The following is a 70,800-nucleotide window of genomic DNA, read 5'->3' on the forward strand; positions in this document are numbered from 1 at the left end:
GCCAGCTGGGATGACAACTGTGCTCTTTTTCTGGGAGCTGGGGGGAGAGATGTGACTGTTCCTAGGCAGCCCTGAGTTCTTGCTGGCAGGGGACCCCAAGGCATAGCCCTATTGAGCTCAAGGTTAGTGAATTTAGGGCATATCCACTACCTGTATTCCTGCCAGCACCCACGGCAGACATCATTAATCAACCGTAGAGTTCTTACTGAGCTCTGGGCAGTCCTTATTAATAGAAACGAGTTACTGTCCATTCACGTATACATTCATGCACTTGACCACCCTGAAGTCCAAAGGACACAGAACAGACAGGCTCAGTTCTCGTTCTCACAAAAGAGTTGAGGACAAGACACAAGCATTAATAAAATATTGCAAAATGGCAATTTAAATACATGATATCAAGGTAAAGTATAGGTTTATGTAAGGTGTGTGTGTGTGTGTAAGACCATGTGAACAGGTATGTGTTACATTAGGGATTGAATCCAGGGCCTCCCTCTGCTGCTGAGTTACACCCTTAGCCCTAAACGGAGTCTCACACCTTTAAGGTGGCCAGGAAAGGCTGACCCTGCCAATCAGAAGGCTATGGAAATCTTGAGAGTTTAAAGGAGACGGGCAGACTTCTCTAAGTCCTAGAAAAAGAAAGCCTGCGTGGGGCCCAATCCTTACTGTCTAGATTCCCCCGTCACTTTCTCTCTCTTTCTTTTTTCTGTGCTTCCCTCTTTTTTGGCTTCTGTCTGTCTGTGTTTTGTGTGTATGTTTTAAATAGCTATATAGAGATAAAGTTCACATACCTCAAAATCCGCTCATTTAAGACATACGACACAGTGATTTCTAATATTATTTCAATTGTATCCTGCCATCACCACAGTTACTTTTAGAACACTTTCATCTCACAAGGAGGAGGAGGAGGAGGAGGAGGAGGAGGAGGAGGAGGAGGAGGAGGAGGAGGAGGAGGACAGTGATGATGGTGTGGTGGTGATGATGGTGATATCTGGGGTCAGAGAGATCACTCCACAGTTTAAGAGCTCTTGTGAAGGACTCAGGTTCCATTCCCAGCACCTATATGGTCCAACCATCCCTAATTACAGTTCCAGAGGATCTGATGCCCCTTTCTGACCTCCAAGGCAACAAGCGTGCGAGCGGTGCTTATATATTCTTGCAGGCGAAACACTCACCTGTAAAATAAAATGAATAAATTTAACAAAAGAGCCACCTGGGGAAAGAGAGCCAATGGTGTGCTGTGTTCTGTAAGCATCACCGCTAGACCCCATAATTCCGTCTGCGGTCTTAGGCACCACCAACTCTTCTTGCGTTCTGTGTAAATGTAGTCACTGTAACTGCAGCCTCCCAAGACTTCTTCCACATAGCATGAAGTCCGTAAGGTCATTCATGTTGCCTCATGAATCACTATTTCTCTCCAAGAATTTTCACTATGGGAAAATACCCGCACTGCGTACGTTAGGCCACTTTAATTTCTTTCAGATGCACAGTTCACTGGTGGTCATCTCCGAAATGTGTGGGCACCAGCACTGGCTATTTCCAAATATCTTTCATATGTCCAAACAAAAAAACCCCCACCCACTAACAATTCCCACCCTCTTCCCATCCCGGCCCCGAATAACTCCTCCCCCACTTAACACCTCTGTGAACATCTGGTCATTTCACAGGACAGAACCACAGACAGCCTTCCTTCTGTGTCTGGTTCACTGCAGTTAGCATGAGGTTTGCCCGAGTTGCAGCATGCGTCGGAACTTGGCTCCCGTTTAAGTGAAGTGTATCTCAGTGGGCAGAGCGTTTGTTGAACATGTACTTAAGCTCTGGGGGTGAGGGGTGTTGTCTGTCGAATGCCTGTCCCAGAGAGGTGAGATTAGAAATCCAAAGTCGTCCTTGGCTACATATTAAATTCAAGGCTCGCCCGTGATCCGTGAGACCCAGCCTCAAACAAACAAGGACATCATTCCTCTCTCTATATACTGATGGGGCGTGTGTGTGTGTGTGTGTGTGTGTGTGTGTGTGTGTGTGTGTGTGATTATCTATTCATATTTTCTGGATATTTGTGTTGTTTCTGCCTTTAGAAATTGTGGATAATGCCACACGGTTTGCATAAAATATTTTTTTCCTGTTTGTTTTCAGTTCCTGGACTGCAATTGTTGGGTTATCTAAGCCATAGCAATTACACCATTATGTGTCTAAGGGTACTGCTTCATGACCTCCCCACACATTGTATCTTCTGCATTTGTTATTGTAACCATCCCATTAGGAGGTGAGAGGCAGGTAGTGGCGGTTGTCATCTGGATTCCCTCCCGGCAAAGGGCGTGTCTTTCCATGTGCTTCTTGGTCACTGCTGTGTTCTCTCTCACGATGTTCTCTCTCATGATGTGGACTCAAACAGAAGACTGTCTTCTGTTGAGTTTTATCAGTTCTTTATGTACCCTGGCAAAAGAAGTCTTCAAAGACTTTTGCATTTGTGTGTGTGTGTGTGTGTGTGTGTGTGTGTGTGTGTGTGTGTGTTCCACCTTTACAGTCAGGCTTGTGTGGTCTGCACTTTGCTCTCTGAGTGGGTGCCAGACAGTTGACTCATTCCATGTGCTGTCTGCAAATATTGTGTCCTATTGTACAAACTGTCTTTTCACCTTCATTTTTTAAAATTTTTTCTCTTAAAGATTTATTTTAAATACGTATATGAGTACACTGTCGCTGTCTTCAGACACACCAAAAGAGAGCATCAGATCTCATTACAGATGGTTGTGAGTCACCATGTGGTTGCTGGGAATTGAACTCAGGACCTCTAGGAAGAGCAGTCAGTGCTCTTAACCGCTGAGCCATCTCTCCAGCCCAACCTTTAAATGTGTGTGTGTGAGTGTGTGTGTGTGTGTGTGTGTGTGTGTGTGTGTGTGTGTGTGTGTTTTGCCTGCATGTATGCTTGCGTGTATATGTCTGATGTTCACGGAGGTCAGAAGAAGGCAGCAAGTGGAGTTACAGATAGTGAGCCACTGTGTGGGTGCTGGGAATTGAACCTGGATCCTGTGCAAGAGCAACAGGTGTTCTTAACAGTCCAACCATCCCTCTCTTTGCTTTCTTGATAAGGTCCTTCAATGTATAGAGTAATTTAAACGTTTCCCCTTTTTGATTTAGGGGTCATGTCTGAGAATCCGCTGTCAAGTCCAGGCTCACTCTTTCTCCTAGGCCTTCTTGGGTTTCTTCTTTTGGGTCTGTGATTCATACACTTTGGTATATGGAGCCCCAAATAGGGGTCTGACCTCATTCTTTTTAATATGCGAAAATCCGATAGTCTCCAAGCTACTTGCTATCTATTCTATCTCTCAAAGGTTTCTTTTGTTTACTATTGTCGTGTGTATTCGATGTGCCTAGGTGCTTGTGTGCCACAGCAAGCATGTGGGGGTCAGAGGACAAGGTTTCCAGAGTCCGTTACAGCCTGCTAGAACTCGGGTCACTGGGCTTGTGCGGCAAGCACCTTTACTCACTGAGCCATCTTGCTGGCCCTGAGGAGACAACGCTTTCTTCACTGATAGACTTGGCATCTTGGTCAAATAGACTGGTCATGGACACCTGGTTTTCTTTCTGCCTCCCACACTGCCCCACTTAGCCGTCTTTATCCTGGCAATACGGCACTGCTTTGATCAGTGCCGATCTTAGGAGGCCTTTAAACCAGGAACTTAGAGTTCTCCAGCTTTGTCACGGTCTGGGGGCTTTTTGAAGTTCCGATATAAATGTGAAGATTTGGTTTATTATCTGTGCAATAGAGCCTGCAGGGACTGTGCGAGGCTTGCCCTGAATCTGCAGATTGCTTCTGCTAGATGTCCAGTTAGTGTCAGGTCACCATGATGAAGAACTTTTCCTCTCTGGCCTAGGAACCAGGGCAGGCGCACACAGTTTCTTTCTGCTGTTGTTTTGAGATGGGCGTCTCCCTAGGTAGCCCAGGCTGGCCTTCAGCTCATGATCCTCCCACTACCACATTGGAGGGCAGTGGTAAATGTCAGATGTCAAAGAGTTGGTGCAAATAAACCCTTTATGGCACCATTTAAGCAACGAAGGGGGTATAGAATGAATAACTCTTAGATCAGGCCCCACTGGAGTCTGTTCTTGAATTTGTTCTAATTTTCGAAAACTTCATAACTGAGTACGCTATATTGACATCATTTATATCCCTCTTTCTCCCCGTTCTCCCCGTCCATGCTGTTATGTCAGCTGGTGTGGTCTTCCTCAAGCAGCCATGTCATTCAGAGTCCATGAATACTGTGCAGACACGCTCTTGAAGCCACCGTCTCAGTCCTCTGGCTCTAATATTTCTGCCCTCTCTTTCGCTTTCCCTGAGCCTTAGGTGTAGCGATAACGCTGTACAGGTTCCATGTGGGATCGCACACCCCAAGTCACTTGCTCCGTGCATCGTGACCAGCTAAGCGGAAGCTCGGCTTCCATATGCTGTAGCAGGCAGCTTCTCTGACGAGAGGGTGAACGCGGTATTTATCTATGGGCACAAGGATACGTATTTAGAAGACAGTTGGGAACTATATTAATTTAGCTAAATGGTAGTTGTAGATTCTAGGGTCTATGGCTCTCCAGCCGCGGGTTCCTGGCTTGGTTTATAGTATCAGACATGAGTTCCGCCCTGTTGAGGAGACCGTAAGTCCAATCACACAGTGGTTGGTTGCACCCACCACCATTGTGCTGCTGAGGCTATCTTGGTGGGCCAGTCATTGTGGCTGTTCAAAGGCTTTGCAGCAAGACAGAATTGTTGATAAATGTTCTCTCTTGGCAGTGTGCATAGCTCCCTCTGCCACCGTGAGAACTAGCTTCAGGGGTGAGGCTGCCGGGAAAGTACGTCCTGATTTCCGCAAGCACTGTAACCAGAGTGGGCAGTGTCTTCAGCAACAGGGTCCTCTGTCAAGTTCTGGCGGTCAACCAAGAGAATTAATTCTGTCTGTTTTATGGATGATGTGTTAGTGTCAGAAAACAACCCCACCCCACCCCCACACACACATACAAATACTGTTTATGTAGTAAAAACTGCATCTGTAATTCTGCAGACTGTTACCAGACGACAGTTACACAGTTTTACCAAAACACAACCAACAGGAGCAAATATTTAAGGAGAACTAGCCTGCAGTTTACACATGTTATAGACATATTCCCTAAGTGACTAGTGTCTAATACCTCTTAATTATTAGGAAATGCTGCTTAGAGAACACAATGCCCGGGCCTGGCTAACTAGCCTTGCTTCAAGAGAACAGTCAAGATACAATTAGGAACACAGCGAGAAGGGCCTGGGAGAGGCAAACAGTTCTGGAGCAGACCAGCTTGGTAAAGGGTTCTCTCATATTTCGGATTGTAGAAAGCTGAGTTGTCAGAAGAGGAGCATTCGACTGAACGGGTAGAAGAGCCACGGTCGCTGTACAGACAAACATCCAAGCCTTAGACCTCTTACACACACAAGGGCCAGCACCAGTGACAACAAACGGACCTGTTCTCTGGTGTGCAAATTACACCCGTAGACACAATGGCAGAAGGTCTTTAGACAAGGGAAACAGATGCGGACCAGGGTTTAAACAGCAGGTCTGCCTACACAGTGAGTCCATAGTCTAAACAGCACTGATTTAATAATGGCAGAAACTCCCGGGGGTGGGGGGGATTTCCTTGGCTCTTTTAATGTGCTAAAAATCCAGCTATAAAACATATCAAATAAAGGGTTGGGGATTTAGCTAAGTGGTAAAGCGCTTGCCTAGCAAGCGCGAGGCCCTGGGTTCGGTCCCAAGCTCCAAAAAAAAAAAAAAAACAAAAACAAAAAAAAAAAACATATCAAATAAAAGAGAGCACTTACTAGCCCACATCAAATTTACATGCTTTTTTTTTTTTTTTAAAAACCTCTGTGAGCTGTTGTATAACATATAGATCAAGGGTTGCCGATGTGGCTCAGAAAACGAAGGTGACTGCCGCCAAGGCTGGTGACCTGAGTTCGGTTCCTGGAAGCCACGTGGTGAAAGGACAGACGTGACTCCTGTAAGCTGTCCTCTGGTGCATGGGTTGCGGCCCTGCTCACGGGCACACCACTGCACCTGGGCACAAACACACACCTAATAAATGCAGGGACGGTCGGACTCAGCACTCCATGTGTTTCTAACCATGGGTATATTGAAGTAAATGCACTGACCTCACTTTAAAATAGTTGTGTATAAAGTAGCTAATTTAAAAGACTTCAACACAGCACTTCCACGAACCTTGACTTTGTTCAAACTCAGTTTCCCGAGTAGTGAAAGGCCTGGCAAAATCCCCAGAAACCATAAGCAACTCTAAAAAAACACGAAATCTTGATGACTTAAACTTGTACGTGCATATGAAGTTAGGTATTAAAATGCCCACTCTCGCAGCACCATGTATAACAAAATGCAGGATCTACTCAGCAGCCAATTAGTGCTGAGTGCTAACTTTATTATCCCAACTGCAAAATTAGCCCACATCAACACTAACACAAATATATGTCCTTCCGTATGGAACAAAACCCAGAAAAACTCTAGATGTAGGTCGGTGTGAAAACGCTTCTTTTAAATTTACATTTTTAACTTTGCCCGGCAAAATCAGCTTAGAAAACTTCTGAGCGCTTAACAAAAGCATACATTAACACTCTCGCGCCGCCTTTAAACGCTAGATTTCAGCTCGCTCCTTTTGATAAGACTTAATCGTAAGCCTCTTTCCTATTGCATTCAGTGCAAGCTTACCGAGTCTTGAAAGCTGCCCTTTTTAAGGACTGAATTCTCCTGGAAATTCCATTATGAGAAGGGCATTTAACGGTAAAGATATACATCTATATTTCTGTATCTGTAATAGCCTTAATAAAAACTGACACTGGACCCGGAGAGAGCTTATGTTTATTGATCGCATATTAAGAACATCTGGGGGTTGGGGATTTAGCTCAGTGGTAGAGCGCTTGTCTAGGAAGCGCAAGGCCCTGGGTTCGGTCCCTAGCTCCAAAAAAAAAGAACCAAAAAAAAAAAAAAAAAAAAGAACATCTGGCCAGTGAGATGGCTCAGTGAATGGGAGCGTCTGCCCCACAAGTCTGACCACCTGAGCTCGATCCCAGGAACCCTCAGTGGAAGGAAGTGACCTCTGACCTCCACCAGGCCACACGTGCACCGGCCACACACATACATACATACATACATACATACATACATACATACACAATAATAATAGATTGATTCCACAATAAGAATGTTTCTGGAAACCCATATAATAAGAGGAAGGGCCCCCTCCAGCTTTAGTTTCAATTAATCAATTAAAAATTAATATTTGAGGGGCTGGGGATTTAGCTCAGTGGTAGAGCGCTTACCTAGGAAGCGCAAGGCCCTGGGTTCGGTCCCCAGCTCCGAAAAAAAAAATTAATATTTGAAAGTTATAGACACAAATCATCCCACAAGTTATCAGCTAGAGCAGCGGTCCTCAACCGTCCCAAGGCTGTGACCCTTTAACACAGTCCCTCGTGTCATGGTGACCCCCAATCGTAAAATTACTCCATTGCTACTTCATAACTGTACCTCTGCCACCTTTGCGAATCGTAATGTAAATATCTGATCTGCAGGATATATGATGTGGGACCCCCCCAAAGAGTTGCGAACCCACCCATTGAGAACCACCGTCTTGAGGTATCAGACACCTACTGTTTCCCAAGTAAACTCAAAATTAACCTTTCATTTAATAAACATTTGGTTAGGCCTAAGATCGAGTCTTTGTGTAACCAGACTTTTCCTTCAGCCTCAAACTCTCCAGTAACAAATTCATGTGCTTTAGCTATTGGGGAGATGTGTGTTTGGACGGCTCCCAGTCGGTATTTCAGAGAAAGTCACTTTGTATGATTAATTACAAGGCCGTGGGAAGCTTCTGTAGGGGTTGGGAATAGGTTCAGGGCCTTGTGACTGGCAGGAGTTAAGACTGCAGAACACAGCCATCCAGCACAAGGCTAGTAACGTCCGGTCACAGCAGGTGATGCTTGGGCACAGTCTAGAGTCCCCTGAGAGGAGAATCTCACTGAGGGCTGCTCAGGGGGCTTTTGGTTGGCTGGAGGGCAAGTTTGTTGGGGGTGGGGGTGTCTTAATAGGATTAATTGAGGGTGGAGGACCCACCCTTACTGGGCTGAGTCCTGGACTTGGTGACGAGGAAAGGGTACTAAAAACCCTTCTCTGCTCTCGACTGTCAGTGGATGTGACCAGCTGCCTTGACTCCCATTGTTGTCAACGGGCTGTACCCTAAGATGTGAGCTTAAGTAACCCCTCCTCCTCCTCAGGTGGCTTTGGCTGGGGCATTAATATCACAGCATTAGCAATGATGCTGAAATTGTCCCATGGGCTTGATGTTTGACGGCTGCTTCTCCTGCTGACGGTACCGTGTTAGAAGGTTCTGGAAAATTTGAAAGTAGACCTAACTGAAGACGTAAGTCATTGGGGTTGCATGCTTGGGGGTGCATCTTCCCCAGCCACACCCAGTCTCATGCTTCTGCTTTTCCTGGCTCCCGGGATGTCAACCTCTTTGCTCCAACGTGCCCTCCCGCCATGATGAACTGAACCCTCAGAAACCTTAGCCAAGACAACTCCATCTTCTTTGCAATTTGTTCTGCCAAGTGCTTTATATAGCAATGCCTATGTGGCTAATACAGGGCTGAGGACGCGGCTTTCAGGTAGAGTGCTTACCTAGCACTCACGTAGCCCTGGATTTAATCCCCAGAACTGCATGAAACTGGGCATGGTGGCGAGTGCCTATAGTATGGTACTTAGGATGTGGACACAGTTGGGTCAGACGTGAGTTAGAGGCTGGCCTACACGAGACTATGTATAACAATGATGATGATAATAATAATTATTAATAATAATAATTAGCATGTGCACCTCCTATTATGCACTCCAGTCTCTGGGCTCGGTGCAATGTCCTATCCCTGCGGCTAGCAGTCAGAAGCAGTCAGAGCCACTCAGCAGCAGCTGGGTTCATGCCTAAGTCCTGCTCCTGGACGGGTCGGTGCCATCTTTAAAAGGTTCTTTAATGATGTTTCTATGTAAGTTTTCTTTCTATTTTTACAGTGTGTTTAGAGTTCTGGAGAGTTCAAGGGCATGCTGTTCCTCTCCTCGGTGCCAGGATGGGTTGTTAGTGTGTGGAGAGGGAGGCAGGGTGGGAAGGGCAGACGGGAGTTTCAAGTGACAATACTGACAATACCCAGAGGCCATCCTGTCATCCTGCCACCACCCCCTCAGAAGGTCTTCACCACAGGCCACTACATCTCTCTTAAAAAGCTAAAGCCACGAGGTTCTTCCAAGAACCACCCGTTCTCAGATGGACCCTGGGTGGGCCTTCTTCAACTCAGGTCAGAACGGTTGGCACTGCCTCCCTGGGGTCAGAGTTGGACGGCATAGGCCACCAGCTTGGGTCCACAGGACTGTTCCAACTTTGGATGCCAGTCACATGCCTGGAGCTGTGACTTGTGCTTCTGAACAAACAGCTATGAGATGGGGGCCCCGCGGCCCTCCTTGGGCGTCATCTCTTTGCTGAGACAGATCACAGAACTTAGGAACACACTCGTACATCTGGGCCACCTACAAAGGTAAAGAGAAATGTCCTGATGGGAGCTACAGAAAGAACAAGGCGAGTGAAGAAGCAAATAGCCTTCTGCCCCAGCTGGGCTCTCCTTCCCCCGCTATTCCCCAGGGTCCAGCCTGTGGCAGCTTCCCTGACCCCGGCCTTAGACTCTTTACAAAGAACATATAAGGCAGCTCTCACTGGTGAGTCAAAGGCTGTGGGTGACCAGTGTGACTTTCAGCCCCTCAGTCTTCCTTGGGTCCACAGACAGAATTTTTGAGGGTTGGTGATCCTATCCTCCTTCACAATCAGAGACCCTCTCACCCCTCTGGAGACTGTCGGGGTTCAAGAGCTGTGGGCCAGGGGCCAGGTGTGGAGAACAACTCGGCACTTCTGAGTCTATCTCGGCATCACACCCCCATCTCGTGGATGGGGACAGTGAGGCCTGAGGAGGTCAGTGGTCACCCTTCAGAGCCACCCACACCCCCGGGGCGCTGCTGTCCTCAGGGTTCCTCCTCAGGGTCCTGCTGGCTCACATGTATCGTGCTGTTTGTCAGCTGGGTGAGGGTGGGGTTCTGGGCCGGACAGTTTGTCCTGGGCAGGGAGCCAGCTTAAAGCCCCTGGGAACAGCACAGCCCTAGTTCTTGAGGGCAGACTGTGCCTTGACCCGGACCAGCTGTCCCCTGTCTACATCTGGAGTGAGTAGTTAGAGGGCACAGAGCGTGTATTGACTACCTCAGAGTGGATGGCCTCTCTGGTCAGGCTCCATGTTGTCCCAAATGCCGCACTGATCAGACAAGTCTGGGTCTGAGCTCTCTCCCCTCCATTCCTTTCCCAGATAGTTGGCCTTGAACAAGTCGCCCCATTTAGGCATCCGTCATCAGGTCTGGGAAGTGGGAGCGTCTCAGAAGATGGCTGCAATACCATCAGATAAGGAAATGGCCAGATGCGAAGCACTGTGCAGGGCCTAAGTTTCCCTTTGGGCTCAGTGCTGTCTCTGCCCCCACCTCTGTCAAGATCACGCTCAAAGCTTTGCCCCTTCACAAGACTGATGGCTTCAGGAAGGAAAGGTGCTGAGGTTTACAATGCTAAACACTGGCCCGCAAGGTCTGGTTGCCCCCCAGGGGCCAGGAGATCCTCACATACACCAAAGGATGCTCTGTAACCTTGCTCCTTATTGGTTGAATAAAGATGTCTACAGCCTATAGCTGGGCAGAAGAGAGGTAGGCGGGGGCTTCCGTTTCCTGGCTTGGGGTCTGAGGGTCTGAGGCAGAGACCCATGAGGAGAGAAGAAGAGGAGAGAGAAGATGCCATGGGGTAAAGGATCGTGAGAACTGGCCACAAGGGCTGGGTAGTCTGAGTAAGAGCGGCCCAGTGGAAGCTGGCAAGTCATAACTCGGGGTTATTGACAGGGAAGTGGACAAAATAGCTCAGAGGGTTGATATCTGCCCAGCTCTAGTGCTGACTAAGGCTTATTATAAAGGTTTTGTGTCTTTTATCTGGGAACTAAATGATCTAAGGTGGGGTAGAAACCCCCGATTAACTTTTGCTACCACAGAAAAGCTTAGTGCTGAGCTCGGGAATCCAGACACCCAATTTCTTGACCCAGAAGGCTTGTTCCCATTTGACAGATGGGGAAGTGAAGAGCAGCCCTCTACTGAAAACACCAGGCTGGTAAGCCTGGGCTCAAGGCCAGGGCTTTGTGTTTCCCAAGGCGGAAGGGTTTCCATCCACCCATTTGATAAACGAGGGAGTCTGGCCATCAGAGAGGGTGTTGTCTGACATCTCAGGCTATGTTCCTTCAACTGTCCCTAGCCTCCCATTTTCTCAGGCCAGAAAGGGGTCCTGAGACAGTGGGATAATTGGTCACATCACTGCCTACCTATGGGTCTCTGTGAACTCTCCTTTTCTTCCCCCACAGCAAGTTACAAACCTTTGCCTAAAGTCCCATGGAGGGACACAGCAGCATCAAAGGAGCATCTGGGACAAGGCTTTGCTATTCAAAGCTATGGCTGTGGGGCCATTTCCCACACATGGGAACTCCTTGCCATGTCTCCACCTTGCCAATAAATCAAGTCCCTGTGGCCTTTAAGACTCAACTGGGGATTCAGAAAACACGGGAAGCCATATGACTTGGAGTGACAGAGTTGGGGAGTCAGTAGAGGGTTTTACTGGGGCTCTGGAGAGATAGCTTCCTGAATATTCCAGGCCACAACAACGGGGGCTGGCAGGGCTGGTGCCAAAGTTATGTATCTAACTACCATTTAGTGAGCAGTTACTATGTTCCAGCATCTATCTGAGAAATCCCCACGGGCCAACTCAGATAATGCTTCCCAAGGCCCTGCAGTTTTCAGTTTACAGAAACCAAGGAATCCAAGAATCAGAGAGGTACTCCATTTGTCTAAGGACACACAGCCTCTGACTGATGCAGCTTGGGCAGTCAACTCCAGGTCCTCATCATTAACCTCTCTCTAGGTTGTGGCGTAAGTACCATCCAGAGAACCATGACTCCCGGCACACGATAATGGCCAAGGACAACAGGAACACAGAGGAGACAAAACCATAGCCATCGGCACCCAGCAATCAGCTGCACCTTGCCTGTGGTGGCCAAGGTATATGTAAGGTCCACATCCATCACTTGCTGTCACATCAGACAAGACATCCCCAAGCCACTAGAAGTCTGGGATCCCTCCTCCAGAAAACGATAGGAAATGAATGCCAACCCCACAGGGCTGTAGGCATGCAGTCTGCTGAGCCTTCCAGAGGTTTTGGGGATCTCAGCACGAAGCTGGGCGCAACTGAAACACCAGCTGTTTTTGAATTTTTTTGAATTCGTGCGTGGATGTGTTCATGCACTTGGGAGCCATCGCCGGTACACGTGGAGGCCAGGCGCAGACAACTGTGTCCTTTCTCTTGTTTTGTGATACAGTCTCTCACTGGACTTGGAGCTCACTGATTCAGCGAGGCTGGCTGGCCCACGAGCCAGGGGATCTGTCTGTCTCCTCCATCCCACTGCTCAGGGTTATAGGCATGTACTGCCACACCACTCTGGGGCATCACACTGGGGCTCTGAGCTCAGGTCCCCATGCTTGCACAGTAAGCACTCACAAGCACTGCACCCACTGAGCCACCCACCAAGCCCCTCCTCATTTTTGAATGTCTTTCACCCATATTCTGTGTCTGCACCCCTTCTCCCTAGGAGCTGCTCTGAGCAGGTCAATCGTTGAGGTTCGATTCTTTTTGAAACAGGAGAATGTGCAAGACCTTGGGGCCCCCTCCTACCCAATGATCCTTGGCTCACCCATCATCCTTCCCCTCCCCCACTTCCCCTACCCACATCCATCACACCCCACCCCTCCTGTCCTCATTCCCAGCAGTGGTTGTGGGCAGCTTGCATCCTTACTCCCCAGGTTTCCTGCTCCAAGTCTGTGGTCTCCACTGGCTGGATGCTGTTGCTATGGTAACAACAGCTTAAGAGCCTTAGCGCCCCCCCCCCTCCGGGGTGACAGGCTTGGATGGAGATGGCTGATCAAATTCCAGAAGCATCCTCAGCCTTCTGCATGCAAGGCCTGGGAGAAGAATGTCAAGTCTGAGCTGCCTGAGGCCTGGATTCCCAAGAACTCCCCGAGGGAGCCACCCTAGGTTTCAAGAGTCCCCTGAAATTCACATGTTGGAAACTGGAGAGATGGAGGTGGAAAGATCAAACGTGTGCTCGCTGCCCTCCTTCAAGATTAATGTGGGGGGGTGGCCTTCTCATAAGGATGGGTTTGGCCCTCCCCACCACCCCCTCACATAAGCTCCATCTGCAGGTGACCCTTGCACTGAAGAAGGTCCTCACAGGGGGCAGCCCCTTGACCTTGGACTCCCCAGTCTCTAGAACTGTAAATCCAAAGGACTTCCATTGTTTGTAAGTCCCACAGCCTGTGGTCATCTGTGATGGCAGCAGAATAGACAACACAACAACAAGAAGACACCAAGCAGGTGGCCTCGGTACAGCCTCCAGCCTCCCCCAAGCCCGGAGCCTCCCCCAGGCCCGGAGCCTGGTTTTAGGCAGAGAGGATGTCAGTCCCTGGGCATCCCCCAGGTCCAGAGCCTGGTTTTAGTGTGTCTACAGAGGGGATGTCAGTCCCTGGGCATCCCCCAGGCCCGGAGCCTGGTTTTAGTGTGTCTACAGAGGGGATGTCAGTCCCTGGATATCCTTTCTTACAATCACCTTCACTGGTGGGTCTGAAACAGGCAGACCTCAGGCTATGCTTAGAGAAATCCAGAGTCTTAGAGAAGAGTCTTGAAGCTGTTTGGGGCTGAGATGTCTCCTGAGGCACCTCGTCCTCCCGAACATGACTCAGGCTTTCTCTCTCCCTGTCTCATTCTCCCTGATGGGAGAATAGACGTCCTGCTCTTCTCCCAGGGCCTGGAAAACTCAGCCGGGGCTGCCAGGAGGCCATCTTGGTGATTCAGAGCCCTGTGAATACTTCCAACGTCTGTGATTAAAGGTGACACTAGGGGGCGCTATGCAGCCCTGTAAAAAGCCAGGGGCTGTAGATCGAATGGTCTTTGTCTGTTGCACCCACCCTCACCAGCTTTTAAAGACTGCACCCCGCTCCCCCCACACACACACACCCGCCACCACCGTTGCCCCTGATGATTCAGCACAGCTGGTACTGAATGTGGGACTTGGAGATGAGGTAACACTCCCTGGGAACCGGGGGTTGTCTGTGGATTGCGCGGACAAGATTCCGTGTGGTGCTTTGGGCCTGAGCTGGGGACCCTGGTCCCTGGGGAGAACTCCGCACCAACCAACTTCTTCCCCTCCATGTTGCGGCCTGTGCGCACCAAAGCCAGCTCCTGGGAGTAGGAGTGCTGGGCCGCCTCCACCTCAGATGGCCTCTCAAGAGTACTACTGCTGTCCTTTCTGTCTCCTGACAGGCCTCAGCTGGATGGAACTTGCCTGACAAATGCCCTTTAGGAACCCCCAATCCCTGCTTACCTTTCTCCCAGTGGCTCCTGGGGGACACTGTCAAATGCAAAGCCCTTGTCTTGGGGTCTGTTAATCTGGGTCTGGAGACAAGAGCCGCCCCTCCCACTACTTTGTTACCCATGTGAACCCAGGGTTTCCTGGGTTTGGGCTTCCTAAGGACAATTCTTTGACAAGGAGCCCCCGGCCACCCTTGCCATATGAGACTTTACGGTCACAACCCTCAATAAAAATGTCCTTTTATTGAGTCTGGATTCTAACTCCCACAAGCCCTATTCTGTGTGGCTAATCACCCATCGTCTTGGCGTTTTCGGGAGCTGGAAGATGGTCCTAATATTGTTCTACGGCCATATTTGATGGGGTGGCATGGGCTCTGTGGATCCTATCACAGCCCTGGGAGCTGACGTGGTGGTTCAGATCCAGTTAGAGGGACGCAGGAGGGCTTGTGTGGGGCGAGTCCTCCAGGGATGTCTGTGAGTCTGTTCCTTCCGAGGAAAAGCTGCCCCCAGTCAGACGGGAGGCCTTTCTCTGCTTGGGAAGGTGTGGCCAGGAGAAGAGGGAGGCAAGGAGCCGTTCCAGGGTGGGATCAGGGAGCTTGGGGGCACCTCTGCCTTCCTCAGGGTCCACAGACTGGCCAGGTTCTGGGGATAGCAGACCTGCCCACATGTTTCTGTTCTGCTCCCCTTGAGGGGCCCGGGGAGACCGCTGGGATTTTAACACTCGATCCACAGCAAGAATGTCCTGTAGAGACCTGTCCCATTTGGAACCCACTTCTCTAGGCAGACCCTGACCCTTAGCTGCTGGCCTGCTTTGATCGATGTGCGCCGAGTAGGCAGCAGGGACCTCTGGGCACGGGCAGTAGGCTAGCGCCTTCCTCAGCAAGTTCTGGATCTTCTGGTGTCGCTCCCAGGCCTCTTCCCACAACTCCTGGCCCAGGCCCGGCTGGCTCAGGGAAGCCACCTGCAGCTTCATGGCCAGGAGTTTCTCCGTCTGGAACTCGGAAGCCAGACGCTTCAGGTAGCAGTGGAGGCGGAGGTGGATCTGGTCCCCAGGGCTGGCCTTCACAGCCTTGCCCAGACTGAGCTGGGTTAGCAGGTCCTTGCAGTCCGTGTGGAACCGGGACATCTAAGGACAGGAAGAGAAAGGGAGGTGGGTAAACACGAGGAGTGTTTGAGCAGGGGCTTTTGAGACAGTGTGGCTGAGTGAGCTAGCACGCACAGCCTGCTGACAATCATCTGCTCCCTGACGACCATTATCCCCTTCCTTTTGGGCTCCATGTGACTGCCCCCTGCGAGTAGCCTTTAGCACCCACGGGTTCTTCAGGCCACCTTCTAACCGATCCACGGGCCAGCAGAGCATACTGTAAATCGAGAGCTACAGAAAGTACCAGGAAAACCCTCTTTAGAAGTAAGAGCCGGGATGGGGAGAGGGCTCAGTGGGTAAAGTATTTGCAGCACAAGTATGAGGACCTGAGTTCAAATCCCCAGAACCCATGTAAGGCTGCCAGGTGGAGCCTACAACTGGAATTCCAGTGCCCGTGATGTGGGATAGGAGGCTGAGGCAGGGCAATCCCCGCCAGCTCAAGGGCCAGCTAGCCCAGCATGCTCAGTGGCAAATGACAAGAGGCTGTTTCAAAAAATGTGGCAGTCGAGAACAGATACCTGAGGTTGTCCTCTGGCCTCCAGAGAGAGGCACATGTGTGGTGCACATACAACATACAAACTGAGTATAGAGAGGCCTGGTGATATAAGACTGTCCTGGCCACTCAGAAAGTCAAGGCTAGAGGATGGTACATTCAAGCCTTCCCGAGCTATAGAGAGTTCAAATCTAGCCTGGGCGACTTAAGAACAGCCTGTCTGCAAATGAAAAGTAAAAAGGTTAAGGATGTTACTTGGTGGTAGAGTGTCTCCCTACCTGGTTTGAGGTCTCAGGTTTCATTCCCAGCCTGGGGTAGGGTACGGGGAGGGGAGCTGAGACACTGAGGGAGGAGTGTCACTAATGCATCCTGAGTGTCAGTCGTTTGCCTGGTTCCAAGAGTGTCCTCTGGTTTGCAGCCCATTTCACAAAGTGGGAAACTGAGACTCAAAGCGCTGAAATCACTTGTCCCAAGTCACGTGGTGTAGCAAGGAGGAGCTGGAATCCCATCCCAGATCTGGTCTGCCCCCTATAGTTCTGTTCTTTGCACCACAGAAAAGCTGGCTCAGGCAAGGGTGAGCGGGTGGTCAGCCCAGCAGGCGTCACAGCCCATGCACCAGCTGGCCCTCTGCCCATCGTGTGATTCTGCTTCTTCCTGACACCCTCCCCATGCCACCTCCACACCACCACCACCCCCCCCCGGCTTGCTACAGTAGCTCACGCAAAGGATAATCTCTCTCCCCATTAATTTAGGACCGACAGCAAGCCACTGGCCAGGGGACAGGAGAGCCATTTGCTGCAAGGAGACATCTTTCTGTGGATCAAGGGAGCTTGTCTTGAGATAAATGGCTTCATATTCATGGTAGCACTCAAAACTCATGGCACCATAAATCTCCCTTAGTGGTGAATCAAGTTAGGATTATTTAGGGCAGAAGGACCAGCGCCTGGGTGCCCCACCTGGGCAGAGCCCTGTCTGTGGCTCCATCCTCCCAGCCAAGCCTGACAATGTCTCTAACTCCTCAGTTACACAGGGGAGCAGTCAAAGCCATCAGTGCCCAGCCTTGATCAAATGTCTAGAGGTGGACGGGGGACGGTCAGGCCTGCCCCCTTCTATGATGCTCTTCCAACCTAGGATGAGTGCTACCTGCTCACAGGTCCAGCCTGTCTTCTTCTCTCTTCCTCCTTTTTTACCCATCCAGGCTGACCCCTCTATAAACACCAAGTATGGTCTGCAGCCTCAGGGAGCTCAAAATACACAGGGCACATCAGAGAGGAGCAGTGGAATGCCACAGGGTTATTTCAGGTCCTCGGGAGCACCGTGAAGCTACAGCATGGGACGTGTAGCAATCTGGACAGGCCTCAGCACCACTGGCCAAGGGAAAGCTTGCCGGGTGGTGGGACCCGCAGGCCCAAAGGCTTCAATGCTAGGGAGTTTGGTTGATTTGGGAAGATCTCAGGGAGGAAGTGGGCAGCAATCACTGGGCAAAGAGAGGCTTCCAGATGCCCTGGATTCTAGATGCATTACCCTGGGGGTTCCTCACATGTAGTCTGTTTTTCTATCTTAAAAAAAAATCATTTCACTTTTCACGAATGGGTGTCTTGCCTGCATGACGGGTGTCTATGCACCACGTGCATGCCTGGTGCCCAGGGAAGCCAGAAGAGTGTGCTGTGTTCCCTGGAACGGGAGTTATGGCCCGTTGTGCGCCATCATACGGATGCTGGGAATCAAGCCTGAGTCTTCTGGAAGAGCAACCAGTGCTCACAACCACTGAGCCTTCTCTCCAGCTCAAATTTGCTTCTCCCACCACACGGCCAGGAATACATTCAAACCCAACCTCTGTTTTCAGCATAGGGTGGGTGTGACAAAGATTGGCACAGAGCCTGGCACTGGGAACCCAACATCAGCACTAGCCATTTTAATTATCAACAGAAGCAGAGGCTCAGAGCAGTGGGGACAGCTGTGCAGGTCCCACAGCCTACGTGGCCACAGGTGGCCCACGTCTCTAAGTCCTGGACTATGCCGTCCCATGCTCTCCATGGAGGGGGAGGGGGAGGGGTGTTCCTTCACTGCCACTATTGACATCTGCCTGCCTTGTCCCTAACCCGAGGAGACAGAGAAGCCCTGTCCTCCGGGTCCTCAGGCATGTGTGAGCTGTCTGGGTCCCTCCTACTGTCCCCTGAAGCATCCCCATGTTCCAATCTGTCCCTTCATGCCTAGCCAGCCAACAGCTGGGGGGTGGGGTCAAGCTCCTCCCACGCTCTGTCCCTCTTGGCAAGTTCAAGGGGCAGCTGAGGGCACAAGGCAGCCATGTGGCTTCCTGTCCAGCTGGGTCCCAGCCCTCCCAGACTGCTTTTTCTTTTTTATAGACCTCAGTTTTTCCATGAGAAAAATGGGGGTGGGAGTGGGGGTTCTGTGGATCTAGGAGGTGAAACTTGGAAGTCAAATCCTACTCAGCCACTGTTTAATCCTGAGTAACTGACTTCTTCTGGGCCTCAGTTTCCTCTCCTGTAAACTGGGCGCAATGCAGGTGGCCCGGACTCACACACAAGTGTGAAGTACTCCCTCACAGGGTGTGCACTCCGGTGGCTGTCCTTTCTAACCTAACCACTTCTGCCTTCACCCTGCCTGCTTGGGTAAGGGAAGCCGCTGCTGCCATTCCTCCTTTCCCGGAGAAGGACCCAGGCTCATCTCACACCTGCCTCCAACTCAGCTTCCCTTCCCCTCTCCCCACTGTGGGAATGACTCTCACAAGGCCCACTGTGTTGTGTTTGGCCGCCCCAGCCCTGTGCCACCCCAGCGGGAGGACAGAACTTGGTGCCGATGGCCCAGGAGGCTCACTCACCTTCCTTCTGAAGCGGTGGAGATGGAGCAGGGTCTCCAGGTCAGTGCGCTGCCTCTCGGCTGCCATGTAGAAGTGTGTCAGCCTGGCTTGGAAGGCCTGCTGGGTGGAGGCGAAGGCTACCAGGTCTGGGAGCTCTGTCTCTCCTGCCCCTTCCTCCGCAGTGCCCAGCTGGGCCACCTGCTTGGACAGTTCCAGGCCCTGGCGATACTGGGCCTGAGAAGGGAAAGAATGCTCAGCTCCCACCTGAGCATCCACCCAGCAGTGAGGAGCCTTCCTGGACCACGAGCCTCAGCTTCCCCATCTGCAAAGCTCAGCCCATGGCCAAAGGTTAGCACAGGAGTTGTCATACGTCCCACAGTCCAAGCCTTTACCTGGAAGTTCACAGTCTTCTGGAAGGTTCTGTGACATTCAAGCCTGGGTCAGAGGCTTTGGTCCCCAACAGCCCTCTCTGCTGTGTCCAGGCTAGACACAGTGCCCAGAGTTTCCCGAGAGTGGTGACAGGCCAAGGCCTCCTGTGTTATCACAAATGTGATACCCCTGACTGGCTTTTCTATGCTGACCCAGCAGGCTTAGGTCTGGGCCCTGGAACCTGCATTTTAAGAACTTCCAGGGGTTCTGACTTCTTGGTACTTGGTCTTGGAGGACTTCCTGGAGGAGGCAGAACTTAAGGTGATGATGGCTCTGTGTGGTCCAGGAAGGACCACTGCCCCGGGAACCTCCCTCGTGTTTTCCCACCCCTGCATCCAGGACCTAGCCCACCCCACCCCAATGCCCTCTTAGTGGCTTGGGTCTGAGAACATACCGCAACCTGCAGGAAGAAATCCTCAAAGTCGGCATGGACTTTCTCCACTGTCCCTGCACATACATTAACAGGAGCAAGCGCCTGCAGACACCGGCTGCCTTCTCCCCGCATCCAGTCACTGACCTGGGCAGAAGGCAATGGTTTAAGTGTGATGCGGTGTTAAGGGGCCATACCAGGCTGACTGCCTACTTCCTTGTGTGTGTACAGATGCATGGGTGTGTGCATGCATGTGTGTGTATGTGTGTGTGCGGGTATGCATATGTGAGTGTACTTCTATACAGAGGTCAGGCGTCAACCTAAGAGTTGCTCCCTTAGGAGCCTCCCACCATTAATTCATTAATTAACTAATTAATTAACTAATGAATTAATTAACTATGATACAGGGTCTCTCACTGGGCTCTGGGGTTCACCAATTAGGCAGTGAGCCCCGAGGGTCTCGGCCTCTGCTGCCTCCCTGCTGAGGTTACCAAGGTTACCGGTATACCCAGCGTTTTACGTAGGTTATGAAGATCAAACTCAGGATCCTGGACTTGCGTGGTAAAGCACTTCAGACTGAACCATCTCCCTGACCCCTTGACTTCTTGAGGGGGCCCACGTCTTCTTGTCCTCGGTCAGTCACGGACCTGGATGGAAACCCTCGAAAGGCCAGGCAGGAGAATGTGGGGGGGGGGGGAGCATGTGGTTGCGTTCTGCAAATGTAGGAGGGCAATGGCCTCACTCAATTCAACCCAGAAGGCAATATGGTTCTGTGAGTACCGTACCCCTAGGAGACCCTCTGTCTGTATGGTTGTGAGAGGAAACCAAGATGGCGTGAGGTCACAGGAAGGCAGGACTTGTGTCAGTCTGACCACTTCCAGTCACCTGGTCATAAAAGCTTGGTCTCTTGGGGATGGAGGGTGAGCTCCCTGTCTTAGGGGTATGTAACTGGGTCTGGAGAAACACCTGCCAGTGGCAGGGAGTCTCCCAAGAACTCACTGTGTCACTGCTGTCCCCGGCTTCAGTTAATGGGTAGTAATGGGGTAGCTATGAGCAGTCGGATGGTTAAAAAGTCCTCTGACACTGTGATGGTTAGTGCTAGCTTTAAACCTGACATAGCATAGGATCAGCTAGGAGACTAGGCCCTGGGGCTTCTCTTGATTTTGGTGATTGCAGTGGGAGACACACCAGTTGTGGCTGGCACCATTCCCTGGCTGGGATCCTGGACTGTGTACTCCTGGTTATAGATGTGATATGTCCTGCTGTTTCAAGAGCCTTGTCTACTCCACCATGATGCACCCTTGAATTGTGAGGCAGAAGAAACCGCCTCGGGTTGCTTGTCAGAGTATTCCATGAGAGAAAATGAGGCGTTCTTGCTCTGGGGACACTGACAAACTCCTATGAACTTCCATTGTCTTCAGAAAACTCAAGGCTAGGGGCTGGAGAGATGGCTCAGTGGTTAAGAGCACCGACTGCTCTTCCAGAGGTCCTGAGTTCAAATCCCAGCAACCACACGGTGGCTCACAACCATCTATAAGAGGATCTGATGCCCTCTTCTGGTGTGTCTGCCAAGTGAAGGGTTAGCAACAGCTCCAGGCTCAGACTTCAGATGGGCAACCACAGTCGGCAGCATATGTTGCCCCCCTCCCCCGTTTCCCCATGTGTAGTGGGGAATCCCCATAGTGCCTTTGTCCCTCCTAAGGGACCCTGCTGAAAGACAAGGACATTCACAAATACTCTAGTGTGGGGCTTGTACACAGCAGTGTTCAATAAACACAGCCTTAGGGGCTGGAGAGATGGCTCAGTGGTTGAGAGCACTGACTGCTCTTCCAGAGGTCCTGGGTTCAAATCCTAGTAACCACATGGTGGCTCACAATCATCTCTAACGAGATCTGATGCCCTCTTCTGGTGTGTCTGAGGACAGCTGCAGTGTCTTAAATAAATCTTAAAAAATAAATAAATAAACGCAGATTATACCTTAATCATGGGTTCAATGCTTGCTTGCTGCCTTGCCCCAAACACCAAAGCCAGCCTGCCAACCTGATAGGTTAACTCCAGAACTTAGTGACCCCTGTAAAACGCCGTGTACCCTGTAGCCTCCCCTTTACCTGGTGGATGGCAGTTTCCAGGTGGCCCAGGCGGACACGGAGTTCCAGCCTTCGGAGGAGCTGATTGGACGCAGTGACCAAGACATGAAGCTGATCGTCCACAAGGTTGTACAGGGCAGCAGCCTCCATCAGATGGTCCCTGGGATGGGGAAGAGGGTGAGAAGATGCTCCTCTCTGTGTTCTCATCAGGCAAGGCCCTGCCTTCCTAATCTGTGGTCCCAGCTGGTTGCCAGTCACTGATTTGCTGTGTGACCTAGAGCATGTCCCTTGCCTTCTCTGGACCTCAATGGCAAACCTGAAGGTGCTACAGGAACTGAAATGATTCCCTTCTTTTTCAGCAGAGTATTAAGCCAGCTGGGTAGATCTGAGTCCGAATCTCAGCGCTGCTACCTGCTAGCGTGGGTCCTTGCACAACATCACCACTTTGGGGGTCTCTGGTTCCCCATCCAAAAGGTGGGCATAGTAACAGAACCCACTTCTTGGAGTGGCTATGAGCAGAAAGTGATCTGAGCAGGAACTTCCAGGAGCTCAATATCAACATTCCAGCCCAGGCTGGCAGGAGGTCCAGGCCATAGAACTTTCTAGTGCTGCTCAGGAGGTTCTGGTCAGCCAGAGGGACCTTCCCTCTTTCATGAGAAACATTCAGTGGAGTGTCAGGCACAAGAAGCTGGGCAGTGCTCACACATTTGGAACATCCTATCTTCCCAGCCTCTGCAGGGGACAGGTGCAGACAGGGTGGCAAAGATAGCCGGTGATGGACTTTTGTCTCCCATCGAGACTCAGGGAGGGTCAAAAGCCGGCTTCGAATTCCTGTGTAGCCAAGGATGGCGTTGAACCCGGGGCCCATCTGCCCTGCAAGGCATTTTTAAAATGGCCAAAACCAGAGGACTTAAAGCAGCTAGGGAGGGGACTTCTCCCGTGCCGATGCATGGTGAAGGGAGAAACCTGGAGTCTCCCACCCCTTCCTGGGGAGCCAGTTCTCAGACAAAGATGATGGAAGGACAGGCTGTCTTTTCAAGGGTTCCTCGTTAATGGTCCTACATCAGAAGAAAGTCCAAAACTCCTGAAGGAAGTGCGAGCCACGAGGACTGCAGGGATGGGCACAGAACAACGAGGCGCCACGGTGAGCGTGAGCCCACAGCGCCCCCTGGTGGAACTCCAGGTCAAAGGTCTGGAGGGACCTGAGGTAGTCAAGAGCGGCTGGGCAACCAAAAAAAAAAAAAAAAAAAAAAAAAAAAAAAAAATCCCCAACCCCTTGGGGCTGGGGATTTAGCTCAGTGGTAGAGCGCTTACCTAGGAAGCGCAAGGCCCTGGGTTCGGTCCCCAGCTCCGAAAAAAAAAAGAACCAAAAAAAAAAAAAAAAAAAAAAGAGCGGCTGGGCAAAACAGGCAGGGGCATGATGGATGGGTAACAACAATAGGACATTGTGAGGGGCAGGAGATGGCTCTGTTGGTACCAGAGTCCATTGTTTTTCCCGCTCCACCTGCATGAACTTGGAGTCTGGGGGCGCAGCTGAGGGTGATCTGTTCTACCAGCTTCTATCCGATTTCTGGCCCCACCACATTCCAGATGAACCATCCTAAGACAGTCAACCTTTTTAAAGTCTCAGGTTCCTCTGCTGTAACTAAAGGATCCACCTCACAAGTAGGAAGTAAATGAGTTAATATTTGCAATCATTTAGAACGGTGCGCACATATGTTTCAAATGTTAGCTCACTGTGTAAGTTGTTCTTGGTTGTGTGCATAAACTTAAGGCAAGCCCGTAGGGTTAGCTTCCCAGCCGTCCCAGCCTTGGCTCATTTGGGCCTTACTACTTCCCAGTGCTCAGCCTCCGTTTCTTCCAGCCAAATAAAGGTGGCATGAGCAGATCAGGACCAAATGAGACAGACCTTGAAGGGCTTGAACCAGAGTCTGAGGCAGAAGAGGGAGTGGTCCATGTATGGAGGGAGGAGACCAGAGCAGAAGTCCTTCAATGCCTGCCCCTGGCTACAGATGGTCAGCCAAGATGAAGGAGGGGCTGATGAGGTTACCCCAAGGCTCAGAGGGTAGGGAGATGGCTTCCCTAGACTCACCCTAAGTATTCCCTTCACAGGGCGGCCCCACGTCTGAACTCTGACTGGGAGTGAAGGAGGGGAGACTGGGTGTCTATACCTGACATCAGGGTTAGCATTTAGCCCGCTGGCCTCCTGCTGCAAGCTGGCCAGGGTAGTTCCACCTTCCCTCTGGAGGGCCAGCAGGCCCGGGTCCCTCAGCACAGATTCCATCAGTTCCTTGGACTTGCTCAGACACCTGGTAGCCTCCTGCCAACAGAGGGAGGTGTCCTTAGGCCCAATCTCCTCTCCCCAGCTTCCAAGGATCCCCACAGGGAGAGCGCCTGACTTTCCCAGCTGCGTCCAAGCATCTCCAGCAAGTCTGTCCTCAGTCTCTAACATGTCTCCTGAGGCTGTGACCTTCCTGTCACCATGGTAACCTCACTGGTTCTAGCTCCCTCTTCTCTCTGCAACACCAACCCCGGACTCTTGGTTGAACTTTCTGATGCCCTCTGGTTTTCCTTGTAGTCACAAAAAAAGGGACATCAAAGGGTGTACCTTATAATCCTGTTTCAAACTCCCTGGGCTCTGTTGCCTGGCTCCCTGGGCCCACCTCTCAGAGAAAAGTTTCTTATCTTTCCCCCTTACTCTGCACCACAGACAAGCAGCTACACTCTGCCTCAGGGCATATGCTTGCCCTCTGCCTGGAGTTCATTTCCCCTCAAAGACATACTCTTTCAGGCCGCGGTTAAACATCATCTTCTTCTCACTCAGTCTCATGTTAACGGCTCTGGCACAGTTTGTACCAGCTTGCTTGCTTAATTAATTAATTAATTAATTTTGCTTTTTTTTTCAGCATAGGGTCTTATGCATGCTAGGCAATTGCTCGCCAATGATCTGCATCCCCAATCCCGCATAACTATCTCTTAAATGGACACCCTGCCACTGCACCATGACCCTTACCAGGACACAGGCCAGCCAATTCCTCAGGCTGGGGTCCTTAGTACAGCGTGCATGGTGGATGCCCAAGAACTATTAGCTAAAAACTAATTAGTGAAAACCAGAGGGTCCCCCACCCCATCCCCCAAGCGTCCCCTCCCGGTGCCTGAGGTGTGCTTGTGGCTTCCCCACCCGGTATTCCAGGTTTACCTCCACCCCACCAGGGGGTTCACCCTTCTCAAACTCTTGGATGGAAGCCTGAAGCAGGGCTGAGGCCTGGTGAAGGTCAGTGAGGAACGGGTCCAGCTTCTGCAAGGACAGGGGCCAGAGCAGGGCTCAGCCTGAGGGAACCGAGAGGAGAGAAGCCTTTCCCCAGGGGACACCGGAAGGGACCAGGCAGCGTTTCTAGAACTTACACTACATCAGAACCATCAGGAGAGCTGGTGAAAGTACGGCTCTGGACCATGCACCTCCTCCCCCATGCCCCAGTCTTCCTCCCACCTCCACCCCACCCTGCCCCACCGCTATGTCGATGCTCTGGGGCAGTCTGAGAACATCTACCAAGTTCCCAAGCCACAGTGCTGCTACTGCAAGCCAGTGCTGTCTGGAGTGGGGGGACAGGGGCTAGAGGAGAAAGAGGACAGGCCTGAGCTGTTCGCAGATCCTGTGGGTCCTTACTGAAGGGGTAGGAAGGAAATGGGAGGGTGGGCTAGAGAAGTACCCTTGGCCCTGTGAACCATCAGCTAGCTGTGAGACCACAGGTGAGTTACTTAACCTCTCTGGGCTTCCCTGTATTTCTGAGAGGTGGACTCTACAGTGCATGTTTTACAGCCGGATGAAAGGTTGATGGGCTGATTTGTGTACAGGATTTAGTATAGAGCCCAGAGCTTGCCAGAATCATGATCGCCATCTAGATCACCCAGTAAGATTTCCCTTTAAGGGACAGCCTGAAAGTTGAAGTTCAAAGGTCACAGTTAATGGGAAGCCTCCAGAGAGGGAACCTGGAGCCTGGGAACAGGACACGCCACTGAAATATGAATACATGCTTCTCCTTCCCTCTACATGTTAAGTGGGTGACTCCAGGTTCCCTCAGGACACCAAGGCAGGATGCCTAAGACCCATCATGTAGAACCATGCACACTTCCTGGGGACTAAAAACTGGCTGGCGACGACTTAGGTACCTGATGCCAGATAGAAGCTGCCCTGAAAACTATACTGTTTTGTTTCCAGACTAGTAACACAGGAAAGTCTATAGAGGGTCCTGGGCATCATCGATGCCTCCCTCCCTTCACCTCCACAGATGAACTCAGGTCTCCAGGCTTACATGACAAGTGCTTTAACCACTGAGCCAGCTCACTGGTTACTTCCTCTGCGTTTGTCTGTCTAGTTCCTTGCAATGGGGTCTCGTGGATGACCTTAAACTCTTTGTCCTCATGTCTCAGGTGCTGGGATGGACGGCAAGCCTCTGCCACTGTGCCCAGCTAAATACTTTTGGCCCAATGGTGGTTGAATCCACAGTTATGCCTCACGCAGCAGGAAATGAGGGTGCAGTCCTGTTACCCCAATACTTGGGACTGAGGAGGTAGCAGCTCTTAAGTGTAAGGCCAATTGGACCACGGAGTAAGTAAGTCAAGAATATATGACTACATGGCCTGGCCTATGTATCTAGACCCTGTCTCAGACAAACAAGGGCTGGGCCTGGAAGCTCAGAGCACAGCACTTGCCCAGCTCGCCTGGGTTCCTCACCCCAGGGCCACTGACAAACAAAACAATTGGAACAAGATCACCTACACAAACAGCAGAAAACCAGCCACCTGTCAGACTGTCCGAGGAGACAGAGGTTCTCTGTGGAGAGGTGACTGCCCCCAACCCTGGCTGGAACCTTGTGGGGAGAGGCAGGGGGCTGCTGGTCATGCCACAGTGCAAAAGGGAACACTAGACCTTAGCTGAGCGGTCCAGACTAGGCAGTGGGTGGAGGGGCCGTGGGTGGGCCTTCAAAATAGAGTATTCCATAGGCTGCTGCCTCACTCCTCATGGCCTCCCAAGTTAAACAGGACACCAAACCTGTGGGAGGAAGTCAAGGAGCCAGGAGCAGTTTCCTCCCTGCCCTGTAGGCGGCAGTGCATACTAACCCACCGTGTGTGGTCTGTCTGTGGATGCCCATTAATCTGCTTGCAGCTGACAACAGACAAAGCTTTCTAAGTGTGCCGGAGACCCTTCCAAGCTCTTCCCTCACATTAATAAAAATCCCATAGAAAGGCAATTTCATTGCCCTCCCCATTCCCCACTTCACTAACAAAGAAAGCATAGCTCAGAGAAGGTGAGTAATTCACTCAATGTCACAGAGCAGACCTGCACTGGATCCAGCAAACTGGCCTCAAGCCTAATGCCTTACTGGGACTACTCTGGGCCTTCCTTGTAAATGTTTGTTGAATGACTGTCTGTTCTTGAACCCTGTTTTTTACAGGGTTGAGAGACCCATAGGGCAGGGCAGGGAAGAGGAGAGGAGAAGGGTTGGAGATTGAAGGCTCTGAGGGTAGACACCTGGAAGAACTGCACCCATTCGCTGTGGTGGTAGGGAAAGGGGCCCTCCAGAGCCTCCGGCAGCTGGTTAGGGTCCACGTGGTTTCTGAGAGCCTTCAGTGAGGTCAGTACCTCCACCTGCAGAGAAAAGGAGAGTCAGGAGGGACAGAGGACTCTCCCCAGAGATGCCATAGCAGGTCCTGCTTAAATCTCTGTGCAGGCTCCACATCTCCCCTTTAGAAGGCCCAGAGTGGTGCTCTGAGCAGTGAGTCTTCTCTGGAAGCTTTAATAAATCACTTGGCCTGGACCCTGATTCTGGAATGGAACATATGTACAAGTCACACATACTCCTACTCCCAAGTCGCTGTTCAAGGCAGACATTATCAATCGACTGCAGCACTCATTCATCCAGAACTCTTTCTCAGCACTGCTGTCCCTGAGATGAAATGTATGTAGTTCTCACACTGCTCTCAAATGACCCATAACAGCGTTGTTCCCTCCTAGGGGCTGATGGTTACCAAATCATAAGTGTCCCTTGAGACATAGAGAAGGCACTTGTCAGGGAGCAAGGTTTAAGGTTTGAACTGGAACAGCTCCCAACATGAAGGCTCCACAGTGGGGCGAACTGTACAGGGATGGACTCATTTGCTATCCCAGATGTTCCAGGGGTCATTCACAGTCAGCAGCCCCGCCATCCCCTCCGAGCAAAGAATTGCAGGATCCCAGCCCCCATAGGAAGTCCTAAGCCAGAGCCTACACCTGGATAGGATCCCCCAAGAGGTGTGCACACTCAAGTCCTACCACAGCACCTACCTACTACCCCAGGGCAGGCTGGCCCTTGGATTTAAGAGTTATTGTCCAGGCAACCAATCTGGATATTGGAGACAGGTTTAAGCTTGAGAGGCAATGCCCAACTCTCCCGCATCTTTTTTCTGTTTTAATCATTTTTTTTGTTTTTTGTTTTGTTTTGTTTTGTTTTTTTAAAGATTTATTTATTTATTTTATGTACAGCATTCTGCCTGCATTTAGTGACTGCAGGCCAGAAGAGGGCACCAGATCTCATTACAGATGGTTGTGAGCCACCATGTGGTTGCTGGGAATTGAACTCATGACCTCTGGAAGAGCAGTCAATGCTCTTAACCACTGAGCCATCTCTCCAGCCCCTTGTTTTGTTTTTTATCGTGTGCGCACCCAGCTGCCACAGAGCACATGTGGAGGTAAGAGGACAACGTTCAGAGTTCACCTGTGTGGAACTCAGGTGGTCAGGCTTGGCTGCAAGTGCCTTTACCGGTTGAGTCATCTCGCTGGTCCCCACGCCTGTTTTCTAACCTAGAGGAAGGCAGCCTCCAGAATCACCTCCTACAGCAGGCAGAGTTAGTGCTCACACCCACCCTTGTCAGACGGGATGCTCTCTCACAGTCCTCACACAGTCTGCTGTGTCTGAATCAATCAGGGGGAGAAATGCAGAGAGAGCGGGTCCCGGAGCATCAGAGACTGCAGTTCTCTGATGGCTGTTGGATGATCTTATACCTAACCTATCTGTAAAGGAGAGGACTGCCTAGATGGAGTCTTTCAAGTTGATCTTTGCCCTGTGGGAGTGACCACCAGAACTGTTGGGATTCCAAGAGAGGACATGTGACAATGTCTCCTGCAGAGGGTGGGATGGCTTCCCTGGCGATTCTTAGGCTGGGGTAGATGCTTTCAAAGCTGGGATTGATCATACAGTTCTTCACCCCTTTGCCCGGCTCTACTCCAGCCCAGCCCCTGCCCCTGCTGCCCAGGTCTCTCCTCACCTGGACAGAGCGTACAGGTAACTGGAGAATGGACGCCTTCTCCCCCAGGAGGAGCACTTTACTGATGGAGGCCGGAGGCAGAGCCTGTGAAGAGAGAGCCTCCTCAGGACCGCTTTGTTTGCCCCTCCCTCTGTTGCTTCCTCCTCCCCAGGGGACATGCAGAGGCTTGGGGTGGTCCCCAGGTGGGAACTTATGTGGCATGTTTAGAGTGTCCAGACTGGCTAGTCGGGATTTATTTGACCTAAGGCTGAACCAATCAGAGCCCCGTATTCTCCCAGAACATCTGAGCCAATCAGGACTAATGATACACTAAGAAACTTTTGCTGGGACTTCTCTCACTATGTCCTGCTGGGATCAAATGACTGACTGTGTGTGGTTTGCAAGCTACTGGGAGCCATGCTGCCACCTAGTGGAAGCGGGGCCTTGAGAAAATGGCGTCCTTCTAGGAGGAACTGCACAGAAATAGGGTTGGGGGAACTCTCTGATCCCTTGGATGGGGCCCTACCCGCAGCTAGATTGGGCTCTTGGCTGTTAGAACATGGGTCTGCCCTTAAGGCTGTGGACACTCCTGAGAGGTGAGATTCCCACAGCCAGAAGAGACCAGGCCATACCTTCCTGCAGCTCTCTGTGGGACAGAGAGTTAAGAGACTTGATTTTCATTTGCGGTGCCCGGTTCTTCTTGCTCTCTGTCGCGCACAGTATATTGAGCTAAATCTCATGATGTAAAACTTCCCATCAGCTCTTCAAACTTATAAAGCTCTGGTGTTTCTCTTGTTCCTGAGATTGCTAGAGGGATTTGCTCTGGGGACTTCTCTGAAGAGACTCCTCTGCCCATCTCTCTCATGGTGGTTCTCTCTCTCTCTCTCTCTCTCTCTCTCTCTCCCTCCCTCCCTCCCTCCCTCTCTCTCTCTCTCTCTCCCTCCCTCCCTCTCCCTCTCCCTCTGTGTGTGTGTGTGTGTGTGTCTGTCTCTCTTTCTCTCTCTCCCTCTTTGTGTGTGTGCATGTCTGTCTCTCTGTCTCTCTCTCCCTCTTTGTGTGTGTGCATGTCTGTCTCTCTGTCTCTCTCTCTCTCCCTCTTTGTGTGTGTGCATGTCTGTCTCTCTGTCTCTCTCTCTCTATGTCTATCTCTGTCTCTGTCTCTCTCTCTCTCTCTCTCTCTGTCTCTCTCTCTCTCTCTCTCTCTCTCTCTCTCTCTCTCTCTCATCCTCACTCCTAATGAAGCTCCTCTCTGGATTTTTATGAGAAGCCCCCTTTCTCTTTAAGGTCCCTGTTGTGTGTGTCTCTCACATGTTGCCCCATCTCTCTCTCTCTCTAAACTTCTGCCTCTCTTCGTAGCCCTGAGCCCTTTTCAGCCCAATGCAATGCACTTTCTGAAGGGAGCCATTCCTTCAGCAGCTGCTTCCCAGGATGCACGGCGGCCACTCTTAACCTCTGTTGATATTTTGAACCAGCCAGCATCCTTTGTCTAGAAGCCTGACTGTGGGGCTTTTTCAGTTGCCACTGAAAAACTCTGCCTGGGTTTTGGGATGCCAACCTTAAGCCCACCAGGCTCAGGGCATGTCAGAGTCCCCTGGGGGACTCCCAAGACCAGCTAGACTAAGGCGCTCTACCTGACACTCACCTGTATGCTCTGCAGGGCGATGACCAGACCAGGTCTCGGGGGCCCTTTCCTGGCATCAATCACCACCAGCAGCCCCTTGGCTTTATCTTCCAATCTGAGGGTAGAAAACAGAAATCAGGTTCTGCAGGGCAAGGACAGCCTGGTGGCTCAGAGGCTGTGTGTGAGCCTCACTGCGTTCCATTCCCAGAGTTCCAAGCAAAAAGTAAATGAAACCCCCCACCAGTTCTTTGTGTAGGCAGGGCCCCAGATTGTTCAGAATTTACCAGCTCCCACGTGTGGCTTCCCATCTATAGAGGCTGCACTAGTAACCCATCTTCCTTGGCCAATGACTGGGCCTGATGGGGTCATGTGACCTATCTCTTCCCAATGAGATGAGACAAGTTAACTAAACGGCTTCAGAACAATCTATTTTCTCCTTTAAGGAGCTTTTTGAAGGTGGGAGGGTGGTATTGGGACGTGGGGGACAAGCAGGCCAGAAAGGAACAAGAACAGTGGGCAGCTGAGACAGCCAGAAGGAAACCCCCCACTTGGTGTAACTACTGTAATTCATGCAGTGTTGCAGGGAAGTGAGGAGTTCTAACAGCCTCAAGGCAGACAACCAGAGGTGGTTCTGAATTTGAACTTAGCCCCTTGCACCTGCAACGCCCCCTGCTGTTGTCACCAGAGTGGACGGGGTGGACAATGGCTGCTTCTCAAGTCCCAGGCTGGTCCAACTATAGGCTTAAGTCAAACAGGAGTCCTTCCCTGACCCTAACCCGGGGCCCTCAAACTTTGAGCAGCAAGTCTTGGTCCCTTTCCCCGCATCAATCACCACCAGTAGCTTCAAGGGAGGGGTGCAGTGGGGGAGTAGGGGTACAGAGGGAGTCTGGTGGGCTGTATGTGCCAGCCTGCTGGTCAAGGGGGTTCAAAAACACCCCCAACTGCCTTCAAACCACCTGGTCACTTGCACACATTATTTTGTGTCCCCACCACCAACAAAGCTGTGTGAGGATCAGTGGGCTCACTAGTGCAACACACTCAGTTCCTGCCTGGAGCGAGAGGGGTATACATGCTTGCTATGACCACCCCAGGCGGGGAAACTGAGACACAGAGCAGCCAAGCAGTGCACCGCGAAAGGAGTTGGCAGCACATACTCCACTCATGCCACTTGCTTCTGACCCAACCCAGGCTCCCTGGTTATTGAGGGGACAGGGTGAGCCACAGGGGAGAAAAGTCAGTGCCACAAGGGACACAGAGAAAAGTAGGGGGGGGGGAGACATTCCAGGGTACTGACGGCCACAAGACCAATTCTGCACCGAGACGGTGGCCATTTTCCCACCCTGGTTTCCCAACTGATTTCAACCCTCTTGGCTTTTCTGTACCATAACAGTGCTTCTTAAAGACGTGGTCAGCCACATCGCTTTCAGTAGGAACCTTACTAAAATGCATATTCTCAGGCCTGCTGACCCCTCGGTGTTGGGAACAGGCCAAGTGTTCTGCGTCAACAGCTCACCTATGACTTCAGTGCGCCATCAGGTCAGAACTGTGGGTCCCTGCTGTGTGTCTGTGGAATGTCCCCTGTGTCACAGGCCCTGGGGAAGGCCCTGGCTATAGGGACAGAGCCCATCTGCCACCCCAGCACCTAGCCTGTGGCTGGCTCTGACAATATGGTAGATGGGAGGACCTGGGGTCTCTCCATTACACACTTGGCTGAGGGGTGAGGGTGGAAACGGTCAAGGTATGAGAGTATCCCCTTACCTGGGAACACTGCATAAGTAGGAGAGCAACTCTGCGACCTCCGAGGCAGTACACCATGGTGCCTCCCAGGCTTCCTCCGCAGTGGACACCAGAAGCAGTGGCCGCCCCACCTTGTCCCTTCCTCCTGAAGAAGAGAGGACACGGGAACAATGACAATCCTGGGTAACCCTCCATAGGAGCCTCCTCTGCGACTCTCCGGGCCTTTGGCTACACTGTGTCTACCTGGAAGGTCCTTTCTTCTCCCCCTTCTGTGACTTCCAAACTCCTATTCATCCTCCAAAGGCTCAGCTTCAAGGCCCCTTCCTGAGAAAAGTCTCTCCCTGAACCCTTCTTCAGCACAGAGGGCCGCTCGATCATTGAGCTCCTCGGGGGCTGTGCCTGTATGATGCATGCACCCCAGGAAGCAAAACTGGGGTGTGAGCTCTGGGTCCCACAGACCAGTTCACATCCGCATTTGCTGTGTGTTCCTGGGCTGGTCTGGGCATCTCTGAGCTGGAGATTCACCTATCTGATGAGACAGATTCAGTTCTGGCCACATGAGGTTTCTTTGGGGATTGAGTGTTCCTGGGAGTGTTCAGCACTCGGCCAGGACCAGTGGATTCAGCTGTGGCGACTGGGCACCATCTTTGTCCCCATCCTATACAACTCTTAGCATAGCTGGCTTAACCTTCTGCCATGCTGTTCTGCTTGCCTAGTGTGCGTCACCCTCCTCTCTCCAGCTACTGAGATCCAGCCAAGGCAAGATTTCCGTATTCCTCACCTTCTAGAACTCTGGCCCTGGCCCAGGATCCTGCATTAAGCTACACCTACAACTCCACTGCCTCCTGGGATTGGCTCAGGATGGAGTCAGAGCACAGACGCCTGAGGCACTGAGGTTAGAGCAACACAGCTCTAACCCTGCAAACCCGAGAGCTTGCAGAGTGTAGATGGATCCAGCAGCCCCGCCTGTCTCCTCTCTCTAGCTCCCACGAGGTGCAAGGGAGAGCCAGTCCCTGCACAAGTTTGAGCAGCAAAGGGTCAGAGGCTGGATGTCCTGGGACATGTCAACCATGTGACTGGTGCCTGACTCTGCTTACCCACCAAATGCTGCCGGGACAGGAGCAGGGCAATAGGCAGCCTTTCACGTGGGAGGCCCCACTGCACCTGGTTTGTTTTTGTACTGGACCAAGGAGACCCCTGTGCTCCAAACACTGCCCTTGCCATCTCTAGCCCTAAATAAAACCTTTCTGCTGTGGCCATGCTGGGTGATCAATGTCAGACAGAAGCAGGAGCGGCAGGTGACAATGCAGGAGGCTCTCATAGCCACTGGAAAAGTTAATCAAGTGTCAACAAATGACTGGGACACCGGCAGATGGTCCCTCTAGGGTCTGTGGGTAGATGGGGCTCAGGAGATGTCCAGGAACAGCGAGGAGGCAGGACAGTTAGCTCCCAGTTCGCACGGTGGCCCTTGGGGCCCCTGACCTTTATAAGTGCTGTTCCCTGACTCAGAAACACTGTTCCCAACATTTCCATGGCCAACGCCCATTACTACTAAACTTCTTCCAGAAGCTGTCCTGGCCTCTCCCATGGGAATCCTGGGCCAGGGCCACTATCTACGTTTTCCCAGTTCCTGGACATTTCCTTTACATTAGATCATAATGACCCCTTGAATTTTCTCTAACACTAGAATGAAGGTTTTGTGGGTGCAAGGATCACATCGGACTCATTTCCTAACAGTGCTGACTCTAGGGTTCAGGAAACAGAGATTGAATAGCCAATTGGGAATTTAAGGCCTGCAGCATGGATGCTGTCACTGGCTGGTCCAAGGGGGTCGGGCTTGCTTGCCACAGGCTGGAAGGACTGATACCAGAGCCTCATAGATGCCTCCGTCCCTGAAGATTTTCCCTTAGCTATACTAGCTTATTGGCTCAGCCTGCATCCCATTCCAGGATCAGCCTTCAGTTAATGACTGACAGACTCAGGATCAGCCCCAAGTTAATGACTGACACACCCAGGATCAGCCTGCAGCTAATGTCTAACAGACCTAGACATTAAATACTGACCCCGATGGCTTAACCGGCTAGGTAGTATAATCCATCCCTCAGAGCCTCCCCAGAGCCTGACCATGGTCTTCTTCATCCCTTTCTCTGCCTGCCTTCCTTTGCTCTGTCCCTTCCTTGTGGGAACCTTTCCAAGAATGTTTGTCTCAGGCTTGGCCTTGGCTGCCTCACTGAAGTCTAGATAGATGGATGGATAGATGTTTGGGTGGATGGACAAATGAACAGACGGTTGAATGGATACCTAGACGCTGCTTTCCTCTAACTCAAGCCTTTGGCTGGGAACTGTGCAACCTCCTGAGCCTTCTCCCTCTTCACCCGCCAGTGTCTGGGAATGCTCCTTCCACTCCCCTCTCAACCCTGGGACCTGGCAGGCAGGCTATCCTGGAGTGGAGAAGCTTGACTCCCAGAGTCACAATCCTGGGCTTGGGCCTAGAACACTCCTCCAGGCGAAGTCCTCCTCCTGGGAGACCTGCAGAATCTCTCCGGAAGCCAGGCGGCTCCCCAGACAGTGTGCCTGAGCCAGATGTTGTGGGGAGAGTTGTTCCATCTGGGGAAGAAAAATGACGAAGCAGGAGATGTTAAACAGGAGACAAACTCTTCAAGGGACAGCTTTTCTCTTCCATCCAAATGACAATACAGCTTATAGCACGATCTGGTCTCTGACAGCAATGCTAAGTCCTTTCCTTCTGGCACATCTTTGAACCATCAGAACAGCTCTGTGATGTTAAATCCCCAGCAGAGAAAGAGGCCTAAACTCAGAGAGGTCAAGCGTCTGGCCAAGGTCACACAGCATGACTAAAAGCTAGAATGTGACCCCAAACAGCCTCAATAGTTGCTCAGCTCAACACTAGTGAGACGTCTTTAGTTCCCTGAGACTGGGACAGCACTGTGGCCCCCGCAACTCACAGCCTGAGCCTCCTGCCCCGGGATAAGCTTGGTCCTTGCCCTGCTGAATGTGGGCTCTTACCTTTTCCTGGGGCCTTGGCTCCGCAAGGCTGCAGAGAGTTGAGGGGGCACAGGGCCTTCCAAGGCTTGGTGAGCTGGCCCTTCTCGGGGTTCCCAAGAGGTGCCCGCTGTTCTTTCAAGTAGGAGAACTGGAGCCCAGGAGCTGGGGACCCGTGGCCTGAGATGTTCTTACTGAGGCAGTCCTCAGGCTTGGAAGCTCCGCCATGTCCTGGTGTGGTCTCCTCTGTGTTTGTCTCAGACGCTGGGGCTACAGGGCCAGCTGAAGACAGGAGGGGAGAGAATGCTTGTCTTGGCCCAGGCCTGAGCTGAACCATGGCTTCTGGCATTCCCAAAGGCCTTTGCATCTTGGAGGCTGCTGGTTCTTCTTCAATGTCTTCCACCAGGCCAGAAGTACAGGCCAGCAGCTTCTCCGGGACGCTAGCATGGGGCTGCTGGGGCTGTTGAACTGCAGAGTTGCCAAATGCTTTATGTCTGGCCTTTTTCCTTGAGCCCCCACTACAGAGCTTCTCCCCTGAGCCTGCTGGCTTTGCACTTGGCCATCTTCCCAAGGGAAGTGCCTCAGGGGGCCCTGAGAGAGGTGGGACCCTTCCAAGCAAAGGTGTCCCCTTAGTTCTGGATCTTGTCACTACCTTGCTGTCTGGAGATGGCCCTCTAAACTCTTGGGGAAAGCCCAGGAGAGCCACATAGTCCCCCTCCAGGCCCTGGCTGGCCTCACTGTCTATCTTGAAGGCCATCTGTCCTGACCTTGCTGGCTCCACCTTGATGAGCCCTGGATACTTGTCCCCAGACAACTTCCCTTTATCCTTATCCCAGCTCTGGGTCACAGACCCCTTGCTGCCAAAGTCACTAGCCTGGTATGGCTCCTGGGGGCTGCTCAGATGGAGGCCTTCTAGTGGACAGGAGTCCCCGTCTGAGGAAGGGACCTTCACTATTGGGGGTTTGTCATCTACAAACTCTGGACTGGTAATCCTGGTCCAAGGCACAGGTGTGATGCCATTTTCTGAAGCCACGAGACAGTTGTGTAAGGGGCGTCCCTCAAAGTCATTGTTGATGGCCTCCAACCATTCTGGGGTGAAAATCAGAGAGTAGAAGGACTCAGGAATAGGCTTCTTGTCTACCTCACGGAGGTCTGAGGAGAGACACTTGAGCGTCATGTGGACAGACTGCTCCTCCCAGGGCTCTACTTGAAGGTAGAAATCACCCTGACGTAGCAGGAGCGGGTTGAGTGGTGCCAGGTGTACCACGACCTCATCCCGCAGACACAACGGCCAGCCCTCATGCAGGAAGAGGCAGTGCGTATAGAGGGCCTGAAGAGAGAGAGAGAGAGGAAGCATCAGAGAAACAGGCTCCAGGGGACCTTAGTTTTGGTCAACTTCCTTCCCTCTTCCACACGGGACCTTAAATAGTCAAATGGGCAAAAGCAAGAGAGATGCCCGGAATCAGGCACCAAAGAGGCCTTTGCTCTCGGAGTGTGTGAGGTCACTTGTTCCTACCCTCGGTGTTGACCTTGAAGATGCTTGCTAGCCTCCTGGCCTGGAGGGAAGGCCCGTGCTCCAAGTTCTAATCAGCAGATGCCTTCTGTGGCAACCCTGCTTGGCTCATGACCATCATCCCCATCTACCCAAAACTTCTCCCAACCCACCTGGAACCTTAGCCCCTTCCCTCAAAGCCAGGAGGGCATGGGTCTGAGGTTTAAATGGGTTGTTTATACATGTTACCGAGTTGCTCTGAGATTTGATTTCTCTACCTGCAAATTGGAGTTGAATAAAACACGACAGGCATGAGATAAATCGAGTACGGATGCAGAAAAGCCGACGGGAGGCTTGGGAGGTTCAGGGAACATGAATTCACTCCCTTCTGAAAGTACCTGCTTGTGTGCATGTGTGTGCATGACGGACACAACATTCATGTGGAGGTCACAGAGTAAGTCTAAGGCCTGGCCTCTCTCCTTTCATCTTTGTGTGGGTTCCAGGTGTTGAATTTGAGTCACCAGGCTTGGGTGGCGAGAGCCTTTGACGGCTGAGTCCTCTTGCCAGCCCTCGTCTCTGGTTTTTAAGCTGAGCAGTTAAAATGACACGGTGACAATACTGGATGAGAAGTCTGGAAACTTGACACCACCTCTGTCTGCCTTGCCAGACCGTCACGTTAAAAATGGCCATTGGCAGTTTAACATTCTGCCATTTCGATCTCTCTCTTTCCCACTCCTGGGTCTGGTGGTGCAGACCTTCAAAGAGGCAACATGGATCCCCCAAGTTCTCAGTGATTGAGACCTAGTTTGAAGCAGAGAACCCGACCGCAAAGGACCTACTGTGTGTTAGTCTTTGCTCCTGTCTTTTCTGAGGTGGCATGAATCTGTCCATGCCAACCAAATCAAAATTAAAAATAAAGACACAGAAAGGCTGTGAATTTGACACTGAGAAAGGAAGGGATAGGGAAAGCATGGGTTTGGCTTTTTTTTTCTTTTAAGACAGGGTCTCTTGTAGCCCAGGCTGGCTTAGATCTCACACTGTAGCTGAAGATGAACTTCTTTTTTTTTTTTTTTTGGAGCTGGGGACCGAACCCAGGGCCTTGTGCTTCCTAGGCAAGCGCTCTACCACTGAGCTAAATCCCCAACCCCTGAAGATGAACTTCTGATCCTCCTGCATCCACTTGCTAGGTGCCAGCATCACCACGTCATCTAATGTTAATGAATGCAAACTCAGGGCTTTTTGTATGGTAGGCTAGCCCTCTACCAACTGCGCCACATCTCCAGGCCTGCACTTGTGGTTTGGTCAGCCAAACAAAGTGACGGTTTTGTGGCTGGTCAGGAGGAGGAGAAAAAGGGGTGAGGAGGGGGATCTTCGTGAAACAGGGTCAGGAGGTCATGGAGAGACCACGGGCAAAGGCTTCTGGGAGACACTGCATTCTACTCTTCCCATTCGGGTGCAGTTGTTATGGGGAGTTTTCCTACTAGAGGCTGTGGCCCCTAGAGTGGTAGTGTGGCTCTTGTTGGGGTGGCAGAGGGCTCAGGGCAAGTAACAATTGCTTAAGGGGCATGGGCAAACTTCTGAGGAACAAGGGCAGGGGGAACCAGAAGTTTGACTGCTTGGTGATCACCTCACTATTGTCCTAAAACAGGAGATACAGAGACAGAGACATAGAGACAGAGAGACAGAACAGCACACAGACAGAGACAGACAGAGATAGAGACAGAGAGAGCACACACATGACTTAGGAGTCTGGTAAATCTTAATATCCAGTTCCTCTGGTCAACAGTGATTGGTCTAGCTGTGGACACATGACCACAGTCTGGCCAATAAGGATCCTTCCTGGGACTTTTTAGAGTTACTGTGGCCACTGGTCAATGGAGAGAAGCAGAAGCAGGAAGCAGCAGAATGTATCTTCAAGTGGGTTGACTGGGGCCAACTCATGTCCTGAGTGGGGACTAAGTTGTTTTTCGCTACTGCCTAAAACGTTTGGTTCTCCACTTTGCCTTAAGAGTTGCCACCCTGAAAGCTCAAGAGGTTTTCAGTGCTAAAAGAGACAGTGTCTTTAGGCACACTCTGGAACATTATCTGTTGCCTGTGTGGAAGTTACCTCACCAGGACCAGAGCCAGCTGGTACCATTAATCATGCCAACACCCAGACTGGTCCCTCAAGACCAGGCAAGGTCCTTGGACACCTGAATTCCCGCTCCCCCTGTTGATGAAATGTGAATGTCATTGGCCCCTAGGTGAAAGAGGGCCATAAGTCAAGTAGCCTTCTTTCTCAACTGATAGGTAGCTTTTCCCTTTCGATAAGAGTTCTTTGGGAACTCTCCCCACATCTACCATATTTCTTGTTGGGGAGACACACCTTGCCCATCTCCTCTCCTCAATCCCAGCCCTTAGGCCTCCTAAGGGAGCTTGTTACCACAGCCCAGGCCCTCCCCAACTTACGCAGGCTGCTTCCCGCACTTGCTCACACAGACGCTTGGCAGGGATGAGGAAATCCAAGAGGAAGCTCAGCCCATCTCCCCGGAAGTCAGAGTCCAGGAGTCGGAACACTTGACCCAGGACAGTGGGGGCAGTGGCTTCAAAAGGCGGGTAGAGCCCTGCCAGTGCATGCTGGATGGCCATGTCAAGGGCTGAAGGGTCCTGTTGGGGACAGCAGGGAGGAAGAACAGTTACAGTAACAGTGTGGACAGGAGCAGTGACCACTACTATGACCTTCAGATCCCTGTGAATGAGACCCTGCTGACTCCCATAGCCCTTCACTTCACCCCAGCCTAACTCAGGAACTTTCCAGTCCTGTACCTCCTGCCTCTGCCCAACGGTGGCCCCACAGCCCAGCCAGACCCCATGGTGGCATGCTCTCTGCAGCTTCCTTGACACCTGCCCCAACAGCCGTCAGCCATATCACATTTAATGGCCTCTCCCTCTCTAGCTCACCCACCTATGACTTTTCCCCAACTTCATGACCAACTTCATGCAGTCACCTTCTCTGCCTCCCCAGCCTTCGGTCTTCTGTACACCAGACATCTTCCACCAGGACCCCAGAACAAACTTACTCTGACACACCAGGCATTCAGCAACTTAGGTCTAACTGCTGTGTATGATACCAGCCTCCCCCAGCCCTGCCACCTCTGTCTGTACCTCCACCATGACAAGAGCAGTCTCTAGCTCACCGCCTGCCTCTGCCAGTGTTGTCCCTTCCTCCCAAACGCCCGCCTTCCTCTCTCTCACCTCACCTGGCAACGACCTCTTATTTTAACCTCAAGACTCAGGCCAGCCTTTGCCTGTTCTGGAAGGTACTCAGACTTTACACCTGCTTCTTCCCAGTGTGGTCAGATGTCCCCCTCCTCTGGTTCCTTATCAGAGAAGTTCCCACACTGACTTCTGGTCCTCAAAGGGCAAGTGGGTCAGGCAGGACAGCACCCAAAGGTACCAGATTCCTAATCTCCCACAGCCTGTGAATACAGGCAAAGAGGAACCGAGGAAAATAAATCCGAGACTCTGAGGCAGGTGAGAAGGCACAGCTCACTCTCAACTCTCACTTCAGATCTGAAGCCAAAGAGAGAGGCACAGTCCTTCCCATCTGAGGTCCACGCAGAGCAGGCCACCCCGCCCCCGTCACTTTGGCAGAATGAGAAAATGAGCTCCTACAGCTGCCCTGTGAAGGAGGGTGGGTCACCATGCTGGCATGCTGCAGAGCCGTGCAGTGGGAATGAGGAAGTCACGCCCCAGAGCCCGGGGGGGGGGGGGATGGTTGGTTGGGGGATCCTCAGTGGGGTAGAACAGGAAGGGCTTTCCCAGGCCTGAGGCCTCACTACTGCTCCAGCCCCACCCACCAGCCAAGCCCTGCTTCCCCACCATCACGGGCTGAGTGAGAATGGTCCCATAGGCTCACATGTTTGAACACGTGGTGGTCACCACTTGGTAGACCTGTTTGGGAAGAAGTAGAAGGTGTGGCCTTGTTGGAGGAGGTGTGTCACTGGGGGTGGGGTTTGAGGTTTCAACAGCTCAAGCCATCCCCGGTTAGCATTCTCTGTCTCATTCTTGCACGTAAGACTGAGCTCTCAGCTACCACCTACCTCAGCACCAAGCCTGCCTCCTGCCTCGCTACCTGCCATGATGGCTGTGGATTCTAGTCCTTTGGAACTGTGAGTCCCAGACAAACTCTTCTATGAGTTGCTTTTGTCATGGTGCCTTTACAGCAACAGAAAAGTGACTAAGCCATCCACCAACCTGGGGACAGAGAGAGAAAGAGATCTCAAGTGTCATTCAAGGACATAAACCCAGTAAGTCCCTGGGCCTGCATCCCTTCATGATGCCATGGGCCCCACTCTATGCTGGGGCACTGGCACACCTGGCTTCTACCTCCTTTGGTGACCCTGATTAGGGACCTGCCCTCTCTGGACCTTATCTCCAGTCTGGCTGTCTGCTTCATTTTTAGAACTATAATTACCCATGACCTTCTGCATTTGTTCTGTTAAAAGTTATTTTTATTTGTTTCTTTATTTTTCACTTCTACCCGCTGTGTAGAAAGGTATATAATTGTGTCCCTATCTCAAAAGGAAAGGGAGGGGAAGGGAGGGGAAGGGAAGGGAGAGAGAGAGAGAGAGAGAGAGAGAGAGAGAGAGAGAGAGAGAATAAATCTCCAGACACTTGCTGTGTACCAGCTGTACACAGTCGCTTGCTTGGTGTCACAAACAATGATGCCACCGCTAACCTGGGGCATCCCATTTTATAGTCAGATATCCAGCCTTGCCCAGGGTCTTAGTGGAAATGAGAAAGACAGTGCAGATCCAACCCAAACCCATGGAGGTGAACACAACTGGCCTTCTCTCCCTGCCTCTGGCTGCCTACTCCGTCTGGGGGTCCGCTCCTTTCGGGATGTTCTGCCCGGGATTCTAGTGGCCTAAAGAAACCACAAGAGGAAAAGCAAGGTGAGCTGACCTTGGCTTACACAGGCTGCCTGCATCGGCCGCATGCTTTAGTCACCTTCAGAGGTGGCTGGAGAGTGGGAACTGGGGACAGGCAGACAGGCTACACTCTCGGAGGCTCACTATCTATCAGTCAGGGTCTCCTGGGTCTCAGAATTGTCCAAGAATTCAAGAAGAACATGGTGAAAGGCCCCAGAGGCTGGAGGGAGGAATGATGGCCCCTCGCCATCAGAAATGAAGTGGGCAGCCCCGCCTGGGATCACAGGAGTCTAAGCGCTGCTGCCAGACTCTAAATGATTGCTGTGAAACTTGATAACCTTGTTTCCATTCCTTCCCAGTGAGGGCAGCCCAGCCCAGCAGTCAGTTGCTCCTGCAGGAGCCAGGCATGAATGGATGCTGAGAAGGATGGCGACAGGACCCCCCTTTGCAACCGAGGCTGGAGAAAGAGCTCAGTACCCAAGCCAGAGATGGACTTAGGAAATGGAGTCCTCGATTTCTTTTTGAAAACTACCAGCTTTCAAAAGTTCTTACCAGAAATTAAGGTCAACCTTGAACTCAATGTGTAGCCCAGGCTGACCTCCACTTCCTACCTCTGCCTCCTGAGCACTGGGATGGCTGGTGTGCACCACTGCACTAGGGCTAGACCCAAGTATCTTAGCAGCTTTGCAGTGAGCCTGTTCTATTGGTGTCCTGAATGTTAATTTTATCGAGCAAACTCTGCAAAGGCAAGGTATATAGTCAGATATCCGTCCTTGCAAACATTACCCAGTTCCATCACCCCCACACAGAGGCTCACTCCTAGCCAACTTCCCCTCCCCACCCCACGCCTCTAAAACTGAGCTTCTATTATAGTGTTTTTAAAGAAAATTTTCCGTACAGTATAATCCACAGACTGTGAGTAGGTCCAGACAAAACCCAAGTGGGCATTAAGCAAAGTTACCCTGAGGGCATTGACGGGCAGGGGCCTCATGAGGCAGCCTTTTCATTTTCTTCTGAGCTTGCTACATTTTCCAAACATTCTGGAACCAGCGAGTGTAGCTTTTATAACCAGGAGGGGAACATAAAAGTGTGATCCTGTGCTTTTAAGGCTGGCTCTTTTTTTTTTAAATGGCCTCGCCAGATGTTCTTAACTGGGCCTTCTGAGATGCGGGCTGGACTGACTTAAAGGTCTAGATCTTTCCACTAACCTCGAAGAGCCAAGATTCTGGTCTCATTTGGCATGGCTGCTTCCTCCTCCTCCTCCTCCTCCTCTTCCTCCTCCTCTTCCTCCTCTTCCTCTTCCTCCTCCTCCTCCTCCTCCTCCTCCTCCCCCACTTCCTTCTCATGGGAAGGGCTGATGTGGGCAGGGTCCTAGAGCATTCCCTCCGCTCTGTGGGAAGGCTAAGGTGCAGCTTGGGATGGGGGAAGCACTTGCCTAACGTGCACAGACTTGGGTTTCATCCCCCACCACAAACAAAGAAGAAAACAAAAAGGTAAGAAAGATGAGATACTGACTAAGCCACACCAGGCGACTTTGGCCACAGGCGATAAATAAATACACTTATAAGTAGGAACCTCTGGAGGGCCCAGACCTCCTCAGAGAGTTTTCTTTCTGCAGTTGACTATGGTTAAGGCAGAAGCTCACAACGGGTCAAACTGCAAAAAAGTGTCTGTGGCACGCTCAGCCACAAACGAGCGTCTGCACCACACCATATAATACTGACACGTCCTATTGATGAGTGACTCAGACATCACGTTAGACGAGGCAGAAAGGTTTTTAAGAGCTAGAGATTGGAGATGCCCAGCTAGCTTTCAAATCCCTGCAAGTTCAAGAGGAGTGTCCCCCAGAACTGCTGGGGAGGACAGTGTCTCCTGGGCGTGACAGAACCGGGTCACTCAGGAGCTCACAGCATCTGTGGTTACCTACACAAGGGCCGCACAAGATCAAGCCAGTCCAAATTCCAGCATGAAGTAAGGAGAGGCCCATGGCACTCCTTCTCCTGCTTCTGCTGAAGAGCTACTGAGAGTTGAGGCCTTCCGCAGGAGGTAGAGTTCATTTCCTCTGAGGGAAGTAGCCCCGAGTAGATTGACCAATCTCCAGTGGATTGCCCCACCTCCGTGGGCAGCACAAATAGAACTCCACTGGTTATAAAAACAAAACAAAAAGGAACAAAGAAACCATAGGATACCGATTTAGGAGGGAGAGAGGAGTGGAGGGAGTGTCTAGGAAGTTGAAGGGAAGGGAAAAATAATTATAATTGAAATACATTGTATACTTAAATGAAATTCTCAAAGAGTTAAAAAAGTATCATATTTGTTCAACAACAACAACAAAACCTCACTGGGCAATACCCATTCTCGGGTCCTTCTAGAATTGTCCATGTAGTTTTGTTCCGGAAGATGTGGGGTAAGGATGTGGTTTCTAAATGGACCAGTCTTGGTTGCTGAGGAAGTTTCAAAGGTCTGACCTCACCCCATGTCCCTGCTCCTGCACAGGAAACAGTCTGATGAGGGGGTTTGCCGGTGAGAAGTGGAAGCTGATGAATGTGAGAAAGTACAATGTGGACCCTTGCTGGGGACCCCCAACCACCCACCTCAAAGGAGCAGTAGGTCTGGGACACTACAGCTGCCCTGTCTGATCTACTCAATATTCCGTAAACCTCTCAGTGTTTTGAAGGTTGGCCAAAGCAAGCAGACCTTTGAGCCAGCTGCTGCCCAGCAGGCAGGTGTCAGGCTTCGAGCTTCCTGGGACTCTCTCAAACTTGTCTAGGCTGAGGTCTCAAAGTCAGCTCCCCGACTGCCCGAAAGTTCCTGCTCCCATCCAACTCAAATTGCTTGCGTTTTTTTTGTCTGTGTGTGGGTGGATGGGGGTTGGAGTGAGAATCCGGCTCTTTGTAAACCAGCTTTCAAATCAGCTCTTTATAAACAAACTTTCCAAACTGGAAGTACAGCCCAGATGCGGCGAACCAGGACAGGAGTGGGTGTCAAAAGAGCTGTGTTCAAGTCCCGCTCAGCCATGAGGCATCCAGGAAGTTGTTTCTGCTTCTGAGAGACCTCCCTGGTCCCATGTTTGTCCTTGTCTCTACTCCTAGGCCTCTGGCCTGTGGCACAGCTTCTCACTCAAGCCACAAGATGACAAAGTTGCTCCTTACGGCTGCCTCTGAGCTGCTCTGAGCAAGCCTTCTGGGTGAGGCCTGAGCTAGATCCATTCCATGCATGGCTTTACACGATTGCCCTGGTAATTCTGTGGGCTGGGTATCTTCTCCCCATTTTACAGGTTAATAAACAGAGCCTCACATCGTTCTGCTGGCCGGTGAACAGGAACATCGTCTGAGGTTCTCTAAAGACTTTCATCCACAGAGAGCTGTGGCCCTCAGTCACATCAGGTGGCTCCCTAGTGCTTGGGCAGCTTGTGAGCCTAGTACTTAGGTCTCCCATCCTGTCTTCCCTGCTTCCAAGACAGACCCAGCTCTAGCCGGGGGGCTCCCTTTCATCCTTCTGCCCCGTGTGCAAGGTTTTCTTGCCATGCTCACACACTTGGTTTAGTTATTTGCTTAATATTTATTCTTGATTATTCAATGTTTGACTTTTCTTCCTATTCATCTTCTGTGTAAATTTGCTTTATTTATTGTCCTGTGTTTGTACCGTTTCAGTCATTTCCATAACAATTCCCTCTAAGCGCCTCCTCACTTAGCCTCTGGCATCCCCTCCTGGGCACCCGCCATTTCTGCTCACACTGTCCCCATCTCTGAACAAGGTAAGCGCCTACCCAACCTTCAGAAGAGTCCTGCCAGGGGGCATCTGTTCTCAGGTTTCCATGGTGCCTGTGCTTACAGGCAAGAAGCATAGACTTCTCTTGGACTTGCCCCTTTATTTACTCTAACTATGAGAAAGAATTGTAAGGTTGAAGGCCGGCCCAGACAGTTTAATGGGATCCTGTCTCAAAACAAAGTAAGTTAAAAAAGAGAGCTGGGGGTGTGGCTCTGCAGTAGAGCAATTGCTTAACATGCAGGAAGCCATAGGTTTTAAAAATCACAGCACTAAATCTCCTCCAGGGGCCAGCAAAATGGCTCAGCAAGTTAAGGTTCTTGCTACCAAGCCTGATGACCAGTTTGATCCCACCAGGGAAGGAGAGAACCCAGGCCCAAACTTTGTCCTCTAACCTCCACATGCATGCCACAAAGGCACGCTAGAGTGCCATGCTGCAGTGAGCAGACTGTGAGTGGATATACCATGGTGGATATTACAGGACAAAGAGGAATTTCCCAGCAGAGACAGTTCATATGAAGGTCCTGGGGCAGAAGGGACCATGAACCCTAAGGGGTTCTGAAATCAGGTCTAAGTATTCAGGGCACAAAGTTAAGACTGGAGAAGAGAAAACAGTGGTGTAGATCCCAATGCCCACATAACCTGGGTATGGTCTCACACACGCCTATACCCCCAGCACTGAGCCAGACACATGGGAGGATCCCTGGGATTTTTCCAGACTAGCCAATAAACTGCAAGATATAGATTCAGGGAGAGACTCTGGCTCTAAGGACTAGACAAAAGTTATAAAGGCTTGTGTGTGCAATACAGCCATCTGTACACATGCATGTGCGGTGTCATACACACCTCACACGTATACATGTACAAACATGTACATTCCCTCATATCACACCACAATACACACACACATGCACACATGCACACATATGCACATACATATGCGTGCACACATGCAAACACATACATGCACACATGTACATGCACATACATGCACATACACATGCATGCACACTCACATTCAAATAAAGGCAGAGATGAAAACATGGCCGCCCTACCCCTTAGGAAATACTGAGGCACATCCTGGGGTCTGACCTTTGACCCGAGAGTCTGGGGTTCACTGAGGGTTTGTTCGTTTGTTTGTTTGCTTGTTTTCAAAAAAAGTGAATAAACAGATTCCATCAAAACCAGAACTTTAACAGATAGATGAGCTGGGGCGTTAAGGTGCCTTTGCACAGTGAGAATCCTGGCTGTCCCACTTTGTACTTCTGGAAGGGTGGCATTGCCAGCTACCTAGGCTCCTTGGCTTCAGGTTCTCATCTGTGTGATGAGGGGCTACAAGTCTGCAGTTAGAGTTGGTGGGAGTGCCCAGCAAGGGGTCTTGCTATAGAGAGAGGCAGACAACCACTGCCTTAGGCCATACCACTTAGAATGTACTTTAACCTGCTCCAAGAGCGGTGTATACCACACCTCTGCTGAGTTTGGGAGCCTACCATCTGTGTGCAGAGGTGTCTGTCATACTTCAGCACGAGCAAGCAGGCACATGAAGCCTGTGTGCTTGTACTCATTCATGGTGGTTCAGGGATTTGTGTATGCATGCACTGTGTGAATGCACCTCTCTATAGAAGTCTTCGTCTGGACCTACACAGGAAGGGAAGCCCACCCAAGCCAGCATAGCAAATCAGAGTCAAGGGCTGAACCCCCTGGCCTGTCTCCCAACTCTGTCAAAATCCCTTGAGATTTGCAAAATTGCTCCAGTGAATCCTTCCCATTCCTGAACCTGTCTGGAGCTGAGCTAAGACTCTGAGCAACAGACTTCATTTTGATTCCTTCTTCCCAGACACTGGCATAAAAGGCACACACAACTCTCCCCAAGGCCCCCTTCCCAGGGTGCTGTCCAGGGAACCCAGGCATAGAGGTACTATACCCCTTCAGCCTTCTCCCCAGATGCCTCTACACCTCATGCCCATGGGAGGACCACACGGCCCAACATGTGCAAGTTTAACTTGCCAAACCTCCAGGTCTAAAATAGCAAACGCACCCAGAATTTGCTAAGCAAATCCCTCTAACCCATTCTCCTGTCCTCAGGGGTCTGTGCTGTGCTGAGTGGGGGACTTCGACTCCCTTCTCATTCCAGGCCCCCTACAGGACACAGCACTGTCAATCAGTAAGTATAAAGTTTAAAGTGCTAAAAACATCCCAAGTTTTCTGCACGGCTCACGGCCCAGAACTCCAGTTCAGATTTGCATACTGTTTTGGAGGGAGATGAAAGCGTACATCTCTGCAGAGAGGCCCAGGCAGGACGCACGGCCCAGGAGTGAATCAAAGCCCCACTCTTGCCCTAATCCTGCGGGAGCTACGCAGTTAAGCACCAATCCAGACCGGGAACCGAGGGTCTCTAGGTGCACGCACCCCCCTGCCCCGACACACACACACACACACACACACACACACACACACACACACACACCCTGGGAATTGTGCGGGAGAGAATCCAGCAGAGTGAGGTGGTCCAGGCCCAGGAGGGCGTTACCATGGTGATGCTCCTCCGGTCCCTGCGCTGGCAGTCTCTGTCCCGCGAAGCTCTGGCTCTCCTAGCTTCTTTGGAGAGAGTGCGGAGGGCAAGCGCGAGCGGGGAACTCCCAACTCAGCCTCCTCCCGAGGGGCAGCCAGACCCGGACCGGGAAGAGGGAGAGGGGACCCAGACTGAGGAGGCGAAAGGGAGGGGGGGAGGCGGGCCACTCCGTGGGGGGCGGGGCGGCGGCGGGACAGCGGCCCTTTGTGCGACGCCTCGCCCTGCGCCCGCCCTGCAGCCGCCGCCGCCGAGGGTGACAGGAGCCCGACGTTCAGCCCACCCCGTACCCCCTGCCGAGGCCACCGGAACTGTCTAACGCTGCCCAGCGCTCCTCCAGCGTCCCCACCCAGGACTGTTGGCTTCTTTATCTGCAAGTCATTTTTTCTCCTAAGCCTCAGTTTTTCTCCTCTCACCTGAAAAATGAGGTGGTGGGGATAGCACCCCTTCCTGGAATAGGGGAGCAGAGGCCAGCATTGGTCCTGATGGCCCGATCTCAAGCTTGGGATTACACACACAGCCTTCAAGAACTTGAAGTCCCCATGACAGACACCCGCATTGCTGTGAAGAGGGGTTCACTAGACACCCTCCATGCCTGTGCCTGACTCCCTAGCTCTGGAACCAACCTTGGAAGGAGAGGCGGGCTGGTTGGAAGCCCCCACCTGAGGTGCTAGGTTTCCTGTCGAATGACTCCAGTTGATCCGTTTATTATCAAATACTTGGCTGAGTCAGAACAACACAGAGACTCCCTGTTCTGGGGGCTGTAGAAGGGGTCGGGGTTGTCATCTGCTGGGAACTGGGACTGGAATGAGAGGAACAGAAAAAACAACCATGAGCTAACTGCTAAGAAGGAACGGAATTGGTCAAGAACTCCAGAGAGGAGGCTGGAAAGATTTGGCCGCTCTTCTAGAAGACACAGGTTTCCATTCCCAGCGCCCACATGGCCATTCACAACCACTTGCTAAGGGGATCTAACGCCTTCTTTTGGCCTCATAGGGCACCAGGAACATGCATGGTACAGAGATACACAAGCAGGAAAAATACCCACATACTTGTTTTTTTGTTTTTGTTTTTGTTTTAAAGAGTGGTCAGAACCAAGTGAATGGAGAATGGAGAGGGGCAGCAGGAAAATGGAGTTCTAGGCAGTGGAACAGCACCAAAGAGGCCTCCAGGGTGGTGGCTTAAAAAGATGGGGACAAGTAAGTGGAGAACGGAAAGGATGGGTGCGATGGTAAAGGTTTTCCTTCCGAGTCTTGGGGCTGGGGATTTAGCTCAGTGATAGAGCGCTTACCTAGGAAGCGCAAGGCCCTGGGTTCGGTCCCCAGCTCTGGAAAAAAAAAAAAAAAAAAAAAGAACTGAGTCTTATCCACACCTCCACCCCCCAGCACCCCCCAGCACTCCCAGCACCCCCCAGCACCCCCCAGCACCCCCCAGCACCCCCAGCACCCCCCAGCACCCCCCAGCACCCCCCAGCACCCCCCAGCACCCCCAGCACCCCCCAGCACCCCCCAGCACCCCCCAGCTCCCCCCAGCCCGATTATCTAGTCTCTTCACAAGATCCAGAGTTAGGAGCCATCCCAAATCCTGCCCCTTGGGTTTCTGTTTCTTTGCTGTTGGACTAGTAAGTCCCCAGTAGTTTCACTATGCTGTGGGGCTTCTTGGGGATACTACTTAAACATCAGATAAGCCCTCCCTGAGAGGCAGAGTGGGCAGGGGGGCTTTTGTTGTTCTTTTGCTTTGTTTTTTGTTTTTGTTTTTGTTTTTTGAGACAGGGTCTTAAGTGTCCCAGCCTGAGGGAGAATTCCTTATGTAGCTGAGGATGGCCTTGAACTTCTGACCCTTCTACCTTGCCCTCGCAAGTGCCGGGGTCAGAGGCATGCACTGCTACTTGTGCTTCATGTGGGTCTGGGCCTTTGTACATTCTAGGCAAACACTCTGCCAATAGCCCCATAGGAATGCATTTGTTTAAGGGAAAACAGCCTTCGGTTTACTGTGCAGAATTCAGCTGGGAGGTGGGGTTTCGAGTTCCGGACAGCAACAAGACAAAAGTAACACAAGAGTCAGCTTTCCAGGACCACGAGAGACAGAACAGATCCTGAATTAAGTAAGCAGAGAAAATCGAATTGAAAAGGCCTTGGGTGCTTACAGAGTCTGTGGGAAAGCTTGGGTCTAACCTGTGGCAAGGGTGCTCCAGGTGTCTCAGTGTCGGGAATAACCTGGAAGGCCCTGAAAACCTCGGGGACCACTTCAGGCCGTAATCGTGCTAAAGAGGAGCTTCCTGCACATCAGACACTTTTGCAAGTGAACTATGGGGCAGACCCAGCCACTGGCATCACTTGAGACACAAAGAGCCTCAGGCAGAGTCTGGTGGAGTAGAAAAGCTGCACTCCTGGCTGAGCAAGGCCTCCATTCTAGAAAGCACTCCAGTAACTACCTTGGTGTGCTGCCTGAACGAGTCCCAGACATTCCTCTTGCCTGGGCCACTGTCCTTAAGCCTTAGAAGGACAGTTGGGTCAGGCCAAGCTGACGTGTGCTCAGGAATTCAGCAGAACTGTCCAGATGTGGGAGAGCTGGTCATCCAAGAGGAAACAAGTTCATAGGAGAGAGGGGGAGGACATGAAGTGGACTCTAAATGACACATGCCAGTTCAGTCCGCTGCTGGGCCTCTCAGCAGCCGTCATACCCTAAGCCTGTGTATGTTTTTCCAGAAATGTGCTGTACGGATATGGTATAACAATTTGAAAGACAGCCAGGAGTGTGTTTGCTCATGTGTGCACTTCTATATGCGTACATAAACACACACATAGACACAGACACACATAGACATGTACACTGACACAGATACAGATACACACACACATAGACACACAGAGAGACACATAGACAGATACAGATACACACACAGACACACACATACACACACACATAGATATACTCACACAGATACACAGACACACACAGTAACACATATACACAGACACCCAGAGACACATATACACACAGTGAGACACACAAATACACAGACATATACACACATAGAGAGACACACAGACACACACAGAGATACACAGAAACTCAGATACACACATACATATATAGACACAGAGATACATAGACACACAGAGAGACACAGACATACACAGACACACACAGAGATACACAGAAACTCAGATACATACACACATAGACACAAAGATACATAGACACACAGAGAAACACATATAGAGACAGAGACACAAAGAGAGAGACAGACACACACAGAGAACAGAGAGAAAGAGAGAGAGAGAAACACAGGCACATATACAGAAAGACAGAGATGCACGCACGTGCGCGCGCACACACACACACACACACACACACACACACACACACACACACACCTCTATCTGGCCTGAGCCCATAGAAACCCTTTTGATCCTCAGATTCCTCTTTTGTGTTCAAAATACCATTTCTCACAGGACTGCTGTGAGGCTTCATCAGGCAGGCAAATGTTAAGGGCTCTAGGCTGGACATGGTCCTCCTGGACTTTCCAGGGGATTCCCAAGGGCTGGTTAAGAATTCACATCCTCTCCCATCAGCCAGTGAGGAACTGAACCATGTCCAGTTGCCAGGCTACACTGGAGAAATCAATTCCACCCCCACCCTGTCTGACATCTGCTGGTGAGAGGATGGGAGTTGACTTGGGAAGAGTTTCTGCTGGTGAGTCCTTGGGTGGTCCTGAGAAGATCACATCCCTCTCAGAGCCAGAGTTTCCTCAGTGGACAATGGAGGGTCCAGATGCTCCTGGAGGAGGACTAAGAGGATTCCCCTGAGATAACCCATTGGAAAGGTGAAAACCAAGTCTAGGTTATGACAAGTCTTAAGCAACTGGCAGCTCTGTGACCTTGAGACTTGTGAGGCCAGGATAGGCCTTGCTAGGATACCTCACCAAGGGGGACAGGCTCATCTGGGGAGAAAAGGGTTGCCAATATAGGAAGAACATCATGGGATTTAGAGTCATTAACTCCTTTGCTAAATATGTGTACCAATTATAAGGATGCCAGACACTTGGCAGTCATGTATACCCTTCTCCTTCCCTGTCCATGGCAGACATAAATAATCAACTACAGAACTTCCAGTGAAACCTAGAAGCAGCCTCAGAATCCTCCTCAATGTACACAGTGCAGGTGGATGCCACCGGTCAGCACAAGTGATCATAGACCTGACATTCATTTGTCATCTGTGATCTGAAATGTTAGTGGATGGCCTGGAAGAAGACATAGGTTCTCAAGCCTGAGGATTTCGCTCTGAGTCTTGCCTTAAAACCCATGGTGGGATGGGAGCGTGGCTCAGCACTTGCTTGGCATGTGTGAGGAAGCCCTGTGTTTTCATCCCCAGCATGGCCAAAGCAGACACAAGCCACACCTCTAAGGCCCTTGTGAGAATGAGTAGATATTGAATGAGTGGCAAACACATTCCCTGAAAATCCCCTCAAGGAAAAGTCAGAGTCTTGGGAACCTTCAAGACCAGCCTAGTGGGCAGTTCCCTGTGAGCAGGTGCCCTGATACATTTTCTATGGCTGTAATATCATACCCTGAGGCAGAACAATTTATGAAGAAAAGAGGTTTATTCAGCTCCTCAGGGCTGGGACTGAGATTTCACGATATTGGGAGTGTTGGCTAGTGAAAGACAGAGAAAAATATGGCAGACAGGTGGACCAGTATGTGCCAAGAAGTGAATTTTTCCTGCAGGGCATGAAGTCAGAGGGAACGAAAGGGGGGCCTCTCCTGAGATCCCCCTAGCTGCTGGGTGGGGGTAGTGTAAGAGGGCAGCCTGGATGGCCCTGGGACCATAGACTAGCAGACACAGGCTCTGGGGGTTGCTTAGGCATTCACTTCCTCAGGCTCTAGCCTTTGGGCCCTATACCCTGGAACTTCATTTGCCCTTCCACTCCAGCCCTGTCTTGTTATTGTAGGACAGACTCCATGACTGATTCCCTGCCGGCTGAGGGAGGAAGGGGAGAGAGGAGTGCAGCCAACATAGGCCTTCCTGCCTCTCACCCCACACACATATCCAGGTCCCCCCACATTCCCCACCACACCCCATCCCAGGAGATTACTTTTCTCACAACGCCTACTCCTCCTTGGAGGACCAAGACCTCTGGGAAACCTGGCCTAGTGGCCCAGGTCTATCCCTCTTGGCTCTGATGCTCAGGGCTTCTCTCTCGCTCCCTCAGGAGTTCACCTACCGTGGAAGGAGGCAATGTCACAGAGTTGGGCTGTGGACATAGTTGGAGTCTAGAGGAGGGAACCCACCCATACCTCCTAGTGGTCAAGTCAGAAGGTTTCTCAGAGAACAGAACACTTACACTGGGGTTTGGAGGGGAAATAGAAGACAAGAGGAGAAAGAGGAGAAGACATTTGAAGACAAGGAGACAGAGTGCACAGATGGTTGTTGCAGGTTAGTTCTATAAGGTCAGAAAGGGGCTCCATGTCTATAAATGTTTGCTGAATGAGTGTTTGACAGGGAAGGCAGAGCTCCGGTATGGCTGCATGGGTGAGTAAGTGGGTAGACATATGGGTAGATGGGTAAGCATGTGGACACACAGACAGCCAGATGGGTGGAAGGATGGTTGAGTGGGTAGGTTGGTGGATAAATGAATAGTGGGTAGATAAGTAGGTGTGTAGGAAGGTGGTTGGGTAAGAGTGCATTAGGCAGTCAATTGTCAGAGGTCTATTAGGAAAGTAGGGGGTTTCGGTCCCAACAAGTTTACCATCCTGGAAGTCTGGAAGAAGTTCATCATCCTAGAGTGCCATGGTCACCCAGGCAGCCAAGCAGGGAAGGACAGAGCTGATGACCTTGAGCCAAGAGGTCTATAGAACACCTGTGTCTACTGCCTCAGCTCTCTTCAGCAGCCCCTGCTTCCCGGTTTTGTCATTCCTCAGCCAGGGTGGCCTCTGAACCCAGCAGGAAGTCAAGGGTCCAGCATTTCTCAGAGGCTGCATCATGCTCCTCACTCAGAGCTCTGTGTGTGTGCATGTGTATGTATATGCATGCGTATGCAGTGGAAGATCAGTTTGTCTGATTGTGGGGAGAGGAGTCGGGAAGACCCAGGACAGAACTCACAGCATTCAAGGACCAAAAGGAAGGGGCACAAGAAACTGTGACCCTATGACCCTATGACCCAGTGCTGAGACTTGACTGACTCCAAAGATATGGTGGGTAGCCACAGCTACCAACCTCCAAAGAGCTAGGAAGCAAGCATAAGTCTCAGGGCGGGGGTCACTGACTACCCAGCATGTTCCCTAGGACAGACACAGAGAGAATGTAAACCCAGGCCACACTGACAAACTACTCCTCATCCATCATGCTGGCAAAGGTTCCAAATCCTGGCATTGGGTACCGTCACACTGCATGGGTGGCTGCAGTAGGCCCTTGTGAAAGGCTTGGCCTCCAGCTGGGTACTGTTATATGAGGTAGGGCCTTTAGGAAATGTGGTGGTTTGAATGAGAATGAACTCCACAGGCTCATGTATTTGAACGGCTGGTCCCTACTTGGTGGGACTGTTTTGGGAAGGATTAGGAGGTGTGGCCTTGTTGGAGGAGCCACTGTGGGCAAGGGGTAGACTTTGAGATTTCAAATACTCACTCATGCCAGCCCCAACCCTCTGCCTCCAACTTGTGAATCAGGATGTAAGCGCTCAGCTTCTGCTCAAGCATCATGCCAGCCAGCCTGCCTATCACCACACTCCCTTCATGGACTCACCTGAAAGTGTAAGAAAGGCTGCACATTAAAAACTCTTTTATAAAATACTTTGGTCATGGTGTCTCTTCACAGCAATAGAACAGTAACTGAGACAGGGGTGAGGATCTAGGAGGTTTGAGGTCACAGAAGGCATATCCTGAAAGGGGATGCACCCTCCTCTCCCTCTCCCCCTCCCGCTTCCCTCCCTCTTTGACTGCTCTCAGGAGAGGAACAGCTTGCCTTTGTGTATGAAACCCTCTGCCACTGGACTCTTCTTCACCACAAGCCCAAAAGGTCACCAGGCCAGACGACTGTGGGCTGGAATTCTAAAACCATGAGCCAAGTAAACCTGTCTTTCAAACAGTAGCAGAAGTCTGACCAAAGTCCTGGGAATGCCTCACAAAATGAACCATCCAGCAATATAGCATGCACAGTTCCCCACAGTGCAGGTCTTTCGCTTCTAGGTCATCTTCTAATGAGGTAATTCTGCAAATATAAAGAAGTTTAATGCACAGTTGACTTCCTGAGTTTACAATAGCGACATGTTGGAAATACTTAAATAACCATCTGCTAGTACTTTTCTAATGGTTGTGGCCAAACACACTTAAGATGCCACTTATGGGAGGAAAGACTTATTTTGGCTCATGATTTCCCAGGACATGGCCCATCTCAGAGGGGAAGGCTGGTGGCCAAAGGCAGGAGCACGAAGCTCATTCCTCTTACCTGGTGCCGAGTGGAGAGAGGTGTGTGAGTCAGAGCCCAGCTTGATCTCTACTTTTCACACTTACATTCCAGGCAGGCCCTCAGCCTGATGCAAGGAAGGGCTTTCCCCATCACTTAATCTTCTCCAAAACTCCCTCAAAGACACACCCAGAGGTTTGCCTTCAGTGAGTCTCATTCCCATCAAGTTGACAAGAAAGATTAACCATGACACCACTGAGAGGCGCTGCACAGGAGACCTTACATAGATCTCCAGAAAAACAAGAGGATCTCTGTAGTGAGTGAGTTCTAGTGCCTATTATTAGGTAAAAAATAAAATATAAGTGTATGCCGCCTTTCACTTAAGAATGCAGAAAAGGGGGGTTGGGGATTTAGCTCAGTGGTAGAGCGCTTGCCTAGGAAGCACAAGGCCCTGGGTTCGGTCCCCAGCTCCAAAAAAAAAGAACCAAAAAAAGAATGCAGAAAAGGAGACTGAAGAGGACTCAGCAGTCAAGAGCACTTGCTGCTCTTCTAGAAGCCCCAAGCTCAATTCCTACACCCACATCAGGCTGCTCACAAGCACCTTTCACTCCACACTCCAGCTCCAGGAGATCTAACACCCCCTTTTGGCCTCTGTTGACAGGTACTGCATTCATCATTCATGTGAGACACACACACACACACACACACACACACACACACAAATAAAAATAAAGAAAGAAAAGAAAACACACATTTTAACCTAATTATACAAAAGAAAGGAAGGATTAGCCAGGAACGTTTTGAGAAGGGAGGATCTGCAGATGAGGATCTCTGGGAATATATTTATATGACCTTGAGTTTTAACCATGTAAGCATTTCACATGGCCCAGAAAACTAGAAGAGGAGACAAAAGCATAAACCTTGAGCTCTAAACAAAGAGTCAGAGATAAGTTCATCTCCACATCAAACTGATAATGAGTTGAGCATAAGGCAGGTACACCTGAAATACCCATACCCAGGAGGTGGAGGCAGGAGGATTGAGAGTTCAAGATCAGTTCAAGCTATGTAGCAGAATTCTGTCTCCAAAACCAGAACAATAATAACAAGACAGTATCAATTACACTTCAGGAAGGGCTCTCAGTCTCTTTCCAGTCTGTCTCCCCTCCTTTGGATCCCCTAGGATCGTCCTCCAGAGCCCTGGGTTCTGCATCCACTCTTGGGTTCTGATAAAGCGACATCCCAGGACTTCAGTTTAGGAAGGAGCCTGAGAAGCTACCTGCTGCTCACAAGAGTGAATGGCCACCAGAGCATTCTGCATGAGTGCACTATTTCCCAACAGGGTTAGACCACAAGGCTTAGGACTGGAAACCATGGAGACTCTTTTGTTTTTGGAGACAGGGATTAAGCATGTATTCTGAGCTGGCCTCAGACTCACTGTATAGTTTATGCTGATCTCTTCATGATCCTTCTGGCTTAACTCCTTTATTGCTGGGGCTATAGACACACACACACACAGGCAACCTCAGATGGACAATGTGTTTGTAATAAATACAGATGACCCTTGGTTATACAGTCTGAGAAACACTGGCCCAGGGAGGCACAGAGACCTGCTCAGAGTCACGGACAAAGAGCTATCTCTGGGTTCAAGCTAATTTACTCATTCATTCATTGACAGATTCCTTCATTCATTGACAGATTCCTTCTTTCCTTCCTTCATTGCCTCTGTCATGAGTGTGATGATTCAGAATCCTGGAGAGATCTGAGCTATAACAGAGAGGCACTACCATGTCTGGGTCTGGGGAGAGGACCTGGCCCCCTATCTATTCTGGATGTCTGACTGTTGAGAGGAAAGAAAGGGTGGCCCACATGCAGGAAGCCACAGGGTCTAGAACAGAAGCCCAACAGGAAAATCAAGTGGTCAGTATCCTAAGCATAGTGACAGGAGCCCTATGGGTGAGGTCAAAAGTGCTTTGATGGGAGAGAGCAATCTCTGAATGAATCCAAGACTGGGATATGTCCGGGGTACTTTGATGGCATGAGCAGACTTGGGTGGGGCCAATCTCCAGGTAGTATTAGGTGGGATGTGTGTGCCCAGTGCCGCTCCAGCTCAGCAGCTTCCTGCAGACGGGAACTCAGCTTCCCACGGTTCCTAAGGATGGGCTCTTGAAAACAGTTTGGCTGGGTGCTTCTGGCCACAAGCTGCTCTCATGAGGTTGCAGTTAAGATGTTGGCGGGCTGTGCTGCCTGCAGGGTTGACAGCTGACAGATCCCCTGCCAGCATGGCTCTCCTCCACAGCTGACGAGTGGCTGCTAGCTAGGCGGGAGGCCTCAGTTTCTCCACATAGAGCTGGGACTACTGGACTACTTTACAATGTGACACTAACCTCCTACCCCAAGAGGAGGTGGCTGGAAGTTGGAAAGGCAAGGGCAGGACCTCTGGAGTCACAGAATGTCTGAAGTGTTCTATTTGGCTGGCTTTAGTCAGTGAGAGGGGACTGCCAGGTCCTCTTCTTAGACCAAGCATACTGACACCTCTGTGTAGCTCAGATCTTGTCCCAGCCCCAGATTGTCACCCTATGAGGACAGGGAAGACAGGAGGCCATCTTACTTACTGGCTTCCACAAAGAAAATACAAATTATTCCTGGCACAGAACAGTCCCTGGCAGAGTTACAAGGCCACCATCATTGCATCTAACAATTACGGATGGGATGATGCTTTCCTGAAGCAGATCTGGGAGGCCTGAACTTCTGTAGTTTTCTTCTCTGTATCTTCAACATCCACCCCACCCCTATACACAACACACACACACACACACACACACACACACACACACACACACACACACACACACACTTTTTAAAGTATCAAATGACCCAAAGCAGTAGTCACTGAGTTTGGAAAGATGTCTTCTTGTGTACTCAAACTACCACTGTTTACTGAATTCCATCTGTAGGACAGGCAGACTTTTTGGCTCAGGAAATGGAGAGATGAAGACAGCAACACTTGGCCACCCTTGCATGCTGGGTCAGCTTGCCAGGGCCACCAAACAAAACATCAAGAATACTTCCTCCAACAGGTCTACACTCTGTGGAACTGAGGGATAAGGCTTCGGTGTGTGAATTTTGGGAGAGCAACACAGTTCTACATGTAAAACTGGCCTTCCTGGAAGCTGGGGGGGGGGGGCAATGTGGGTCTCCAGGGTGAGAAGGCTGTTCAGGAGGTTCCAACAGCACTGGACCACTGAGGGAGCTGTGGACCGGAAGTGGACCACTATAGGCCGGAAGTAGACTTTGCAAAGTGGAAGTCGGGTAAGGAGTCCAGCGGGACTCTGAGGAGGTGTGGTTGAAGAATGATTATTAGATGCGGGATCCAGGGGAGGTCTCTCCAGACTGTAAGACAGAAAATCCTATAAGCTGAGAAGACTCAGCTGCCAAGCAGCAAGGGCTGGCCCCAGCCGGAAGCCAAGGCTCCCGGCATTGAGGGATAGGGGACTTGAAGAAACAGGAAGGTGTATGCTGGATGCGGAGATGGCTGACAACCAGGCATGAAGTTGACTCAAGGCACAGAGAAACAGAAGATGGAGGTCACAGCCCACTCTCGGCTCTTGAGCCTCCCTTTTTGTAGCTTCTGGCTCTCCTCTTTCATCCCGTCCCACTTCCCCAGAGCCCCTCCTAGAACAAGTCTGCAGGACTCTCCCTACGCCAGCTGCCCAGCTGCTCAATGGATGCTGTGTTCTCTCCAGCTCCCCCTCCACGTCCTCACTGCCCCATGTCAGGGTCAAGGCCTTCTCCATCATGCCTCTGGGAAGTTCTGCCGGTACCCCTCCGGTCTAGGATACCATTTAAGATTCTTGAGACAGCACATAGCACTTTATTATATCCTTGGGCCCTGTCCCTCCCTGCCCTGGAAAAACCCTTCAGGATACCTAAGGCTCCAAGAACAGGATCTAAAAAACCCAGACTGGATCCCAGAACCCGGTGAATCCAGCTCCCTGAAAACTCACTACATGCAAACACTTCACTAGCCTACATTAACTGCATCAACCCCTGGATTTCACCGTGATGTTTGCATAAGGCACCTCCTGTACTATACCCGTACTCTCCCTGGTGACATAGGCCTGTGGTATCAGAGGATGAAAAAGTCAAATCTAGCCTTGCACAACCTGTGAGACTGTCCTAAAATAAAATAGAAGACTGGGGATGAATTTTATTGGCACAGCTTGTCTACTATGCTTGAAGGCCTGGGTTCCATACATGGTACCACCTAATGTACATTTCTATAGTAAATAAAAATAATTATGGGTTGGGGCTGGGGAGATGGCTCAGCAGTTAAACACTCTGACTGCTCTTCCAGAGGTCCTGAGTTCAATTCCCAGCAACCACATGGTGGCTGACAACCATCTGTAATGGAATCTGATGCCTTCTTCTGGTGTGTCTGAAGAAAGTGACAGTGTATTCACATAAAATAAATAAATCTTTTTTTTAAAAAAAAAAGTAATGACTATGGGTACTGGGGACTGGTAGAATGCTTGCTTAGTATACACAAGGCCCTGAGTTCAATCCCCAGCACTGAATGAACTAAACAGGGTGGCCCATGCCTGTAATCCCAGCACTTGGTGAAGACAGGAGGAACATTCTAGGCTACACAGTAAATCTGAGGCCCACCTGGGCTATATGAGACCCTATTAAAATTGAGTCCAAATGTTTCCCATTTTTGCTGTAGAAGATGCCAGGGCCACTGTGATATATGGGTGCTCCAGTGCGTGGAGACAATAGGACATTATGTCAACCAAACCTTACAGTGTACCTTTCCCCTGCTTGCTCAGTGACTGTCCCCAGGAAGCTCACTTGTGGGGGTGACCAAATGACAACGAAGGCCATGGAAGAAAGAATTTGTTGCCTACAGGGGTGGGGTACGCTCTGCCACTCATGGCCACCTAAGGGAGGCATGAGGTTAATGGGGGCCAGAGCTGTCATTAGGTTCCACAGGGCAGATTAGCTGGGACACAGGGCAGAGCAAGCCCCTGTGAGCAGCTAGAAGAAAGAAGTTGCAGGCTCCGGGCTCCAGGACAGTCTCTAGTTGTCTGACCCCAGCCCTGGTACGGTGTCAGGCAGGGAGACACTGGTGTATGAGTTGAGTGAGAGCATCTGGGCACAGGCACCAGGCTGCTTCTCTTGCAAGTGAAAGGCTGACTTCAGCCAGATTGCCTGTTATTCCAGTTCAGGAGTTGTGGCCCCTGCCCAGCCAGCAGAGAGCAAACAAACAATGTTAGTGACTTTTTAATAAGTGTTTGTTGCAGTTTCCCTCTTAACCCAGCTAGCTCCCAAATAATTGAGACTGGACAATTATATTTATTTAACAAGCTTTAAGGGCACAATAACTGAGCAGTATTACTCTATTTTAATCCTCTGAACTAATCTGGCTACCTCCCACCCAAAATCCCTGTGATACTTGCATTTTAATACTGATCTGACTCTCTGGGCTCCAGGTGTTTTCTTGTGGTATCTCCTGGACTCTGTCCCATGGCAAATCCTTTCTCTGTCTTCCTACTCCTCTGAGAGGAAGTCCAACCCCAGTCTCTCCCCTGCTCAGTCATTGGCTGATCAGCTTCTTTATTGACCAATCGGGGAATAATTGGGGAGCAATGTTTACACAACATTGAACAGAAGATTCTCAGAATAAGTATTACAACCAGATATGGGGGGGAGGGCAGACACAGAAATCAGCATCTGAATAATACAAGAATAATCTTTACACAGTGTTCAATAAAATTATGGCTACAAAACAAACAAAAACCATGCACCACACGGCCCCTCCCTTGAAGGCCCTTGTGCCCAACTTGTGAATCCTCTTATTTTCTCTACAGTAAGACCGTGTAGAGATGTAAACATCCAACCAGAATGTTATTTTCTGTTGCTTTGTCTGTCCTCGGGCTTTCTATTAAGGGGATCTGCTGAGGTCACCCCTCTGTGGTTTGCATTCTGTTCCTGCTCTGCTGCCCACAGGGACACAGGCATCAGGGCCCACTTGTGTTTGGGGACTGAGGGGGAAGGGATAAGGCTCAGTTAATAATGTGCTTACCTGCATAAGCTTGAGCACCTTAGATGGAATCTCCAGAACCCTGTAAGAGCTGGGCATGGTGGCATATGCTTGCAATTCCAGTGCTGGGAAAACAAAGGCAGGTGGATCCCTGGCACTTACCACTAGGTTGCCAGCCTTGCGGAATCAGAAAGCTTTAGGTCAGACAGAGTCCCTGTCTGAAAAAAATAAAGTGAATAGTGTCTGAGGAGGATTGATTGTCCTCTGGCTTCTAAACACACATATGTACCAGCCTACACAGGAACACACACACACACACACACACACACACACACACACACACACACACACAGCAGAAGTGGTGCTAAGCATCTATAATTCCAGCACTAAGGCAGGAAGAGTGTGAGTTTGAGGCTATCCTAGGCTACATAAGGATTATATTGCAAATGCTAAGGGTCAGACTATAGGTTTCTCTAGTAAAATATGCTTCTTCGCCTGGAGGCTAGTGTATGACTGTTAGTGCAGCTGTATTTGCCCATGCGATAAATGCATAAGCAGACACTGTCATGTCTACACAACAGATCTTAGTCAGCAATTCAAACAGCTCTCCTGAGAGATAGAACCTGTCTTAGTCGGGGTTTCTATTCCTGCACAAACATCATGACCAAGAAGCAAGTTGGGGAGGAAAGGGTTTATTCAACTTACACTTTCACATTGCTGTTCATCACCAAAGGAGCTCACACAGGATAGGAAGCAGGAGCTGATGTAGAGGCCATGGAGGGATGTTACTGGCTTGCTTCCCCTGGCTTGCTCAGCTTGCTCTCTTATAGAACCCTAGACTATCAGCCCAGGGACGGCACCACCCACAATGGGCTGGTTTTCCCCCCTTTGATCACTAGTTGAGAAAATACCTTAGAGTTAGATCTCATGGGGGCATTTTCTCAAAGGAGGCTCCTTCCTCTGTGATAACTCTAGCTTGTGTCAAGTTGACACACAAAACCAGCCAGTACAGAACCACACAGGGAGGCTCCAATCTGTGACATTAAATGGTAGAAACCAGACCCAAAGGGCACAAGCTCTATGGCACACTTATACGACATTCTGCAAAGCACAGACTTGTGTAGGAAGACAACACATGGGCAGGGTCTGGGGTAGAGGAAGTAGAGCGCTCTAGAGAGGCACAAGGGGTTGTGTGTAGGATGAAGAAGGTTCTACTCTGTGTCTGACTGGAGCCTTGGCAGAGCCCACAGATACAGAACATAGGATGCTGTATACAGTACATCTGCAATTAAAATAAGCCAATGACGTGTAGCCAAGCCTGGAGGAGGAGCATAACAGAGTCTGAGGCAGGAGGATTGCAAGCTCAAGGTCAGCCGGGGCAACTTGGTGAGATGAGATGAGATGATGTCTCATATATATACATATATGTGTATATATGTATATTTATACATGTACACACATATATATGATGTATATGTACACATACACACACACACACGGAGGAGGTCGGGATGTAGCTTAATGATAGACTGTATGACTAGAGTGTGTAAAGGTCTGGGTTCAATCCCCAGCATGGAAAAATAATAACAAAAACCCAAACCAAAAAGATGTGGAACATCAAGAAAAATGTGCCACGTAGGAGCAGTTCTTAACATGGAGCACTTTCAAGGCACCATCAAGGAGTGTCTGCGGCACAACCCCGTGAGAGGCATATGTGTGAACACAAAGGCTCGGCCACAGACGCACACCTGGAAAACAGTCTGCAAGACACACACTGAGAAGGTGCCCAGCAGCCTCTGTGGACAAACAGGGCCACTGTCCGTTTTCTTTTCTCCAGAACTTTCTAGAGTGCTCCACTTCCTCTACCGCAGACCTGCCCATGTGTTGTCTTCCTACAAGTCTGTGCTTTGCAGAATGTCACATACATGTACCATAGAGTTTATGCCCTTTGGGTCCAGCTTCTACCATTTAATGTCACAGGCTGGAGCTTCCCTGTGGCGTTCTCTCAGGAGCGCTGTTTTTCATTGCTGAATAAGATGTATTTTGTGGCCATAACAGTGTTTGCCTATGCATCTATTTTATCTTCTTTGTCCTGTGTTTTCTCACGATGGCCACACTTGGCGCTGGCTTTCAGGACCCACTAGAGTCCAGGACTTACTCATTCCAGCCTCTCCACAGCTGGAAAAACAGCAGCTGCGGATGGACTCCGTGTCCCACCCTGTCAAATATTTAGTTTCCTTCCTGGGTAGATAAGGCCGAAGACTGAAAACTTAGGCACGAATCCAGGCTTAGAAGGCTCCTCAGATGTCCCCAGGCAGCTGGACTCTCTGAACCTGCAGTTTCTGGTCAGTGTCTCATTCTCGTGAGACCTCTTCTTCAGAGGGTCAAGAGTTCAGTGTCTGGTGTCCATCAGATTGACTCCTCAGTAGTCAACTTAGCTGTGAGGCCCTGAGCCTTGTCACCATCTATAATATTGAGACAGATATCGTGCCTGCCTCTTTGGGATGTCTTGTACCTAGTTTGCACATAAGCATATGTACAAGGCCCTTACAACTGTACCTAGCCCCACTTACATGCTCACTAGTGATTCCAGTTCATACTCCGTCATTCAAAACATCAGGAACTTGAAGCATCTAGTCATGGCCTCAGTCAGGAGCGGAGAGAGAATGAGCGTGTGCATGCTAGTCTTTCAGCTCACTTTCTCCTTTTATACACAGTTAAGGACTGAAGCCTAGGGAATGGTACTGCCCACTTTTAAGCTGGGTCTTCCCACATCAATTGATGTAATCAAGACAACCCCTCCACTACACATGCTTCTCAAGCCAACCTGATCTAGACAACCCCTCCCTGAAACTCATTTCTCGGGTGATTCTACTTTGTGTCAGGTTCATCAAACTTGGTATTTTTCATCTATGAAAGCCACTCTCCCTCTCGGTCAGGAGCAGTTCATGAAAACATTTTATAAGTGTTCATGTCCTCTTTCTCTAGCTAGTTTTACGTCAACTTGACATAAGCTAGAGTCATTTAAGAGATGAGACTCTCAACTGAGAAAATGCCTCCATAATATTGGGCTACAGGCAAGACTTGAGGGCATTTTCTTAATGATTGGTGTTAGAGGGCTTATTTCATTGTGGATGGGGCCATCTCTGGGCTTGTGGCTCTGGGTTCTATAAGAAGGTAGCCTAAGCAAGGCATAGGGAACAAGCCAGTAGACAGCATTTCTCCATGGCTTCTGCATCAGCTCCTGCTTCCAGGTTCCTGCCCAGTTTGAGTTCCTGTCCTGACTTCCTTCAGTGATAGAGAGTGGTTCAGGAAATATAAGCCAGGTTGCTGTTGGTTCATTTTAGCAACAGTAACTCTAACCAGGACAGGAAGGAAGCCTCTGCCTTCAGGACAGAAGGCACCTGGGGAAAGACCTCCTCTCCCCCCAGGACACTGTCAGTGGTGGTTCTCATGGAGAGGCTACCTGGATTACTCAGCCATAGCTATGCTTCTGTGCACCACAGACTGATGTTCATGGGTATTGTAGTTCCCAGCTGTCAGGATCAGAGAGAGAGAGACAGAGAGAGAGAGAGAGAGACAGAGAGAGAGAGAGAGAGAGAGAGAGACTGGCTGACCTGAGCAGAGAGCCCATCAAGAGTGTCTGCTTTGACTGGACCCATGGGAAAGGCAGGCCAACCTTCACTTTAGCCAAGGTATATACCACATTGTACTTTACAAACAGTAAAGTGGTCAAAAAAATTATAGAAGTAGTAAAAATATATCTTATTATTAACTGACATTTAAGGGCAAAGACCCTCACTACAGGGTCCCAAGAGACTAGGTTCTGTCTCAAGATGCCCATCAAGGGGACAAGCAGAGAGATAAAGGCAGGCAGAGAGTTAGAGCACAGAGGGCCTGGCTTCCTCAGTCCTGCCTTAGGGATGAACCTACCTTTAAGGATACTGAGTCCTCAGCCTGCCTTCGGGGGTGCTGAGTCCTCAGCCTGCCTTCAGGGGTACTGAGTGCTCGGTCTGCCTCCAGGGGTACTGAGTCCTCAGCCTGCCTTCAGGGGTACTGAGTCCTCAGCCTGCCTTCAGGGGTACTGAGTGCTCGGTCTGCCTCCAGGGGTACTGAGTCCTCAGCCTGCCTTCAGGGGTACTGAGTCCTCAGCCTGCCTCCAGGGGTACTGAGTCCTCAGCCTGCCTCCAGGGGTACTGAGTCCTCAGCCTGCCTCCAGGGGTACTGAGTCCTCAGCCTGCCTCCAGGGGTACTGAGTGCTCAGCCTGCCTCCAGGGATACTGAGTCCTCAGCCTGCCTCCAGGGGTACTGAGTCCTCAACCTGCCTCCAGGGATACTGAGTCCTCAGCCTGCCTCCAGGGGTACTGAGTCCTTAGCCTGCCTTCAGGGGTACTGAGTCCTCAGCCTGCTTTCAGAGAGAGGTGTGACAATAAAACATAAAAAGGAACGAAAGAAGCAAAAGGAAGTAGGCACAGTCGTGAAGCCCGCCTGAAAATGGTCCAGTTGATCACAGCTCAGGCCCGCTTCTGCAAATCTCTATTCAGTTCCCACTATGATGTCTGTCTATGTATAGATAGCAGCCCCTGTCCCACAATGATGTAACTTGCTCCTATATGAGGGGTAGCCTTAGTTCCTATCGTGGGGTAATCGCTCCACCCAGACATACGTTAGTTACTTTTGTGGAGATATGACCAAAATAGTTGACGTAATAACTGAAAGGGGGAGGGTCTGTTTTGACATGTGGGTTTCAGAGCTCTCTGCCTGTAGTGCTGTCTGCTACAGACTCTAGGCCTGTGTAAGGCGGAGCATGGTAACAGTAGCATATGAAACAAGTGTACTTCAGGAAACAGAGGAAGAAGGAAGGACCAGGGACAGGGATGCTGTCCAATGGCCCAGCCTCAGGATCTGTTTCCTTTGGGTTCCCACTGCCTCAAGTTTCTACTGCCTCCCAAAACTGATGGGAATTAAGTGCTCAATAAGCACCTTCCGGGGCACTTTAGGTTCGAGCTGTTATAGGGAATGGTACATGGTATGATCTGCTGCAAGGCCCTGCTGTGCTTGGAGACCCTGGGCTCTGCTCACTTATACACTTATAAAATGTTAAGGGTTTCTGTACGAGCTGGCAGTAGGCAGTGTGTTGATGATAATGTCCCTTGCAAATGTTGAAAACACCTTCATTCTTCAATTTGGGGCCAAGTGAGCTAGGATCAGACCAGACTTAAAGTAACAAAGGAGAGAGGTGCACTATGGTGGCCGAGACACAGAGCTTTGGCTGTCTTTACCTCCCAGGCATCTGCGGGCCCCGAGTGAAGATTCTGTGTCTCCACTCGGCAACCTCTAAGAGTTCTGGTGGTCCACCATAGCAGCCCTGGACTCTGGGTTGAGCACATACTGGTGGGGATGGGCGCTTTGAGTTCTTTAACAGAGCACATATACCCTGTCCTTATGTCCTGTCTTCAGGCTCACCCCTCTCCACCTCTGCCAGTGCTCTGTCATCCTGGATTTTCTCTCCCCTGGGAGTCTGGAACTGTGACATCAGTAATGGAGCTTTTTCGTTTGTTTTGTTTTTGTTGTTTTGTTTGTTTGGTTTTTTTTTTTTTTTTTTTTCGGAGCTGGGGACCGAACCCAGGACCTTGCGCTTGCTAGGCAAGCGCTCTACCACTGAGCCAAATCCCCAACCCCTCTTTTTTTTTTTAAACTCTGGGTGGTGTCACAGGCCTAGGGCTCCCTCCCCCTCTTCTGCTTCTCCTAAACTCACGTCACCCTCACCCTTCCCACTCCCTCCACACTAGGTTAGTCAGAAATCACAAGGCTTGCAGGACACTGGCTGGGGCTGTACCCAGGTCACGAACGAGCAGCAGCTGCTGAGGAATTGAAGACAGGACTTATCTATTATCAGTGGGGAGGGGTGTGTGGGTTTCCAGTCTTTATCTCCAAACTGTTTCACAATAATTTAGACTCTCTACTCCCACCTTCCTCTCCTGTTACATCAGTGGCTAAACTCCATCCAGGCTCCTCAGACATGCCCCTGGGCTCCTTGATTCAGAGATCTATAACTGGGGATTGAAAGAATGCAAATACGCTAAATTTGCAGTGTCCCCTCCCCCAAATCTAATTAGCATCCAGAAGGACCCTCATACTTAAAATCCATGGTGGAGTCACCTACCTTCGAGGAGAAGACCAGATGAACGTGTGGCCTCATCCACAATGCCTTCTTCTTGTGGTCTCACACTATAACCCCTAAGGACCACATCCTCTGTCGCTCTGTTTAACATTCCCTCCTCCTCCCTGCTAGGGCTGCCTCCACAAGGCAGGTTCCAGAAGCCTTCCTGTGGGCTGGACACACAGGTCCCACCCGGGCTATGGTAGCACTTTGCTCACAGGCCCCAGGTCCTTCTTGTTCCCTTCCTCAGCCCATCCACCATCCTGCATGTAGCCCTTAGGAAAGTCACACTCTTGTCTCTTCTGGGTTTTTCAAGAGCACCTGTCCTGTTGGCAGGCCCCAGACCTGGCCATTGGTTGGTGCCAGCCTCCTAGGCACAGGTTTCAGGGAAACAGGAGAGTTGACATCTTAGCGTCCTGGACCCAGGAACCTCACCAATCTGCTTTCTGCTGGCTGAATGCCAAGGGCCTGAGGTACAGCTTCTCAGCCAGAAGACCCACCTCCCCTTTCCCCTCAGGAGGTCACAGGTCAGCAGTAAGTAACCTTAGGAGGATTGGCCCCGGACCCCCCACAAACAGCACACTGTACAAAAGAGACAAGAGACAAACACTGTTCAAGGCAAGGTCAAGGTTGGAGAGTAAAGAGCCCTTGGGGCTGGAGAGATGGCTCAGTGGTTAAGAGCACTGACTGCACTTCTAGAGGTCCTGAGTTCAAATCCCAGCAACCACATGGTGGCCCACAACCATCTGTAATGGGATTCAATGCCCTTTTCTGGTGTGTCTGAAAACAGTGATAGTGTACTCACATACAATAAATAAATAAAATCTTTAAAAAAAATAGGGGCTGGGGATTTAGCTCAGTGGTAGAGCGCTTACCTAGGAAGCGCAACGCCCTGGGTTCGGTCCCCAGCTCTGAAAAAAAGAACCAAAAAAAAAAATAATAATAAAATAAAATAAAAAATAAAAAGAGCCCTGAGGGGGAGCTACAGCAGGGTACACCCACAGTCCACCACACATCCACATGCATTTAGCATGGGACCAGTTTAAGTTTTACAGAACTTTCTGGATTTTTTTTTCCCCAAATATTTGACCCATGCTTGATTGAATTTCCAAGCTCTGTTCCCCACAACTGTAGGCATGGATAGACACGGAGATGGGGAAGGAAGGAAAAAGCAAGCCCATGGGCACACACACACCCCCATGTCCCCACCCAGCTCCTGTGCACACTGCCTCCTGATGCCCCATGAGGCCAGAGTCTCTGTCCCACTTAAGAGGAAAGGAGCCACAGGCTAGCTGATGTGATAGCCTTTCCTGAAACCAGTGAGTGGGTGGACCTGGCCTTTGCCTAACCAGACAGAACAGTGACTGCACTGTGACCCAGGCTTGGCGCTTCAGAGATTTTTGGACAAAGGGAGTTCAGGAAGAGGAGACCTCCTACAGGGACTGGTACTGTACTCAGGCATGAGATGTGATTCTGGCTCCCCAGGCTCTGCTCCCATCCCCACCAGGGTGGATAATGACTCCTCCCCCTCTGTTCACAGCCAGGTGCTCTGGGAAGCTTGAGATTTGTCCTAGGAGGTCACCCTGCCAGCCAAATCAGCATCAACTTGGAGGTATCAAGGAAACCTGGGGTGCCAGGTGGCCCTCGGCTGACTCCAGAATATGTGCCTGGTCTCTGTCCTGAGTGTGACAACAGTAGGTGCCACATGGTACTCAGATGCTTCCCGGAGCCCCCACTCTGCTTTCTTGAGACCATATACCCATTAATCTGGACAAGAAAGGCACACGGACACCTGCGTGCTGGTGCCCCTTCTGCCAGCCCTCCTCAAGCCTCCTCAACACACCTGAACCACAGACCACACCGACATCCCCAGCAAGCGACAACTTAATGCCACAGACCAATGCACTGAGAAAGCAGCCTCACTACCAGGCCCCTTGTGGGAATGCACACCCTAACTCCAACCCCGCGAAAACTTCAAACCATCCCGAACTGGCATTCTTCAGATAGTAGCTGGCTTGTTCTTCAGAAATGTCGAGGTCATGAAATGCAAGGGAACACAGAGAAACTGTTTCAGCTCACAGGAGGCTCGAGGGACACAAATGACGTAAGTGGCAGAGCCTGCCTGGATCCTGAATCCTGGCAGGACCCTATGGAGACCACACATGAGACCTGAAAGGGGTCTGTAAGCCGCTGGTTCCGAACTGATGATGGTGTTGTGGTTATGTGGATAGTGCCCTTGTTTCTAGGAAACACATGCTGTATCTATGCTCAAATGCTTCCAAGAAGACGCCTAATATATACATCTATACACATAGATTTCTATGTGCACGAGACAAACGTCCTGAAATGTTAACAACCGAATCGTGATCTGAAACTCCCGCCACCCCTAGAAGGGTATAAAAGGTCAGACCTCTCTTTTGCTCTGAGAGTTGGTCTTAGACTCCCCAAAGACTAGTGTTCAGAAGTCTGTCTGAAGGGATACTCTGAAGGCACCACCCCCACTCTCCGTTTTTTTTAAGCAGGGCCTCACTCTGTCACCCTGACTAGTCTGGAACTCACAGATAGATACCTTCCGGCCTCGCCTCCTGAGTTAGCTTTTGTTCTCACTCTTAATAAAGCTCTTCTCTGGGCTTGAAAACAGTGGTTCTCAAGTTGTGGGTCGAGACCTTTCTGGCGTAGAACGACCCTTTCACAGGGGTCACATATCAGACATCCTGCATATCAGATATTTACATTATGATTCATAACAGTAGCAAAATTAGAATTTTGAAGTAGCCATGGGATAACTTTATGTTTGGGGGTCACCATAACTGTATTAAAGGGTTGCAGCATTTGGAAGGTTAAAACCACTAGGTTAGAGGGAAGCCCCTCCTTCCCTGTAAACCTCTATCGTGTTCAGATCTCCATATGCTGTA

At 50.7% G+C, this 70,800-nt stretch overlaps 1 protein-coding gene and 1 long non-coding RNA gene across 4 annotated transcripts; one reads left to right on the forward strand and one right to left on the reverse strand.

Annotated features, from left to right (window-relative positions):
- Positions 1-11,983: 11,983 nt before the first annotated feature.
- LOC134486469 (uncharacterized) lies at positions 11,984-15,085 on the forward strand. The gene is made up of 2 exons (XR_010065442.1): positions 11,984-12,185; positions 12,984-15,085. It is a non-coding gene; the product is annotated as an uncharacterized LOC134486469 (long non-coding RNA).
- Positions 14,771-49,632, reverse strand: Kiaa1755 (KIAA1755 ortholog). Of its 3 annotated transcripts, none has more exons than XM_006235463.5 (14): positions 48,240-49,632; positions 39,477-39,674; positions 35,561-36,866; positions 34,958-35,140; positions 32,555-32,678; positions 30,818-30,911; positions 29,197-29,280; positions 27,425-27,541; positions 25,091-25,189; positions 24,063-24,211; positions 21,913-22,051; positions 19,829-19,951; positions 19,027-19,239; positions 14,771-15,673 (listed from the first exon to the last, which is right to left on the reverse strand). In XM_006235463.5, the coding sequence occupies exons 1-14, from the start codon at positions 48,240-48,242 to the stop codon at positions 14,972-14,974; spliced, it is 3,534 nt and encodes a 1,177-aa protein (XP_006235525.1). In that variant the 5' UTR covers positions 48,243-49,632; the 3' UTR covers positions 14,771-14,971. The 3 variants fall into 3 exon arrangements, with proteins under 3 accessions (XP_006235525.1, XP_006235524.1, XP_017447764.1); XM_006235462.5 differs by having other exon boundaries at positions 48,177-48,449; XM_017592275.3 differs by lacking the exon at positions 48,240-49,632 and adding an exon at positions 41,111-43,223.
- Positions 49,633-70,800: the final 21,168 nt, after the last annotated feature.

This window comes from Rattus norvegicus, chromosome 3 (genome assembly GCF_036323735.1).
Source record: "Rattus norvegicus strain BN/NHsdMcwi chromosome 3, GRCr8, whole genome shotgun sequence".
Lineage (NCBI taxonomy): Eukaryota > Metazoa > Chordata > Mammalia > Rodentia > Muridae > Rattus > Rattus norvegicus.

Bases quoted from the DNA above. Each gene is read 5' to 3' on its own strand.
- Kiaa1755 (XM_006235462.5), bottom strand. From the start codon at position 48,242: ATGGTAACGCCCTCCTGGGCCTGGACCACCTCACTCTGCTGGATTCTC. The intron at 35,141-35,560 runs GTAAGAGCCCAC...TTTCTTCCCCAG, and splicing joins AGCCAAGGCCCCAGGAAAAG to ATGGAACAACTCTCCCCACA. The intron at 19,952-21,912 runs GTAAAGGGGAGG...CCTTCTGCCCAG, and splicing joins TGGAAACTGCCATCCACCAG to GTCAGTGACTGGATGCGGGG.